Raw genomic sequence first — 72,089 nt, forward strand, 5'->3', positions numbered from 1 at the left:
CATTTTAAGTAGGCGTCACTGACGTGGATGCCGATTAAGGCAGCCCCCCTCACCTCTCGGAAGACACATTTCGGGTTGAATGTGGTTGTGTAACTGATGAGGTATCCCCCTTTCCCAGTATGCTTTTTTCTTTCAGTCTCATAGAAATACACTCTCCTCCAGCCATTGGTCCATTGCCTCTGCTGTTGTTGAACCTGATGATGCTGATAGACAGAGTGAGGTATTCTTTCACCATATTGAACATGCACCTGTCTACTCAGCCAGCTAGTGTACCCTGCCTAGTGTACTGGGTATCAAGGATTTATCCACAGTATCTTCCCACCTAATTCTCCCCTTCGATTACACTGACACACAATTACAAATGAATGAGCAACAACGTTATTTTCCAAAAATAACAATGTTTTCCTATGGTGCCTGTCTAATGTCCCTCAGCAAGGTAGTATTTACATTACCTAGAAATATACTTACAGTACCACAATAATAAAGGCCTCTCCTATTCAGTCTTGTCCCATTTGTTGCCAGCCACCAACATGGATCGGGTCTCTGTTAGATGTGGGTCTCTGTTAGATGTGACCCCAGGCACCACCCTGTGGAAGAGCAGGAGCGGGTCTCTGTTGGATGTGACCCCAGGCACCACCCTGTGGAAGAGCAGGAGCGGGTCTCTGTTGGATGTGACCCCAGGTACCACCCTGTGGAAGAGCAGGAGCGGGTCTCTGTTAGATGTGACCCCAGGAACCACCCTGTGGAAGAGCAGGAGCGGGTCTCTGTTAGATGTGACCCCAGGCACCACCCTGTGGAAGAGCAGGAGCGGGTCTCTGTTGGATGTGACCCCAGGCACCACCCTGTGGAAGAGCAGGAGCGGGTCTCTGTTAGATGTGACCCCAGGCACCACCCTGTGGAAGAGCAGGAGCGGGTCTCTGTTAGATGTGTCCCCAGGCACCACCACCGCTACCAGGGCGCCTGCAGAAGCTGGTGCCTGTTTACAATCTTACTGGGGATCCTGTTCGTCGAGCCGCATCTGCACGGCGGACTAGAAACGTCTGGGGAGAACGGGCAAACAGGCTGTGAAGACAAGAATATGGAAGCTGACAGAAATGACTGTGGGTTGGGGGAGATGGTGCAGGGAGTAGACGGGGCTGAGAGTAGGAGAGAGGGAGCGGCGGGCCTCCCGCCTGCTGAAGTGATTGTGCTGGCATGGTGGCCAGAGGCCTTTCGGCTGGGTGGGCTGAGCTCCCCTACCTCTCCTTTCTGCAGTGTAGAGCCACACTGGTGTGTAGACACTGGTAGTGTGTGACACACACAGCCAGACGACGCTGTGGCCCAACTGCACTAATTTGCTATCTTCAACTGTGTGTGTGTGTGTGTGTATACAGGGGCTGCGGGGATGTGTGTGTGTTTGTGTGTCTCCGGCTGTGTGTGTAATAGTCTTGAGTTGAGAACAGATCCCAGCATCAATCAACTGATGGGATGTCAGTCAGCCTCACAGCAGCAGCGGGTGTATACGTATATCACAGGGTATACTATGGCATCTATGGCGCCATACTGCAGGATGCATCTCCTAGCGAACCAGGAGTCAGGTTGCTCCTGCTGCAATAGGACCACAGACCGTTCTAATGAGGAGCTCCCCTGAGAGACAGATACACTGGAGCTGTAGATCAAGAGAGTACAAGCACGAGGAAGGACAATATAGAATTACTGTATTACTGTACTGCTTCATTTGTTCATTCTGTTGGGGAGTTTAAGGTCATATTTTAACTCTTGTCCCAGTGTTGTAAAGTTTTAAGTGGCTTTTATCTCACCCATGCTTATTTAAGGTGATAGGCCATGCTACTAAAACACTAATTAAATGTAATCTTGAAGTTTGTTTTTGTGATTTGATGTAAATGGAGCTGTACAAGGTAAAGCAAGGCAAACAAAGCCAAGATGAACTACTTCCTGGTGCTCTGGGACTGGAGAGCTTCTCCAGTAGCACAGACAATTCCCCAAGCATGTGCATTAAGGCGCTTAAAGAGCTTCCTTTGTTGCACTCTTCCAACAGTTTCTCTCTCCATCTCTCTCTCTCGCTCTCTCTCTCTCTCTCTCCCTCTCTCTCTCTCTCTCTCTCTCTCTCCCTCTCTCTCACACGGCCTACATCCTTCCTCTAAAGATATTAAACTCACTGCCACTTACAGAGAGGAAAAAATGAGGGAGTAAGATCAGGAGTGTGGAGTGGAGAGGGGGAGTGGTGGAGCGAGTGAGGGAGGGAAGGAGAGAGGGAGGATGATAGAGAGGGTGAGGGAAGCAGAGTGCTGAGATGTTGGCCTCCTAATGTTTGATTTCAGTTTGGTCGCCTCTCTCTCTCTCTGTTTTTCTCTCTCGCTCTCTTTCCTGGTTTTGGGGGGGGGGCTATATGGAGCGGAGGGCATTGTGTGAGCGGCGTGGGGTGCTGGGGATGCAGTAAAGCGACTCTGATTTGTGCCCACAGCCATCAGCGTCACTTGGGTTGGCTTGTCAGACCGGGGGAACATCAAAGCGGCCGGTCCGGGAGTACTGTCACTAATAGTAATAGATATCATTTCAAAATCAGGGCTTGCCATTGTGTCTGAGTGAGGGTCTGAGGCCCACCTTGGACATGCATGGGTGGATGGGCCCGGTCCACATGCCCATGCTGGGGTGACGGGTTCAACTGCCAGGTAAAAGTCCAATATTGGCTTTCTGGGTGAGTGGTTGTGTAAATGTGTGCATCCTCATGGAAATGTGTTGATATACTGTAGTGGTGGATATTGTGAGCTTGATGTTGGAAATAACATTGCATAGTGAGTTCTAAACAACTTTTGTATTTTCACAAAATTCCTCGACTTCCTAATTCAATGTAATAGACAGAATATAATGTTTGTGAAAAAGCACAGTATTTATAACCACCAGTTCAGCTCACTATAACATGCATGCTACTCACGAGGACACCATAACACACCCACAGTGACATTGTTCTCCTCCACCAATCAGAGAAGAGCTGAAGCTCTAATGGCCATAAACCACCCAGCCGGTGGTGTGAAGAACTTGACATCTCAAACGTCACTCCACATTAACACCACCTCATTTCAACCCTTCCTCCAAGAGAAGCTCTCTGACACTGGGGTCTGAAGGGACGTGTGTGGGTGTGTGTGTGGTAGAGCTACCCGTCACATATTCAATGTATGCTGTACCACTGGTGTGGGGAGGTTCGAGCCCTGAATGCTGATTGGCTGAAAGTCGTGGTATATCAGACCGTATACCACGGGTATGACAAAACATTTATTTTTACTGTTCTAATTACGTTGGTAACCAGTTTATAATAGCAAGAAGGCAAGATGGGGGTTTGTGGTATATGGCCAACATACCACGGCTAAGGGATGTATCCAGGCACTCGGCATTGCGTCGTGCTTAAGAACAGCCATTGTATATTAACTACACACCACACCCCCTCAGGCCTTAATGCTTAATTAGAAAGCACAGGCATCAATGACAATTATTGTTCAGCGGTTGCTGTTTCAATGTTGCAGAAAATGTCCACCATGACACGACCAATGCCTTGGTGAAGCCCTCAACATTAAACAGCAACAACAACAACAACAGCAACCCATAATGACATACGTTACAACAAGGTCATACAGTACGCACTTAGACACAGTACCATAACACGCTGTAGTAGTGAACCCAGCAGGCCACCAGTATTTCTCAGTCTACCCCCCAGAACCTCCGAGATATTCCAGGTGTGTGATGCTGTCTAATTGGCGTTTGGTGTGACGTGTCAGGGAGTGTTGGCACTGAGAGGCTGTAATTGCCCTGCTCCTGGAAACACCCAGTGTAATTCGTGCTCCTGGCTGGAGAGGCGTTGTCTGCCATGGGGGTGATGAAGGCGACAAATCCACATGGTGATAATGACCTGCTACATGCCTCAGCTCTTTGATTTGCACCCGGCGTATTATTATTCTCCCCTGGGAAGCAGGAACGTGTCGCTGTGTTGGTGTGTGATGGGTGGAAGGGGTTGGTTCTGTGTGTGTGGTTGTGTGTGTGTTTTGTGCTGGTACTGGTACAGGTGTTTGGTGCTGTGATCACACTTGATTTCCATCATACGGTGATGTCATTAGGACAACACTACTTTACATCCACATATCTCAGGATAGAATTGAAGACAACTGCACATCTTTCAAAATATCCTCCAGATGTCTATTTTGCTTCACATCCCAGGTTGTTGTTGTAGTAACTGAGATTGTGTTCTCAACAACCTACCTGGTTAAATAGGAATAATCATGTAATAATCAGTGGTACATGAGATTCAGAGGTCACTAACTTTGATGCTTCTCTCTATGGCCCTGCCAGTATTAGGATACTATAAAGCTGTTGTTATTGTGTACAGCCACAGAGCCAATGGGGTCCGGGGGTTGTGTCACTTCATTAGGAGTAAAGGAGACTCACTGACCCTAAGACAAAGTCTCCCAAAAGAGGTCAGGGGAGGAGAAAGGAGGGACGGACGGACGAGAGATAGACAGTTAACAAAAGAGCTTACGACGCACTGCCACTTCTCCTCTCCTCTATCCTCCCTCCTTCCTCGCCTCTCTCTCCCTCTTGTATTTTCTCGTCAGCTAATTATCCAGAATTAGAATCTTCTTTCACACCAGTGGTGTCAATCCGCCTTAGCTTGATCCGTCGGTCCCCCCTGTGACTGGGTGCTAAACTTACGACAGCTGATGAGCTAGAAGCCAGCGGAGATGAATTCCAAGTGAAAAGCTGACAGGTCTGACATTGCAGAATTAAAAGAGGAGAGGCCTCTTTGTCTGGGCGTTTGGAGATAGAGATGGAGGCAGAGGGAGAGAGAGGTTTTGTTTGTGTGGTGTGGGCCAGTAGGGTGGCATTGTAAATGGGTGCCAGCGCTGCAGATACTACAGATACTGTCAGTGTGGGAGGGAGGGATCGGGTCTCTCCGGAGGCGACTAGCTCTAACCAGGCCACATGGAGGGAGGGATCGGGTCTCTCCGGAGGCGACTAGCTCTAACCAGGCCACATGGAGGGAGGGATGGAGGGAGGAAAAGAGAGCGGGAGGGAAGGAGGGTAGGGTAAGCCAAGTGTGAGGGAACAGGTAGGTGTGATGAGGACAACAAATACCTTGTTCCAGGGCATGTCGACTGACATCTCCCTCATCAGCACTCACAGCGTGTGACCACAGTCATAATGACATCAGTGCGCGTGTGTGTGTATATGTGTGTGTTTATACATGCACAAGGTTTGAGGGGATAGGGGGTGGCAGTAAGCCTGGTTTTTGCATGAGTGTCCCTTTAATCCAGGACCTGGTTAAATGCTTTCTTGCCAGCCCAAATTAGTACTGTGTGGACACACAGAGGGCATTTTGAGGTGTGATGGGAGCTTGTCACCTGTCTCTCCAGGGCACAGGGGTGTAAGAGGGCTGTCTGTCTGGGGGAGGAAGAAGCATTGGTCAGATCTCTCTCTTCTTACAGCCGAAACAAAACAGGGACATTAGGCTTGTGTATGAAAGGCATAATGACATTTAATGGGCTCCTTGTACAAGCATTGATCAAAGCATGGACTCGCATAAAGACATGAACATCTTCAAAGGGCATGTTTTCCTCTATAGAAGATGATTGTACATTATTATGATTATCACCATTATCATTTGGGGTAGAATAAGTCGGAGAGACCTGCTATTATCCGTTTATGTACTTGTTCAAAGGTTAACAGGCATTTTACTCTACCCAAGCTATCTCAATTCCTTGCCGGGCATAGTTCAACCTTCAGTCATTACACACCACCATCCCACTGGTCCTCCTATCAGCCACTTTAGGGTTCAGAACATATTTCCCCCGGCCAGCCCGTATAGAGTAGCCCATCTCCAGCTGATGGCTTAGGGAAGTGCCAGGTAGAATAGCAGGGAGAGGAAGCTGTATGGAGGGGAGTTGAGGGGATATAAGGGTAGGCTCTACAGACCAGGGTCCATTGGCGTCATTACCAAGCACTAGCCAGGAAACCCAAAGCTCCCAGCGCCTTTGAGGGTGAATTGAAAATTATAGACATGTCCAACGGCCAGCTTTCCTCTATTCTTCTTCACAGTGAAAGGAGAAAAAAAGAGCTTTAGACACTCGCTCCCTGGCGCCCCTCCTCCCCTCCCTCTCTTCCGGCCTCGAGCCACTTGTCGGTGGAAAAAAGCAAATTTCTGAAAAATTTGCTGGAGTGGTTGTTTTATCAACAAGAGGCCCCCGTTGCCTTCAACCTCCCTTATTTAGGAGGGATTGGTCTGGGAGGAGAGAGAGGGAGGAAAACAAAACAACAAGAGGGAAACGGTAAGAAAGGAGAGGAAAAGAAAGAGGCCGGAGGGACAGCTGTTGGGTAGGTTAGTTGGAGATTTCCAGCCATTAACTTCAGTACTAAGCTGGCTCCCCCACTTGAGCCCAACAAGGGCCAGAGACGGCCAGGAGCAGACATGAAAGAGGCAAGGCCGGGTCTGCTCTAGTGTGCCAAATGTTAAGAAGTGAGACAACAATGATACAGAAATGAGTGACAGTCAGAGAGAGAGGGAGAGAGATAGAGAAGGGGGGAAAGAAAGAGAGGAAGAGAGCAAGGTAGAGAGAGAGAGGGAGAGAGAGAGGTTTGAGTAGAGGGGAAATGGGCAAGGGTTTGGGGTGCAGGGCAGGCGGTAGTGGAGAGTGAAGGACCGTCGGGTGAGAGGAGGAAGGAGGCGTGGGGTCTCAACCTTTCAAAGGCAGGATAAACAAGGAAATTAGCCAGTAATCATTTCCAGAAATTGCCTTCCTTCTTCCTCTTCTCCTCTGCAGACTCTAAGTCTCCATTCATTAGGGATCCTGGGCTGATTAAAGCATTTCAGCATCAGAGGCAGGTTCCAGCCAGGCCCTAGTGGAGGAGAGGAGGAGGATGAGGGCAGGGAGAGAGATCGAGAAGGGGGAGAGTGCTCTAGCCCACTCCACTGAAGGATTCACCCCCCCCAACCCCACCACCACCTCCACCACTACCCTCCTCACCACCACCTCCACCACTACCACCACTACCACCATCTCCACCCCCTCACCACCTCCACCCCCTCACCACCTCCACCCCCTCACCACCAGCTCCACCACAACTACTATCTCCACCCCTCTCACTACCTCCACCACTCCCTTCACCCCCCTCACCACCTCCACCACTGCCACTATCTTCACCCCCCCACCACCACTACCACTATCTTCAACCCCCTCACCACCTCCACCACTACCATTATCTTCATCCCCCTCACCACCTTCACCACTACCACTATCTCCACCCCCTCACCACCACCACCTCCACCATTATCTCCACCATTTACTCCATACTGCCAAGTCCAGTCACTCTCCTTGAGGCTTCAGGCCCTATTCAGACGGCAAAGGCAAACATGGAGGGATGATGATTGGGGAATAAGCTATTTAAAAAAAAATATATATAACCTTTATTTAACTAGGCAAGTCAGTTAAAAACAAATTCTTATTTACAATGACAGCCTACCCCGGCCAAACCCAGACGATGCTGGGCCAATTGTGCGCCCAGCGTCGTAGACTGACCAAGTGAATCCAGATAAAGTGATCCCTTATTGATGTCACTTGTTAAATCTACTTCAATCAGTGTAGATGAAGGGGAGGAGACAAGTTAATACATGATTTGAGACAATTGAGAAATGGATTGTGTATGTCTTGCCGTTCAGAGGGTGAATGGCAAGACAAAAGATTTATGTTTTTTTGAACAAATCAAATCAAAGTTTAGTTGTCACCTGTGCGAAATACAACAGGTGTTCACCTTACAGTGAAATGCTTACTTACAGGCCCTAACCAACAGTGCATGTTTTAAGAAAAAATTGGTATTAGGTGAACAATAGATAAGTAAAGAAATAAAAAACGACAGTAAAAAGACAGTGAAAAATAACAGTGACGAGGCTATATACAGTAGCGAGACTATATACAGTAGAGAGACTATATACAGTAGCGAGGCTATATACAGTAGCGAGACTATATACAGTAGCGAGACTATATACAGTAGAGAGACTATATACAGTAGCGAGGCTATAACAGTAGCGAGGCTATATACAGTAGAGAGACTATATACAGTAGCGAGGCTATAACAGTAGCGAGGCTATATACAGTAGCGAGGCTATATACAGTAGCGAGGCTATAACAGTAGCGAGACTATATACAGTAGAGAGACTATATACAGTAGCGAGGCTATAACAGTAGCGAGGCTATAACAGTAGGGAGGCTATATACAGTAGCGAGGCTATATACAGTAGCGAGGTTATATACAGTAGAGAGACTATATACAGTAGCGAGGCTATAACAGTAGCGAGGCTATAACAGTAGCGAGGCTATATACAGTAGCGAGGCTATATACAGTAGCGAGGTTATATACAGTAGAGAGACTATATACAGTAGCGAGGCTATAACAGTAGCGAGGCTATAACAGTAGCGAGGCTATATACAGTAGCGAGGCTATATACAGTAGCGAGGTTATATACAGTAGCGAGGCTATAACAGTAGGGAGGCTATATACAGTAGCGAGGCTATATACAGTAGCGAGGCTATATACTATAGCGAGGCTATAACAGTAGCGAGGCTATATACAGTTGCGAGGCTATATACTGTAGCGAGGCTATAACAGTAGCGAGGCTATATACAGTAGCGAGGCTATAACAGTAGCGAGGCTATATACAGTAGCGAGGCTATATACAGTAGAGAGGCTATAACAGTAGCGAGGCTATATATAGTAGCGAGGCTATAACAGTAGCGAGGCTATGTACAGTAGCGAGGCTATAACAGTAGCGAGGCTATAACAGTAGCGAGGCTATGTACAGTAGCGAGGCTATAACAGTAGCGAGGCTATATACAGTAGCGAGGCTATAACAGTAGCGAGGCTATATACAGTAGCGAGGCTATAACAGTAACGAGGCTATAACAGTAGCGAGGCTATATACTGTAGCAAGGCTATATACAGTAGCGAGGCTATATACAGTAGCGAGGCTATAACAGTAGCGAGACTATATATTGTAGCGAGGCTATATACAGTAGCGAGGCTATATACAGTAGCGAGGCTATAACAGTAGGGAGGCTATATACAGTAGCGAGGCTATATACAGTAGCGAGGCTATATACTATAGCGAGGATATATACAGTAGCGAGGCTATATACAGTAGCGAGGCTATATACAGTAGCGAGGCTATATACTGTAGCGAGGCTATATACAGTAGCGAGGCTATATACAGTAGTACACAATTCAGATAGTCCGGGTAGCCAATGTGCGGGGGGCACTGGTTAGTTGGGCTATTGAGGTAGTATATACATGAATGTATTGTTAAAGTGACTATGCATGTATGATAAACAGAGAGTAGCAGCAGCGTAACTATAAAAATAGTCCGGGTAGCCATTTGATTACCTGTTCAGGAGTCTTAGGACTTGGGGTTAAAGCTGTTGAGAAGCCTTTTAGTCCTAGACCATTCTTGATACACATGGGCATGGTAGTAGGCGCCAAGCGCCAGATGCACAGGTTTGTGTCAAGAACTGCAGCTCTGCTGGATATTTCATGCTCAACAGTTTCCCATGTGTAGCAAGAGTGGTCCACCAACCAAAGGACATCCAGCCAACTTGACACAACTGTGGGAAGCATTGGAGTCAACATGGGCCTAAGATCCCTGTGGAACACTTTCGACACCTTGGGGGTGCAACTTAATATTAGGAAGGTGTTCTTAATGTTTTGTACACTCAGTGTAAATGTTTGATTGTAGGTCACAGATGGTACATTTGAAAGGAATGATGGGCCTATGTTAGTCTATAGCATGTGATGAGTATTCAAAAATCCAATAATATTTGGCACATCTGCGCTCAGTTGTCAGCTGTATTCAGCATGCTCTTCTAGTTGTAAATACCCAACTAATGTATATAGTCATGGATCTAAATTCCTTCTCTGGACTGGGCTACATAAGGATGTCAGGGTGTATGTATGTTTGGTTGCTAAGAACATATTGGAGTTTTCTCCTAGTTGTTCTATTCTTTCAAACATTTTCCAACTTAACCAATTATCCATGTATCTTTCATTTGAAGTGTTCATACACTTTAAATATATACTAAAAACGCAATAAGCACAAAAATATCACATGAATGTAAAACCTTACTGTACATGATCGGAAATAAACACTTTAAAGGACCAGTTGACATGCAACACCGTGAAAATGAGATCATCACCCAGAAGCCTGTATTGTAATACAGTACAGTAAACCAGCCTCATATCCTTTTCCCCTCTGTCGGACCAGTCGAAGAAAGCAATACTCTGCAGCCAGACAGCCATTCACCTCACAAAGAGAGGCCTTCTCCTCAACAGTACAAAGAATGTTTTGGGCACTAATTGCAAATCCCCATGGGTAAATTAAAGAAGCTATTTGTTCTCTTCAACGTCCCTCTGGAGGAACACTCCTATTTATCACTAAGATTATTTCCCCCCTTCTTTTGTCTGAGACCCTGACAGAGGTTATTGTTGTAGTTCTCTCTCTCTCTCTCTCTCTCTCTCTCTCTCTCTCTCTCTCTCTCTCTGTGTGTGTACATGTTTGTGTTCTGACGGGGCATAGGTCTAGTACAGACCCCTCATTATAGCCAGGCTCATCTTGCAGGCCCTCCATTTCCTTCCTGTGAGCTCATAATGTTGCAGCAGCAGCTCTGGCACTAGGTGCTGGAGTGATGGATGGCATCATCTCACCAGGCCTGGCCCACTGCACATTGTCAGACCAAATACCTCTACAAATGATACTGATGACGTATTGGAACCAGGTACTTCTCGATTGAAGAGATTCTGATATTAACAAGGACAAACCTGTTGAAATGAATAGTTCATGAAGTGAATTATGTTTGCTCAACTGTAATGCTGAGCTCTGTACTATTCAGTATACATGTCATATGCTGCTTTAGTGTAGCTCCCTTTATCAGATTAGCAGCTGTTGTCAATCACTTGTGGGTCTGAAAATACAATTATTTTCTTTAATAGCATGCAGTGAATTCGTACTAGATGAAAAATGGAAATCAACTCTCCTTTCACACCTACTTTCAACCCTCCTTTTCCATCCTCCTTTTCAAATTAGATTTGCGTCTTGGAGGCTTTGATGTGGGTGCCTCTTGTGTGTGTGTTCGCACGTTGGAAGCATCTGTACATTCACTCTGCCAAAACAGTACACAGTTACAATCACACATAATTTGAAACAGTGTGCGAAAGTCAAACCCCAAAATGGGTTTGACTTTAGATAGCTTATCTGTGGGGCTAGTTGGAGTTCGTCAATAATTTACACAACGTGAAAGGAACAATTTTTTCATGTTGCACACATTTGAGTTTTCTCATTAAATTGCTATCAATATTTGTATATTAATTTATACAATTTATGGCTGGTTTGAGGTTTTTAAGAAATTGAAATTTGAATCAATTGACATTTTAAAATGTTTTCCTATGTACATTGTGTCATTTACAGATGGTTCCTAACTAGCCCCATAGGGATATCCAAAGTCAAACCAAATTTACCATGGGCATTACAATTGTGCAGCTGCGCTCCGAATAGAGAATTACTTGGTGCTGCCAGCTGTGCATATGAAATAAACCCAACCCAAAGAAAACTGTGGTGTACCCTTCATTAAATCACATAAAATCAAAGATTATTGGTCACATACACATGGCTAGTAGATGTTAATGCGAGTGTAGCGAAATGCTTGTGCTTCTAGTTCCGACCATGCAGTAATAGTAACAAGTGTAAAGGAATGAATAAGAATATGTCCATATAAATATATAGATGAGCGATGGCCGAACGGCATAAGCAAGATGTAGTAGATGGTATAGAATACAGTATATACAAATGAGATGAGTAATGTAGGGTATGTAAACATTATATAAAGTGCCATTGTTTAAAGTGACTAGTGATACATTTATTACAATCAATTTTTTATTATTAAAGTGGCTAGAGATGAGTCAGTATTTTGGCAGCAGCCACTCAATGTTAGTGATGGCTGTTTAACAGTCTGATAGCCTTGAAATAGAAGCTTTTTTTCAGTCTCTCGGTCCCAGCTTTGATGCACCTGTACTGACCTCGCCCAGCGGGCCGTGTCGGTGGCACTGTATCGTCCTCAAAGCGAGCAAAGAAGTTGTTTAGTTTGTCTGGGAGCAAGACATCGGGGTCCGCGACGGGGCCTGCCACATACCTCTCATGTCTGAGCTGCTGAATTGTGACACTACTTTGTCTCTATACTGGCGCTTAGCTTGTTTGATTGCCTTGCGGAGGGAATAGCTACACTGTTTGTATTCGGTCATGTTTCCGGTCACCTTGCCCTGATTAAAAGCACTGGTTCGTGCTTTTCAGTTTTGACTGTTGCCATCAATCCACGGTTTCTGGTTGGGGAAGGTTTTAATTGTCGCTGTGGGTACAACATCACCGATGCACTTGCTAATAAACTCGCTCACCGAATCAGCGTAAACATCAATGTTGTTGTACGATGCTATCTGGAACATATCCCAGTCCACGTGATCGAAGCAATCTTGAAGCGTGGAATCAGATTGGTCGGACCAGCGTTGAACAGACCTGAGCACGGGCATTTCCTGTTTTAGTTTCTGTCTATAGGCTGGGAGCAACAAAATTGAGTCGTGGTCAGATTTGCTGAAAATAGTGCGAGGGAGGGCTTTGTATGCGTCGCGGAAGTTAGAGTAACAATGATCCAGAATTTGATATGCTGATAAAATTTAGGGAGCCTTGTTTTCAGATTAACCTTGTTAAAATCCCCAGCTACAATGAATGCAGCCTCAGGATATGTGGTTTCCAGTTTACATAGAGTCCAATGAAGTTCATTCTGGGCCGTCGAGGTGTCTGCCTGGGGCGGTGTACATGACTGTGATTATAATCGAAGAGTATTCTCTTGGTAGATAATGCGGTCGGCATTTGATTGTAAGTAATTCTAGGTCAGGTGAACAAAAGGTCTTGAGTTCCTGTATGTTGTTATATTCACACCACGACTCGTTAATCATACACCCACGCCCTTCTATGTTTCTGTCGGCGCAATGCGTGAAGAAACCAGGTGGCTGTACCGACTCTAACGTATCCCGAGTGAGCCATGTTTAGATGAAACAGAGAATGTTACAATCACTGATGTCCCTCTGGAAGGCAACCCTTGCTCAGATTTCGTCTACCTTGTTGTCAAGAGACTGGACATTGGCGAGTAGTATACCTGGGAGTGGTGGGTGATGTGCCCATCTACGGAGCCTGACCAGAAGACCGCTCTGTCTGCCCCTTCTGCGGCGCCATTGTTTTGGGTCGCCTGCTGGGATCCGATCCATTGTCCTGGGTGGTGGACCAAACAGAGGATCCGCTTCGGGAAAGTCGTATTCCTGGTCATAATGTTGGTAAATTGATGTTGCTCTTATATCCAATAGTTCCTCCCAACTGTATGTAGTAAGACTTTAGATTTCCTGGGGTAGCAGTGTAAGAAATAATAGTGCATAGTTTCCTAAGAACGTGAAGCGATGCGGCCATCTCTGTCAGCGCCGTGACAAACAATTTTTTTCCTAATCATCACGCAAATCTTAATTTTGGATGAGATTGACTTTATGACCAACATTATACTATTTACACTTTGTTATCAATTCTGACACTACAATAAATGACTTAATATTGATGCCACATAGGCAGTTTTCAACCAAATAAGTTTTTTTCCCGGTGCAGTTGCGGATTAAAGCATACTACATTTTCTAAAATTTACATCAAATTAGATTTTTTCTGATACCCAAACGGCCTACAATTTTCGACGCAAATACAGTTCTCCAGACATGGTCAATGTGACATATTTTGATAAGTATGTAATATACTGTATATAGGCTACTGCATTGTGTGTTGCATGGTAAATTACTTTGATTCTGTATGAAATAGCTGTGAAGCTGTGGACATTTTTTACACGTTCATTAGAACCAAAGTATGACATTTCTCAATGAATTCCGACAATTCTCACATTTTAGAAGAATATTTGCTTTACACAAAACTTCTAGACTTTCTAACGACAGACCGTCACATTCCAAAAAGCCACAGCTACTGTGGGAACAAGCAAAAGGTTGTGTTCCTACAGTCACGCTAATGAATCTAAGGGTCAACTTAATGAATCCATTATAATGTTACATTTTTGATTAATGTCTTACTCCTTATACCTAACCTATACTATCAAATATAATTTGATTAATGCTACTGATAACAGTATCCATTCTTAATTTGAGATGCCATTTAACGTGAACTGGTATATGACACATTGCCTCGAATTCTCGCAACCATCAAAAACAACACCATCTGCAGTTGGTAGAAGTTATTATTGAGTAACAGAGACAGCTCAAACTTAGGGCACTGACATTCAATGATGTAATCAAACCAAGCCCTGACGTAAAGAGCCCCCTAGCTGGGTCAGGCTGACTCAAATGACAGGACACTAGACCCTGTTGTGTCAGGACTGGCCCCAGAACACAGCACCACTTCCACCTTATGTTGTTCCACCTCTGCTCTGCTGGAAGGACTTGACGAAGTAGATCCCTCCTTCTCAACTCCTCTATATAACACTGTCCTAAAGGTCTTTACTGCCCAGCCCTGCCCAGTCAGTCAAGTCTATAGTCCACTCATTTTGACCTTAATCACAGCTCACTATGAATTAGAACTAGCTTCCTGCTCCATATATGCTGAAACAGAATCCTCCTCCTTCGCCCTGAATTCTGAGGTGTGTCTCTATTGAGGTACAGACTGTCGTGAGAGTAGCAGAGGAGGACAGAGAGAGAGAGAAAAAAGCCCATCCCAGGCTGTAGACAGTGAGTTGTGGCAGGTTAGGGGCCTTTCTCTGCCATTGAGGAAGTGTTTGAGTTTTATTGGTTTCATATGACACGACAGGCCTTTTTTAAGACGTTGTAGACGTGGTGGTAAAAAAACAGTCTGCCCTCCCCAGCATTAAGTGTCCCTGTGATCTTTCGCATATTTATAGGTGCTGTCTTGTGTCACATGGCTTCCATTTCTTCACTTGTTGGGACCCCTGTGGCTGTTTTTACAAGCAGAGGAATGAAGGGGTCAATGGATCTGCCATCAGACCCCGGCCCAGAGAGAGAGAGAGAGAGAGAGGATGGTCTATAGGGGGAGGTGAGCCTGTTTTCGGGACCGGTTCACCCACTTTGAGTTCCAATGAGATAAGCCAGAAAGGTGAAAGGAAGAATTTGAGTTCCCAATGGCCATCTCAATGGCCGTAATATGATGTTATGTAATTTTTTACTGTTTGTGACATTATGAGCCATTATATTTGACATTATATTTCTCACATATTACCATGCAAATGTACGTGATGATAGTCAGGTACTGTACAACAAACTGTAACCACAGCACAACGCTGTGTTGATCACAGCTTAAAGTCCATGCTTTATCTGTGATCATGGCACTAGTACAGCATAATGCTACAGATATTTCAAATCTTGATATCACAGTTCTATTACTTTCACATCTCTAGGTACCATGGAATGGTTTGATTACTGTCCTGTCTGACGATGTTACAGTTATCAATATAATCTTGGGCCAATAAATGTGCAATGCCACTCTCAGTGTCACTCGCTCAGGTTACATCCCCAAAACACCACAGCCCAAGTTTACAGCCTTTTGTATAACACCAAGTAAAAACTTTCCAGAGGGCATTAAGTGTCAGCAGGGTAAAGAACCAAAAGGCTGAGGTGGCCATTTTGAGTGAAGAGCACATCCTGTAGCAGAGATACCAGGAAGAACTTTCAAGACACTGAGGAGGATGATTTCAGGTCTCTAGATTTATCTTAGGTAAAAGTTCCCTCTCAGCATTTCTCCTGTCCTAGTGTTCTTGTCACTGTCTGTGTGACTGAGAGAGAGTAGAAGGGCACAGGCAGGAATGTCAGAGACCCGGGAGGGCATGGCGTTGCATGACAGGGAGCGAAGAGGCCCCCATCTCTCTCTCTCTCTCTCTCTCTGCCTGCCGAGAGCTGCTCTGTGTCTCCTCCTTTCCATGTGGTGCAGCAGCCCAGGTTTTAGTGGGCACTAAAAATACACTGTTAAACACAGTTTTAAAAGTTCCTAAAAGCATTTTTCCTCTTCAGAGTTGGCACTTTTAACTGTGATCAGGTTTCACATGCGACATGAGAGCACCTGGGGAGAGGAATGAAAGAGGCCGGGGAAAGCTCCCACACATCGTGGGCTCCTTGTAAAAACGGAGAGGGAAAACCAATCAGATTTATTGTTTTAATCAGTGCATGTGGTGTCTGTCTCTGTCTTTCTCTGGGATGACTCTGTGACCCAGACACTCTGGAGTAGAGTCCTCTCTTGTCCAGGTCAAAGGCATGGAGTATAATTTCACTCAGGACTTTGTCATTCTACTGACTCATCTTAATGGCTGCTTCTCACGTGATGACACAATACCATCCAACTTTCCAAGAAATGCCCTGTACGGTGTCCATATTAGGATAGCTTCAATCTCAGCCGGATGCTTTATTATAGCTGTTACATGAACAGGAAAGAGGTTCCAAAAAGACGAATGGCAGCATGTTACTGTTGTTGATAATCGAGTGAAACATGAATTAACCCCGCAACAGGAAAGATGAATATTTTTGTTAACTAATCCCTTGACTGAAGTGAGTCAGCCTGACAGTCTGTCCGACCCCTGTGAAGTCCCAGCAGTGCTCAGGAGGGAGGGAGTATGCCGGGGTCAAGCTCAATGTAACAAGGCACATAGGGAGGAGGCCCTTCCCTCCTTCCATCTCGTAAAAATCATTTTTATTTGCGCTTTTTACCTTTTATAGTCCTATTTGTGGCTGCAGGAAAGCGTTTGAAAGCAGTAAGAAAAAAAATGTCTAAAGTCCTCTCTTCAGGGGATAAGGCCTGGTGGTTTTTAGGGGAAGATGAGGGTTTAAAGGGGGCTTGGAGCTTCGTAGGGTTCAGAGGTCACATTCAGAAGGGTGAAAGGTGAGCCGTTTGGTGTTTTAAGGAGTTATTTTATATAGTGTTTGGGATGAAAGGTATTAGTTAAGCATGAAGTAGTGTTGTCTTTTAAAAGTGGTGGTCTCCAACAGACAGAAACACAGGAGAGTAGTGGTCTCAGCAGAACAGAAACAAGAGCAGGTATGAAAACCCCAGTTATTGACATCCACGGTATGGAACATACACCTCTATAGTTATGACTAGGAGAACACAGCCCAGAGAAAAGGAAGGTTTTATAGTGAGTAGGGTTGTGGAACACAGAAACGTCATATGCGTTTACACATAAGTGCATTGTGGGTATTTTGTGTTTTTCTTGGCCTGGGTGAATCAGTTATCCAAACACACAGATTACAGCTCCTTCACCACTGCTTGTGGTTTGTGGAGAGGAAATGAACAGCAGTAAGACAAACCCAACCTACAATTTGTGTTGCTCTCGTGGATGTTCCAAATGTTTCAACACAAGGCATGGCTCAAAAAGATCATGAAAAAAGCAGGCCAGTAACATTAGATCTCCAAATCACTGAGAGGAAATCCAATCTAACGTTTAAAAACCATCCAGACATGTTTGAAAGGATTAGATGTGTACCTAGCTAGTCAAGAGAAGCCTCTTATCGATGCTATATGTTAGTAAATCATAATCATTGCCAATCCAATCAAAGCTACAAGCCATATCTCTGCTTATTAGACTGTTTGGTTGATTGTTTAAGCTTTTGGGTATGGTATGATCAGCTGGTCATGCATGTATGATAATATCATTCTATATCTACTAATCTGGTCTGATAGGATCTCAGAGGCAAAACTGGGGGCACTTCATCAGATGTTAAAGGGTTTATAAGGGTTGTGGCCTAACACACTGTTCCATATCTGCCCTGCTGCTGGTTGACGTATGGTAGCAGAAATAATGATGTGTTTGTTTCTTTGCTCTGGAAATGATCTTTGTCTGATCATCGCTGCAGGACATTGCTTTAAGATTAATGAGGTCTCTCTTAGCAAAGCTGCAGAATGGTCTAGAAGTTGGAGTAACCAGAATGTTGCTGATTCCAATCTCAGGACTGTATATATACTGTGTTCTGGAGCACAGAACTTGTCTTGCTGCCTATGTAATGTATGCATGTTACTGGTGTAAGAATACATTGTTTTGTAATTCTTATTCATGTATTGTTAGTGGATGGCACATTTTTGGCTGGTATAGAACGGTTTGTTGGTTTCTGAATAGCATAAACTCATGGTGAACTGGGGGATACTCCTTTTTCTCCATTTGCGAATGCAACATTTTCCAGCGGGGTAAATTATTATCTAAAGAGTGATTATAATAGGTTAGATTAGATTAGAGATTGTTTGGGGTTAAACACCCAATATCATCCCCTCGTGTAATCCTAGTGTCACTGTCTCCAGTCTAATCCATAAGAACGCTTGCTGATGAGGCAGGCAGGTAGGCAGGGGAGAGGAGAGGAGATGCTGATACATTGTAATCCCTGCTCTCCAGAGCTCACTCCATAGTGTCCCCTGGGATGTGTCAGATTAAACACAGTGGGTGTCCAGATTCCCTCCTTATGGGAAGACCCCCCTCTGGGTCACCACCTGTCCTCAGCCCACCCCCACGACAAGGACAACAATCTGACCATTGAAGTGTATATTTCCAGAAGGTTTCAACTAACATTTATTTGTGTATCTCAAAAGGTTTGGTTGAGCATGAATAGGTCCACAGACATGCTTTCATCTGCTTCTTGGCAGGTTTGTTGTTGCTGATGACGATGTCATTCTTTGACGTTGAGAGGGTTTGTCCAAGCTGCACAGAGGGCTCAGGAGGCAGTCTTAAGGAATGACAAATAAATCATATTTCATCGGCCAGAGAGCAGCAACTAGCTTTATTTATATGACCTGAAAATACTGTGACCCAAAAGCTGTTGCATTTATTCCTCAGTAGCTCCGTGTTGTCCAGCGGAATTAAAATGGCCGTCTCCCGTTCCCATGGCGCTGGAGCTCCAGCACACTCAGCCAATCAATTCCTGTCTCCTCTATCAATCCATATCCTGAAGGCTTTGCCTCCTTCTGTGAATAAACTGCAGTGAGAGCCCGGCAGCAACCCAACACTTCATATCACTCTCTCAGAGATACTAAACTGCTTCAAATACACAAGATTGACTCAATGCTGATTTTCACTTGGGAACATGTCGACCTCACTTAAAAAGGAACTTGAAACAAGAATAGTGTGGTGTATCTGTGGAAAGGAAATAAGTGGTTGTGGAGATTGTGGATTATTTGGCAGCTCTGTGGATATTTTGAGATGCTATTGTCAGTTGCACTAACCAATCACATTTGTAAATATGAATATAGTGTGATTAATGTCCTATGCCACTCCATTGCCTGAAGCACTTACACTTACTTACCTGTAGAACTAGAAACAGTTTGTTGTCTACATGTTTTGTCTGTTGTTGTTTTGTCAGACTATCCCATGTCTTTCGTACCCCTGGACAGTGACGTATGTGGTCTCCATCAGCAGCAGAAACCTGAGTGGCCGTCGATTTCACCCTCCATGTGAAGCCAACAAAAATGACTTGGGTGACCGGCAAGTGTAATTACGAATGCGTCTGATCCCTGTGAGTGCTCCTGCCGGGGACTTTCTTCCCTGCGCCTCAGGCTTTGGCACGAGTGGTGGAGAGAGGGTCAATGTTTAATAACCAACAGGTCGAGCCTCCTGTAACGGATACATGCACCTGCTTTGTGTATCAGTCAATTACCTAATTAGAACTCTCCCTCAGGGGAAAGCCAATACCTGGGCCGGGAGCCGCTGCTGTCCCCCCGCCTCCTCCTCCATGTGAACGGCCTTGTCGAGCCACCGGTCAGACATACAGCTACGTGTGTGTGTGTGTGTGTTTGTGTGTGTGTGTGTGTGTTTGTGTGTGTGTGTGTGTGTGTGTGTGTGTGTGGGGAAAATGGAGCGGGAGCAGTGTCATTTTTGGTACCGAGGGGACCGCTGATGTGAAATTGTGTGCTTCTCTCTGAGATTCTGATTAACTAGAAGAATGGCTACAACCTCTCCTCCTCCTCCTGCACTGGCCTGAGAAAGTGAACCTTGAAAACGAGATGATGGGGTCTTCTCCCCTTCTCTCCAGGGGTTAGGGACTACTTTAGATGGTACTCACCTGCGCAGGTGGTCGCCTGCTGTGAGGCTGATTGACGAGATGGTCAGCCATGATGTCCAGGGCTGGTCAGAGCTGGACACTGCTGCCCCTGCCTGGCCAAGTGGGCTGCAGTAAAGGCCCAGGGACATTTAAGCCAATCAGGGACAGCTCAGCGATGATTAAGCTGCTCACTTTGGTCTCTGGAGAGGGAAGATAGGGAAGAGTGATGGGGCTCTGGGCTGCTCAGGATCACTCTAATGTAGAGGCTGTACATCTTCGTCTCAACTCCCACATGCCTCCCGCACGCCACCGCCTCCCCCGGTCTAATGTAGATGCTGTACATCTTCGTCTCAACTCCCACAAGCCTCCCGCATGCCTGGAGGCGGGAGGCTTAGGGGCAAATACACCTCCCCTGCTAGTCCTGCTGCACAGCCAACCAACACCCACACAAGCATGGAATGTTTTACTACACAGCAAAATCAATTCTTGCTTATTAATCAACAACTATGGTGTAAATCATGGTGATGGGCAGAGGAAATCTGGAGAGAGGAAGAAAGGAGATTGAGATGGGATGGGCAGCCATGTTCCTAAAAATCAATTTTCACACATCAGAACTATTAGGTTATTGAGAAGGGGATGACTGATTGGGGCTGAGCGGGAAAGGAGATGTGGAGATGAATTGCCCGTTAATGGGGCAGCAGGTAGCGGCAGGGTGGCAGGTAGCCTAGTGGTTAGAGCGTTGGGCCGGTAACTGAAAGGTTGCTAGATCGAATCCCTGAACTAACAAGGTAAAAACTGTCGTTCTGCCCCTGAACAAGTTAAACCACTGTTCTTAGGCTGTCATTGTAAATAAGAATTTGTTCATAATTGACTTGCTGAGTTAATATTAAAAATATACAAAAATGCTACTGTGTGCATTGTAAAAGCACTGGGCTGGTTGGGGCTTTAGAAGAGCAACAGGGTTTCTGGGTTCATGTTTGTTTGACAAACACTCCAAACCAAGAGAGTGGCCAATTATTTTTCATTTTCAGTGGTTTGTTTGTGAATCTGCTTGTTTGTATCTTGTTTTCAAAATGCATCATGTGTGCTGTTTGCTGATGATCACAGAAGCATGCAGTAAGAAAAGCAATGACATTTTTGGGTCCTTTTCCAGGTTCCTCTATCAAAGCATCATTATGATAAGGCCTACAGATGGAGGTGAGCAGGTTACCAGGGGCATAGATCCCTTCCCCTGGAGAGAGAGAGAGATATCTGTCCTTCATCCTGCCTCAGCGAGAAATCTTAAAGTGCTTGCCGACTTCTAGCTGCTAATAAAGCTAATGCAGTAATGTAAGGGCAGGGCGATTAATGAGAGAGCTCTGCCTGTGACATCTCAGACACCCTAATGTTGGGAGAGACGCTCCCTCCCTGCGCTTTAATCCATCACCGGCCACCATAACCCAATTATGGCCTGACGCTTTACTTTTATCTCCTCTGGTTGCGCGGCCATACAGACACTTAGGGAGAGAAGGGCCATGCAGGGACTCTGGTGCAGTCACAAAAACACTGGGGAGACTGGTGAGGAGACTCTGTCTAGAAGGAGAGAATGCCAAGACCCCTATGTAGACTTGGGGATTGATTGTATTTTGTAGCTATTGAAATGCATGCCGGGAATACAGTAGGGATAGACAATTAGTGTACAAAACATTAAGAACTGCCTGCTCTTTCCATGACATAGCCTGACCAGGTGAACCCAGGTGAGAGCTATGATCCCTTATTGATGTCACTTGTTAAATCCACTTCAATCCGTGTAGATGAAAGGGAAGAGACAGGTTAAAGAAGGACTACCAGGGGGTGCAACTCAATATTAGGATGTATGGTATACTTAGTGTATAGTAACACTACTTGTTACAGTAGCAAAGTTATGTTGGGGTAGTAAACAATGCTGCTTACAGTGCTGGCCACCACTGCCATTAGCCAATCACAACGGCAAATTTACTTACAGTATATGTGCTCGGCTCAATAAAGTTCAAGACGATCATTTGCATGTCAATGTTTTCTCTCCTCTTTTCCCAAACATACAGCTGACTCATTCAAATTCTCATTCAATGTCAAGAGTGCTGTATGTGTTTTGTTGCACCCGAGCTGATTAGCTGGTTGGAAAGGCAATGCTGACATATGTTTAAGACTACCCGGACAATGGAAAATAAAATAGACAATCACGTACAGTGGGGAGAACAAGTATTTGAAACACTGCCGATTTTTTATTTTTTATTTTATTTCACCTTTATTTAACCAGGTAGGCTAGTTGAGAACAAGTTGCCATTTACAACTGCGACCTGGCCAAGATAAAGTATAGCAGTATGGAGACAACAACACAGAGTTACACATTGAGTAAACAATAAACAAGTCAATAACACAGCAGAACATTTAAAAAAAAGAGTCTATATACATTGTGTGCAAAAGGCATGAGGAGGTAGGCGAATAATTACAATTTTGCAGGTTTTCTTACTTACAAAGCATGTAGAGGTCTGTCATTTTTATCATAGGTACACTTCAACTGTGAGAGACGGAATCTAAAACAAAAATCCAGAAAACCACATTGTATGATTTTTAAGTAATTAATTAGCATTTTATTGCATGACATAAGTATTTGATCACCTACCAACCAGTAAGAATTCCGGCTCTCACAGACCTTAGGTTAGGTTTTCTTTAAGAAGCCCTCCTGTTCTCCACTCATTACCTGTATTAACTGCACCTGTCCACACACTCAATCAAACAGACTCCAACCTCTCCACAATGGCCAAGACCAGAGAGCTGTGTAAGGACATCAGGGATAAAATTGTAGACCTGCACAAGGCTGGGAAGATATACAGGACAATAGGCAAGCAGCTTGGTGAGAAGGCAACAACTGTTGGCGAAATTATTAGAAAATGGAAGAAGTTCAAGGTGACGGTCAATCAACCTCGTGGGGCATCAATGATCATGAGGAAGGTGAGGGATCAGCCCAGAACTACACGGCAGGACCTGGTCAATGACTTGAAGAGAGCTGGGACCACAGTCTCAAAGAAAACCATTAGTAACACACTACGCCGCCATGGATTAAAATCCTGCAGCGCACGCAAGGTGCCCCTGCTCAAGCCAGCGCATGTCCAGGCCCGTCTGAAGTTTGCCAATGACCATCTGGATGATCCAGAGGAGGAATGGGAGAAGGTCATGTGGTCTGATGAGACAAAAATATAGTTTTTTGGTCTAAACTCCACTCGCCGTGTTTGGAGGAAGAAGAAGGATGAGTACAACCCAAAGAACACCATCCCAACTGTGAAGCATGGAGGTGGAAACATCATTCTTTGGGAATGCTTTTCTGCAAAGGGGACAGGACGACAGCACCGTATTGAGGGGAGGATGGATGGGGCCATGTATCACGAGATCTTGCCCAACAACCTCCTTCCCTCAGTAGGAGCATTGAAGATGGGTCGTGGCTGGGTCTTTCAGCATGACAACGACCCGAAACACACAGCCAGGACAACTAAGGAGTGGCTCCGTAAGAAGCATCTCAAGGTCCTGGAGTGGCTTAGCCAGTCTCCAGACCTGAACCCAATAGAAAATCTTTGGAGGGAGTTGAAAGTCCGTATTGCCCAGCGACAGCCCCGAAACCTGAAGGATCTGGAGAAGTTCTGTATGAAGGAGTGGGCCAAAATCCCTGCTGCAGTGTGTGTGAACCTAGTCAAGAACTACAGGAAACGTATCACATCTGTAATTGCAAACAAAGGTTTCTGTACCAAATATTAAGTTCTGCTTTTCTGATGTATCAAATACGTATGTCATGCAATAAAATGTAAATTAATTACTTAAAAATCATACAATGTGATTTTCTGATTTTTGTTTTAGATTCCGTCTCTCACAGTTGAAGTGTACCTATGATAAAAATTACAGACCTCTACATGTACTCAGAGCATGTGCTGACCAACTGGAAAGTGTCTTCAATTATATTTTCAACCTGTCCCTTACTGAGTCCGTAATACCAACATGTTTCAAGCAGACCACCATAGTGGCTATGCCCAATAACACTAAGGTAGCCTGCCTAAATGCCTACCGACCTGTAGCACTCACGTCTGTAGCCAATAAGTGCTTTGAAAGGCTGGTCATGGCTCACATCAACACCATTATCCCAGAAACCCTAGACCCACTCCAATTTGCATTCTGCCCCAACAGATCCACAGATGATGCAATCTCTATTGCACTCAACACTGCCATTTGCCACCTGGACAAAAGGAACACCTATGTGAGAATGCTAATCATTGACTACAGCTCAGGATTCAACACCAAAGTGCCCTCAAAGCTCATCACTTAGCTAAGGACCCTGGGACTAAACACCTCCCCCTGCAACTGGATCCTGGACTTTGTGATGGGCCACCCCCAGGTGGTAAGGGTAGGCAACAACACATCCGCAACGCTGATCCTTAACACGGGGGCCCCTCAGGCGTGCGTGCTCAGTTCCCTCCTGTACTCCCTGTTCACTCATGACTGCATGGCCAGGCACGACTTCAACACCATCATCAAGTTTGCCGACGACACAACAGTTGTAGGCCTTATCACCGACAACAATGAGCCATGTGGTGCCAGGACAACAACCTCTCCCTAAACGTGATCAAGACAAAGGAGATGATTGTGGACTACAGGAAAAGGAGGACTGAGCACGCCCCTATTCTCATCCACGGGGCTGCAGTGGAGCAGGTTGAGAGCTTCAAGATCCTTGGTGTCCACATCACTAACAAAATAACATGGTCCAAGCACACCAAGACAGTCATGAAGAGGGCACGACAAAACATATTCCCCATCAGGAGACTGAAAAGATTTGTCATTGGTCCTCAGATCCTCAAAAGGTTCTACAGCTGCACCATCGATATCATCCTAACTGGTTGCTTCACTGCCTGGTATGGTAACTGTTCGGCCTCCGACCGCAAGGCACTACAGAGGGTAGTGCGTGCGGCCCAGTACATCACTGGGGCCAAGCCTCCTGCCATCCAGGACCTCTGGATTATTTTACTACTTTTATTAAAAGTATTTGTTACTTTTATTTTTTTTAAATGTACTGATCAATTTTTTTGACTTAATACTTATTTTTCTTAAAACTGCATTGTTGGTTAAGGGCCTGTAAGTAAGCATTTCACTGTAAGGTCTACACCTGTTGTATTCTGTGCCTGTGACAAATAACATTTGATTTGATTTGACATTGTGATTAAAAAGCTATTTTACAGAGCAGTGATTTGATTTGCATTTTTGCAATTTCTTAAAAGTTTGATGTACTGTCAGATGCCATGTTGTTTGCCTATTTAAAAAACATTAGTCAATCATGCTCTAATTAGGAGTCTGAACTCTGTTTCAAGTCCCCTATTGTCTAACTTGCAAAAACCTTGTCTTCTTCTGCTTCTAATGGTAGAATGATATACTACACAAACATGGATACGTCCCTGAGGTCCACCATCAGAACCCTGTTCCAGTCAGGGGGGTGCAGGCAAGCCACGCATTCACTGCATTTTTCATGAGGTGGAACGAGCCTTTTGTGTGCAATATTTATGATCCGCGCTCATGAATTCAAAAACAATACTTGACTTCTCACTGCAGGTCACAAGGAGGGGTGGCAGCTGCCAGAGGCGGCCTGTAACTGGCCTGAGGAGGCCCCTCTTGCTCCAGGCTGCAGTGTGGAGCCGCTGCAGGTCTTTGATGGGCTCCACAGATCCCTCTCTCTCTCTCTCCCTGATTGCCCCCCTGTTTATTATGTCACAGTATAACAGTGCTGTCAATCAAGAGATCTATGAGATCACTTCCTCTAAATCAGGTAGATTGACTCCTTAAGAGTTATTGGAGGCCTCACTTCCATTAGCCAATCACAACTGCAAATGAACTCATACTGTATGTGCTTGGCTCAATAAAGTTCAAGATGATAATTTGCATGTTCTCTCTCCTCTTTTCCCAAACATACAGCTGACTTCTCATTCAAAGTCAAGAGTGCTGTATGTGTTTTGTTGCACCCGAGCTGATTAGCTGGTTGGAAAAGCAATGCTGACATATGTTTAAGGCTGATCTGAAACAAGAGACTTTATGCTCACAATTTGTGAGGCCCAGGTCTGCAATTGTTTGCTCTGATGATTGTAGTTTTGCCAGGAATACATTCCTGTGCAAAGAAAACATTTTGATTCGTTTTGCATTGCAGTCATTTTCAGTCATTACCATGCCACTTGTTATACTATATCTGACTATCAATCAAAACCTTTCGCTCCAATATAATATACAATCATTTACAGTTCTGAATACCGAAAAACATTGTGATCAAAACAAGCAGGAGAGACAGAGATGTAGGATATTAATTTGAGCCAATTTTCTGCAGTCGGAAAACTATCTTGCAGCAACAAGAAATGTGAATTGTTATGTGGATTATAATTAAAGGTAATTTTTGTAGGGGTTAAAACATCAAGTCAGAATTTTCTAAGCCTTTTTAACCAAAACACACTGCAAGTTTTACATTTCCTGCATTGCAGGAATGTTCTCCTGCAACAGGGTGATCAAATTAAGATCCTACTTCTGTAAAGTAATTGAGCATTTTGTATATTTAGTCTGTTAGTCATCAGAGCTATAGGCCGTGATGATCCGCTCTGACAATCACTTACCACAGGAAGCATTAGTTAAGGATTACGTCAATATTATTGGTGGCTTTGTTAAGTCATCATGATTAATATTGTTATTCTTAATTCTTAAAAGTCAAAGCCATTGAGGGGGGTTTTAAGCTGACATACAGTATAGAAATGTTTTTAGATGGTCATACTATGGATTATTTTGTATTTGACTTTGAATCAATATATGTGTCTGGGAGGAACCACCTTCAATGCTGTGGGGACTGGACCCCATGTGCAACGCTTTCACCAGGCTCTATGTCAAAGACATCCTACAGATGATAAAGGGGTCCTAAAATTCCAAATCAAATGGGCCTATGGGTATGATTGACACATTTTTTACCGTTTGATCCAGATTTATTTAGCATCAGCGGCATGGATTCTACAAATCCAAGGAAATAAAAATTTCTGGAGGAACTAGCGGGGGCCATTTTGGAAATAACAGGGCAGAGGGATGTATTTGGAGCAGTGGCTTAAGTCTCGTCTGATATTAAACACTCAAATCTACCTGAAAACGTTACCTGACAGAAAGTGAGCTAGGCCTGGATGAAGGATGAGGCTAGTCTGGAAAGTCTGGGGAATCTGGGTAGGGGGGGATCACGGTGGCTTGAACATGCCACCCCCACCAAGTATCTATGTACAGTGCATTCGGAAAGTGTTCAGACCGCTTGACTTTTTGGACATTTTGTTATGTTACAGCCTTATCTTAAAATGGATTAAATAAATAAAACATCTCGTCAAGCTACACACAATACCCCATAATGACAAAGGGAAAATATGTGTTTTTAATATATATATATATAAATATTTTAAACAAATATACCATATTTACATAAGAATTCAGACACTTTGCTATTAGCCTCGAAATTGAACTCAGGTGCATCCTGTTTCCATTGATCATCCTTGAGATGTTTCCACAACTTGATTGGAGTCCACTTGTGGTAAATTCAATTGATTGGACATGATTTGGAAAGGCTCACACCTGTCTATGTAAGGTCCCACAGTTGACAGTGCATGTCAGCGCAAAACTAAGCCATGAGGTCAAAGGAATTGTCCGTAGAGCCCCGAGACAGGATTGTGTCGAGGCACAGATCTGGGGAAGTTTAGAAAAAATGCCTGCTGCATTGTAGGTCCCCAAGACCACAGTGGCCTCCATCATTCTTAAATGGAAGAAATTTGGAACCACCAAGACTCTTCCTAGATCTGGTTGCCTGGCCAAACTGAGTAATCAGGGGAGAAGGGCCTTGGTCAGGGAACCTGATGGTCACTCTGACAGAGCTCCAGAGTCCCTTTGTGGAGATGAGAGAACCTTGCAGAAGGAAAACCCTCTCTGTAGAACTCCACCAATCAGGCCTTTATTGTAGAGTGGCCAGACGGAAGCCACTCCTCAGTAAAAGGCACATGAAAGCCCGCTTGCGGTTTGCCAAAAGGCACCTAAAGACTCAGACCATGGAGTAAAAAGATTCTCTGGTCTGATGAAACCAAAATAGAACACTTTGGCCTGAATGCTAAGCGTCACATCTGGAGGAAACCTGGCACCACATGCTGTGGGGATGTTTTTCAGCGGCAGGGACTGGGAGACAAAGATGAAAATCTGCTCCAGAGCGCTCTAGACCTCAGACTGGGGTGAAGGTTCACCTTTCAACAGGACAATGACCCAAAGCACCCAGTCAAGACAATGCAGGACTGGACAAGTCTCTGAATGTCATTGAGTGGCCCAGCCAGAGCCCAGACTTGAACCTGATCGCACATCTCTGGAGAGAACTGAAAATAGCTGTGCAGCGACGCTCCCCATCCAACCTGACAGAGCTTGAGAGGATCTGCAGAGAAGAATGGGAGAAATACAGATGTGCTAAGCTTGTAGCGTCATACCCAAGAAGACTCGAGGATGTAATCGCTGACAAAGGTGCTTCAACAAAGTACTGAGTAAAGGGTGTGAATAATTACGAAAATGTCATATTTCCGTTTTCTGTTTGTTAAAAATGTCCAAAAATGTGTTTTTACATTGTCATTATGGGGTATTGTGTGTAGATTGATGAGGGAATAAAACAATGTAATCCATTTTAGAATAAGGCTGTAACATAACAAAATGTGGAAAAAGTCAAGGGGTCTGGATACATCCAAATGCACTGTATATCAGGAATTTCTGTCTCTCACTCTCTATTTGACCTTTTGTCCCTTGTTCCTCTCTAGCAAATCATATACCTGCGCTGCTAAACCCACTCTGTGGCTATCCTGTTAGCCAGCTAGCCTTTTAGTCAGCAAGCCTGTTAGCTTTCCCCACCGGACATGGGCTTCAGCAGCGTCAGATGTCGCCCGCTAGAGACAACGTGAGTCAGACAAACCTACTTGCCAGAGCTCTGAGGAGGAGATCTCGCTGCACACTGAAGTGCTGTAAGTGCCTGGGAGTCGTCTTACAAGAAACACTTATTGTATTTTGTATATTGAGCATGATGTTATGAAAAATTCATGCCGGTATTGTGCAGTTGTTTGCTGTGTGTGTGTGTGTGTGTATTTGAAACCGGCACCAGTCAGAGGAGAAAACAGTGAGCTTTGCATAATCATACACTGTATCATGGAGGTCTGCATCTCCTGAGGGTTGATGTGCGCATTAAAGTACCCGATGAGTCAATGGCTGATACCCGGCCGCTGTATTGGCAATTGTTACTGCACAGTTCTCTCTCCATTTACTGCATTACATGTCTATATTCCCCTAGGTTAGTATGCATGTTGACTCCACTATTGGCAAAGCAATAGTGTAAAAATACTAGCAAAGGTGGACCAATATGTACACACAGCAATACAGCAGGATGCAAAGAAAGCCAAGCAGAGCAACATGCCATCATATTCAGGGTGATTGAAACTGAACGTCTTTAGTTTTCATTGAACCATTGAGCAAAAACATCCCTACACAGAGAAGTAGTTATTTTCTTATGCAGTTACTAAGCCCTTCTGATTCATGGCAGCAATTTGAGGACATGATAAGATATGGTCAGATATGGTCAGATATGGTCAGATATGGTCAGATATGGTCAAATATGGTCAGATATGGTCAAATATTGTCAGATATGGTCAGATATGGTCAGATATGGTCAGATATGGTCAGATATGGTCAGTTATTAGAAGAGAAAAGACATAGCCTCTGTTAGCCAAGAAATGTCTCAGCGTAATTGGAATATTTGTATTTATTTAGGAAATTGATAAGTAGACTCTGCATTGAGTAAAATATCATGGATTATTTTTATACAAATAAATCTCCTGAAAAGGGATTACGAAGGTCTTGAACATAAAGAGTTTTCTGATCAATGAAGGTCTTTCCTTTGAAATACAAAAGCAAAAGAAAACTCTTAGATTTTATTTCAAATTGTTTCTCTGACACACATGCTTTGAGTCAAACGGGAGAGGAGTCTCGGTCCTGTGCAACATGTTGATGCCGTAACAAAAGAAAATCTCATGCAAAACAGGTTCAAATGATAAAAAGTGACCATCGTTTTGGGTCACATACTCGTTAGATCATTCACAGCTGAGCTGGAATGGGAAACTGTGTTGGCCTGACCCCTGGGAACTGGGGTTGGCAACCCCTGATGTTGTGCACAATCAATTGAAACACTGGCAGCCTGGTTCTGAATCAACAGGGTCAAGTGGAGGAAAGATCCAGGGCCAGCCAGTAGAAATCAGATCTGGCAAACCAGAGAGGGATCAGGCGTCCCCCCCCACCCCCCGGCTGGACCCTGATAGATGGGCTGTGAACCCCGGACCCAATCTGATGCTCCCAGAAGCCCTAGCCAAGTGAAACAGTTATGTGACACTGTTAACAACATTGCTTAACACACTTTATCCAGTGCTCGGGGCACAATGTAGAGGATAGCCAGACGTGTGTGTAGGCGGAGGAGAGTCCAGAATGGACAGTCATCGATTCCCAGACAGGAAGTGAGGAGTCCCCCAAGGCTAGGGCTGCTGCTGATTGGGTCAGAGGTCAGAGGTCAGAGGAAGAGGTCAGAGGAGTCAGCCTGGAACAGCCTACAACCATTATCAGAAGAAACCGTCAGACTTACTTCACATGCAGACCCATCAATGTGCATGAACAGACTGGCCAGCCAGAGCCCTTTAAGGGTGGCAGAGACCTACCTCAATACACATGAAGCCAAATGTTCTGAGAGGAGAATGTGTAATGTAATTTAATTGGATTGTGACGTCAATGGTTTCGGGTGACCGGCTGTGACATGAGAGGCGATGTCCTGAACATCATATATGATGCATCTAATAGTGAAACAGGACACAGTGGGCCTATTGGAGGGAATAGTGAATGTATTGTATGCACTGAGGAACTGAGACCAGGCTAAGAATTGATCAACTAGATTGGCTAATCTGGGCCTTGAGGTAATATGTTGTGGAAATATTCTGTGTCATCCTCTGCAGTGTCGTTCCACGAAAATAGTGCATTTTGCTTCCCTTTGATATTATAAGTAAAAATTGTGCACCAATATTGAATTTTAAAAGCCTGTTATATTAAATGAAGTGAAAAAATCCAACTTTCAGGTGCAGGAAAGAAGAAAAAAGGAATGTCTTCAACTCTGGTATGCTCCCATGGTGATTTAATCAGAGGCACAATAAACACAATGTATTGATCTGAGTTGGATCTTCGTCAGGTCATACAACACTGTGAAACACACCTACTTAAATAACTTCTAGAGGCATGTACACTTTGTCAATTGAATAAATATAATACATTAACATCACTATTAATATTACAGTAGACATACAGTGCAGGCCTCAAGAGTGGGGCAGAGGTCTGGGATGTCCTTGTCCCATCGCGCTCTAGTGACTCCCTGTGTCATGCCGGGCACCTGCAAGCTGACTTCGGTCCCCAGCTGAACGGTGTTTGCTCCGACACATTGGTGCGACTAGCTTCTGAGTTACGTGAGCCATGTGTCAAGAAGCAGTGCGGCTTCGCAGGGTCATGTTTCAGAAGACGCATGGCTCTTGACCTTCAACTCTCCCGAGTCCATAGGGGAGTTGTAGCGATGGGACAAGACCGTAACTACCAATTGTGGGGTAAAAGTACAACGGCTACACAGCTGATGCCCCCTGGACTGTTTCAATAACACGGTACCTCATTTTGTTTACCTGTCGGCCCCAGCCTCGAACTCAGGTCCTGTATGTACCTAACTGACCCGCTCTGCCCATTCATCGCCATTTACCCATTGCTGTCTTAGCTCTCCTGATCAACACCTGTGATTCCTTTATGCCTCTCTCTAATGTCAATATGACTTGTCTATTGCTGTCTTGGCTAGTTTTTACTGTTTTATTTCACAGTAGAGCCTTCAGTCCCGCTCAAAATGCCTTAGATAGCTCCTCCGTCCCACCCCACACACATGCGGAGACCTGACCTGGCTTATCTTGTCCCTCCAGAGATGAAACCTCTCTTATCGTCACTCAACGCCTAGGTCACATCCTACCATACCCTTGTCTGTACATTACACCTTGAATCTATTCTACCACGCCCAGAAATCTGCTCCTTTTATTCTCTGTCCCCAACGCACTAGACGGCCAGTTCTTATAGCCTTTAGCCATACCCTTATCCTACTCCTCCTCTGTTCCTCTGATGATGTAGAGGTTAACCCAGGCCCTGTAGCCCTTAGTTCCACACCTATTCCCCAGGCGCTATCATTTGTTGACTTCTGTAACCGAAAAAGCCTTGGTTTCATGCATGTTAACACCAGCACCCTCCTCCCTAAGTTTGTTTCACTCAGTGCTTTAGCACACTCCGCCAACCCTGATGTCCTTGCCGTGTCTGAATCCTGGCGAAGGAAGGCCACCAAACATTCTGAGATTTCCATCCCCAACTACAACATTTTCTGTCAAGATAGAACTGCCAAAGGGGGAGGAGTTGCAATCTACTGCAGAGATAGCCTGCAAAGTTCTGTCGTAATTTCCAGGTCTATGGCCAAACAGCTTGAGCTTCTAATTTTAAAAATGAATCTCTCCAGAAATAAGTCTCTCACTGTTGCCGCCTGTTGTAGACCCCCCTCAGCTGCCAGCTGTGCCCTGGACACCATATGTGAAATGATTGCACCCCATGTGTCTTCAGAGTTCGTTCTGCTAAGTGACCTAAACTGGGATATGCTTAACACCCCGACAGTCCTACAATCTACGCTAGATGCCCTCAATCTCACCCAAATGATCATGGAACCCACCAGGTACAACCCTAAATCCGTAAACATGGGCACCCTCATATAGATATCATCCTGACCAACCTACCCTCTAAATACACCTCTGCTGTCTTCAACCAGGATCTCAGCAATCACTGCCTCATTGCCTGCGTCCGTAATGGGTCCGCGGTCAAACGACCACAACCCATCACTGTCAAACGTCTCTAAAACACTTCAGTGAGCAAGCCTTTCTAATCGACCTGGCCCAGGTATCCTGGAAGGATATTGACCCCATTTCATCAGTAGAAGATGCCTGGTTATACTTTAAAAATGCTTTCCTCACCATCTTAATTAGGGATAGGCGTCCCGCTAGTGGGACAGCAGCCGACAACATCCTGTGAAATTGGAGGTCTCGCAATTCAAATAAATAATCATAATATTAAACATTCATGAACATACAAATCTTATATAATATAAAAGCTTACATTCTTGTTAATCTAACTGTGTTGTCCGATTTCAAATAGGCTTTATGGTGAAGCATACCATGCGATTGTCTGAGGACGACACCCCACATCAACATATTTTTCAACCAACACAGGCTTCATAAAATCCCAAATATCGATTAAATAAATCACTTACTTTTGAAGGTCTTCCTCTGTTTGCAATCCCAAGGGTCCCAACTACAACATGAATGGTCCTTTTGTTAGATAAAATATATCCCAAAAAGTCTGTTTAGTTGGCGCCATCGATTTCAGTAATCAACTCGTTCAACGTGCAGACAAAGGAGTCCAATAAGCTACCTCTAAACTTCGTCCATATATTTAATCCTCAGGTACTCTAAAATGTAAGCAAACTATAATATTTCATACGGAAAGTAGTATGTTCAATAGGAAAGGAAAATTAGTAAGCACGCACTCTGACTTGCACACACAGAAAGACTGATATTGTTCTGGTGCTCTTCTCACCAAAACTCAAAATTCTTGCTTGTTTTTCAAAAAACAAGCCTGAAACCTTAAAGACCGTTGACATCTAGTGGAAGCCATAGGAATTGCAATCAGGGAGACGTATTTACATAGAAACAATAGGTTTCCATTATAAGAACCTGGTAGCAAAATTTTTTACAATATTTTTCTGATTTTCGCCTGTCATATCAGTTCTGTTATAGTCTCAGACATTATTATAACCATTTTAGAAACTTCAAAGTGTTTTCTATTATATGCATATCCTGGCTTCTGGGCCTGAGTTACAAGCAGTTTACTTTGGGCACGTCAGTCAGGCAGAAATTAAGGAAACTAGCCCCATTCAAAAAAAATTTAACTAAGAACAGATATATAGCCCTTGGATCACTCCAGACCTGACAATCCTTGACCAGCACAAAAAAATCCTGTGGCGTACTGCATTAGCATCGAATAGCCCCCGCGATAAGCAACTTTTCAGGGAACTTAGGAACCAATATACACAAGCAGTTAGGATAGCAAAGGCTAGTTTTATCAAACAGAAATTTGCATCCTGTAGAACAAACTCCAAAAAGTTCTGGGACACTGTAAAGTCCATGGAGAATAAGTGCACCCCCTCTCAGCTGCCCACTGCACTGAGGCTAGGAAACACTGTCACCACTGACAAATCTACGATAATCGAGAATTTCCATAAGCATTTTTCTACAGCTGGCCATGCTTTCCACCTGGCTACCCCGACCCCAGTCAACAGCTCTGAACCCCCCACAGCAACTTGTCCAAGCCTCCCCATTTCTCCTCCACCCAAATGTTTGTGGGTGATTGTCTATGTTGATTGCTTGTTTCAGCGCAGTTCGCATTAGCTTCACGGTTGTTATTTCATTTATTGTTTTTGTATAGGGTTTCAGTGTTCAGTGTTTTCTTTATTAAAATGAATGATGAACACATACCACCCCGCATTTTGGTCCTCCGATCCATCTCGCCTCTCCTCTTCAGATGAAGAGGAGGACGACCGTGTCAGAATCACCCACCAACCAAGGACCAAGCGGTGTGGTAAAGGACAGCGATGACAGCAGCAGCAGCAGCAACAACAGCGGCCAGCATCACAGGACTCATGGACACGGGAGGAGATATTGAACGGAGAGGGACCCTGGGCACAGGCTGGGGAACATCGCCGCCCCAAAGCAGAGCTGGAGGCAGCGAAAGCTGAGCGGCGGCGATATGAGGAGGCAGCACGGCAGCGCGACAGGTACGAGAGGCAGCCCCAAAAAATTTTTGTGGGGGGGGGGCAGACGAGGCGTGGGGCTAAGCCAGGTAGCAGACCTGAGCTCACTCCCCGTGCTTATTATAAGCAGCGCGTTACTGGTCAGGCACCGTGTTATGCGGTAAAACGCACGGTGTCGCCAGTACGTGCCCATAGCCCGGTGCGCTATAGGGCAGCCCCCCGAAAGTGCCATGCGAGTGTGGGCATTGAGCCAGGGCGTATGGTGCCTGCTCAGCGTGTCTGGTCGCCGGTACGCCATTTCAGGCCAGGGTATCCTGCGCCGGCTCTGCGTGCTGTGTCTCCGGGGCGCTGGGAGGGTGCAGTGCATCCTATGCCTGCACTCCGCTCGTGCCGGGCAAATGTGGGAGTGGAGCCTAAGGGAGAGGTGCGCGTAGTAAGCACTAGATCTCCCGTGCTTACCCACAGCTCGGTTCAACCTGTGTCTGCACTCTGGAGGGTCCGGGCTAGAGTAGTTATCCAGCCTGGGGAAGTGGTGCCAAGGCTGCGCACCAGAGCTCCAGTGCTCCCCCACAGCCCGGTCCTTCAGGTGCCTCCTCCTAACACCAAGCCTCCTGAAGGTCTCCCCAGCCTGGTGGTTCCTGTGGCAGCCCCACGCACCAGGCTGTCTCTCTGTCTCCTCCCTATAGGTAGTCCCGCCTGTCCGGCGCTGCCGGAGTCTCCTGCATGTTCCGGCGCTGCCGGAGTCTCCCGCCTGTCCGGCGCTGCCGGAGTCTCCCGCCTGTCCGGCGTTGCCGGAGTCTCCGCTGCCGGAGTCTCCCGCCTGTCCAGCGCCGTCAGAGTCGCCAGTCTGCCCAGCGCCGCCTGAGCCACCCGTCTGCCCAGCGCCGCCTGCGCCGCCAGTGCCGCCAGTCTGCCCAGCGCCGCCTGAGCCACCCGTCTGCCCAGCGCCGCCTGCGCCGCCAGTGCCGCCAGTCTGCCCAGCGCCGCCAGTGCCGCCAGTCTGCAAGGAGCCGCTAGTGCCGCCAGTCTGCAAGGAGCCGCCAGTGCCGCCAGTCAGCCAGGGGCCACCAGTGCCGCCAGTCAGCCAGGGGCCGCCAGTGCCGCCAGTCAGCCAGGAGCCGCCAGTGCCGCCAGTCAGCCAGGGGCCGCCAGTGCCCCCAGTCAGCCCAGAGCCGCCAGAGCCCCTCAGCCCAGAGCTGCCGCCTCTCTGTCCCGAGCTGCCGCCCCTCTGTCCCGAGCTGCTGCCCCTCTGTCCCGAGCTGCTGCCCCTCTGTCCAGTGGGGTCATTTCGTAGGGTCGCCGTGGTTAGGAGGCCACGGAAGCGGACAAGGTGGTGGTGGGGGGGTCACACCCTGACCATAGTTTGCTTTGTATATTTCTATGTTTTGTTTGGTCAGGGTGTGATCTGAGTGGGCATTCTATGTTACATGTCCAGTTTGTCTATTTCTATGTTTGGCCTGATATAGTTCTCAATCAGAGGCAGGTGTTAGTCATTGTCTCTGATTGGGAACCATATTTAGGTAGCCTGTTTGGTGTTGGGTTTTGTGGGTGATTGTTCCTGTCTTTGTGTTTTGCACCAGATAGGGCTGTTTTTGGTTTTCCACGTTTATTGTTTTGTAGTGTTCGTGTTTATCTTTTTTTATTAAACATTAATCAATATATCTACTCTGCGATCCGCCTCTCCTTCACCACAAGAAAACCGTTACAGCCTTACCTTCCAGTTCTCTGCTGCCAATGACTGGAACGAATTGCAAAAATCACTGAAGCTGGAGACTTTTTTCTCCCTCACTAACTTTAAGCATCAGCTGTCAGAGCAGCTTACCGATCATTGCACCTGTACATAGCCCATCTGTGAATAGCCCACACAACTACCTCATCCCCATATTGTTATTTATTTTGTTGCTCCTTCGCACCCTAGTATCTTTACTTGCGCATTCATCTTCTGCACATCCATTACTCCAGTGTTTAATTTCTAAATTGTAATTATTTCGCCGCTATGGCCTATTTATTGCCGTACCTCCCTAATCTTACAACATTTGCACACACTGTATATAGACTTTTCTATTGTGTTATTGACTGTACGTTTGTTCATTCCATGTGTAACTCTGTGTTGTTTGTGTCGCAGTGCTTTGCGCTATCTTGGCCAGGTCGCAGTTGTAAATGAGAACTTGTTCCCAACTGGCCTACCTGGTTAAATAAAGGTGAAAAAAAACACAAAAAAACCCACAAAAAAACAACATGAAAAAGACGTTTTTACGTTACAGCCTTATTCTAAAATTGATTTAATTGTTTTTTTTCCCACCTCAATATCAATTTACACACAATACTCCATATAAGACAAAGCAAAAACAGGTTATTAGACATAAAAGAAAAGAAAAGAAAAGGAAATATCACGTTTTCATAAGTTTTGAGACTGTTTACTAAGTATTTTGTTGAAGCACCTTTGGCAGGGATTAGAGCCTTGAGTCTTCTTGGGTATGATTACAATCTTGGCACACCTATATTTGGGGAGTTTCTCCCATTCTTCTCTGCAGATCCTCTCAAGCTCTGTCAGGTGGGATGGGTAGCGTCTCTGCACAGCTATTTTCAGGTCTCTCCAGAGATATTCGATCGGGTTCATGTCTGGGCTCTGGCTGGACAACTCAAGGACATTCAGAGATTTGTCCCTAAGCCACTCCTGCATTGTCTTGGCTGTGTGCTTAGAGTCAATGTCCTGTTGGAAGGTGAACCTTCGCCCCAGTCTGAGGTCCTGAGCGCCCTGGAGCAGGTTTTCATTAAGGATCTCTCTGTACTTTGGTCCGTTCATCGATCCCAGTCTCTGCTGCTCAAAAATATCCCCACAGCATGATAATGCCAACACCATGCTTCAACATCGGGATGGTGCCAGGTTTCCTCCAGATGTGACGCTTGGCATTCAGGTCAAAGAGTTCAATATCGGTTTCATCAGACCAGAGAATCTTGTTTCTCATGGTCTGAGAGTCTTTAGGTGCCTTTTGGCAAACTAAAAGTGGGCTAACGTGGCTTTTTACTAAGGAGTGGCTTCCGTCTGGCCACTCTACCATAAAGGTCTGATTAGTGGAGTGCTGCAGAGATGGTTGTCCTTCTGGAAGGTTCTCCCATCTCCACAGGGGATCTCTGGAGCTCTGTCAGAGTGACCATTGGGTTCTTCGTCACATTTCTGACCAAGACTCTTCTCACCCGATTTCTCAGTTGGGCCAGGCATCCAGCTATAGGAAGAGTCTTGGTGGTTCCAAATTTCTTCCATTTAAGAATAATGGAGGCCACTGTGTTCTTGGGGACCTTCAATGCTGCAGACATGTTTTGGTAGCCTTCCCCAGATTTGTGCCTCGACACAATCCTGTCTCGGAGGTCTACGAACAATTCTTTCGACCTCAATGCTTGGTTTTTGCTCTGACATGCACTGTCAACTGTGGGACCTTATGTAGACAGGTGTGTGCCTTTCCAAATCATATCCAATCAATTGCACAGGTGGACTCCAATCAAGTTGTAGAAACATCTCAAGGAGGATCAATGGAAACAGGATGCACCTGAGCTCTATTTCGAGTCTCATAGTAATGGGTCTGAATACTTTCCGAATGCAAAGTAAGGTATTTCTGTTTTTTTAACAACAACAAAAACATATATTTTTGCTTTGTCATTGTGGGGTATCGTGGCATTTTCACATGTTCAATTCCCAGGTAGCGGAGAGAGGACAAATTGCACTTTGCTAGAGAAAAGTGCACAGCAAAGGGACTTTGATATCATTGTTCCTTATACAACTCCTGTGTTCCGTGATTCTTGTTTTAAGCTCTCTGCACGTCTTTTCCCAATATTAAAGTGTCCTTTAACTTCTTGCGTCGAGCCATCCCGGATCCGGGATTGTGAATACAGCCTCAAGCTCATTACCATAACGCAACGTTAACTATTCATGAAAATCGCAAATGAAATGAAATTAATATGCTAGCTCTCAAGCTTAGCCTTTTGTTAACACTGTCATCTCAGATTTTCTAAATATGCTTCTCAACCATAGCAAAACAAGCATTTGTGTAACAGCTAGCGCAGCTAGCGTAGCATTTAGCGTTAGCATTAGCAGGCAACATTTTCACAAAAACCAGAAAATCATTCAAATAAAATCATTACCTTTGAAGAACTTCAGATGTTTTCAATGAGGAGACTCTCAGTTAGATAGCAAATGCTCAGTTTTTCCTGAAAGATTATTTGTTTAGTAGAAATCGCTCCGTTTGGTGCGTCACGTTTAGCTACGAAAAAAACCTGTATCCAGGAGTGTAATTATCCCCGCAGCTCATTAGCATAACACAACGTTAACTATTCATGAAAATCGCAAATTAAATGAAATTAATATGCTAGCTCTCAAGCTTAGCCTTTTGTTAACAACACTGTCATCTTAGATTTTCAAAATATGCTTCTCAACCATAGCAAAACAAGCATTTGTGTAACAGCTAGCGCAGCTAGCGTAGCATTTAGCGTTAGCATTAGCAGGCAACATTTTCACAAAAACCAGAAAATCATTCAAATAAAATCATTACCTTTGAAGAACTTCAGATGTTTTCAATGAGGAGACTCTCAGTTAGATAGCAAATGCTCAGTTTTTCCTGAAAGATTATTTGTTTAGGAGAAATTGCTCCGTTTGGTGCGTCACATTTGGCTACCAAAAAAAACACGAAAATTCAGTCTTCAAAACGCCGAACCTTTTTTCCAAATTAACTCCATAATATCGACTGAAACATGGTAAACGTTGTTTAGAATCAATCCTCAAGGTGTTTTTCACATATCTCTTCATGATATATCGTTCGTTGAAAGCCTCCTCTCTCCTCTCAATCACTGGATGACTGCGTGCAGCTTGTAGATTACGCACCAATTTAGACAAAGGACACCGGGCGGACCCCTGGTAAATGTAGTCTCTTATGGCCAATCTTCCAATGATATGCCTACAAATACGTCACAATGCTGCAGACACCTTGGAGAAACGATAGAAAGGGCAGGCTCATTCCCGGCGCATTCACAGCCATATAAGGAGACAATGGAAAACAGAGCTTCAAATATTCTGCCCATTTCCTGGTTGAAGTTTCATCTTGGTTTCGCCTGTAGCATGAGTTCTGTGGCACTCACAGATAATATCTTTGCAGTTTTGGAAACCTTAGAGTGTTTTCTTGTCAAAGCTGCCAATTATATGCATAGTCGAGCATCTTTTCGTGACAAAATATTGCGCTTAAAACGGGCACGTTTTTTTATCCATAAATTAAAAGAGCGCCCCCTATATCCAAGAAGTTAATATAGACCACATGGAGAGTTCAGTAAATCTGATTTTTCATATGTATAAAGGCTTGCTAAAGATCCAGAATGCAGCATCTTTACATGTCCCTCCGTCAACCCTTTGTCACTTCTAGGAAGATACAAACCCAATTAATCCAAACATTTTCACCATCATTGTAAAGACCTAGTTATTTTGTTGCTTTGACAAATTATTTTCTGAAGATGATTATTTATTTAATGTGATTGGTGATTCATTTACACCGGCCCCTCATTTTAAGGTCAATCCTGTTACGTGAACTGAATTATCGTTTTAATATGGCGAAACTACTACGTTTTAAATGTTTTTTCTCCAAATGAAAACATTGAACATCTGATAATCAAATCACAATTTTAAAGCAGGTGAGATGGTTCTACTCTTTTTGGCAATTTTTGTGTGTTTTGTGGTGGAAAACAGAGCGGGTTGAGAAGAATAGGTCAACCCCTGTTACCCATAGATAAGCTAGGAACATTTTAGCGATTTCATATAAAAAATGTAATCTTGAATTCTATTGCCACTCCCTGTTGCACACAGCAAGCTTCCATTCCCCCTGCCAGAGGGGGATTGATGTCAGATCTGAGATGAAATCGTCAACCCAAATACACAGATGACTGATGATTGGCTGAGAGAAATTGATGATAAAAGATTGTGGGGGCTGTTTTGTTAGACTCCTGTGCGGCTTTTGACATTATCGATCATAGTATTCTGCTGGCAAAACTGACGTGTTATGGCTTTACACCCTCTGCTATAATGTGGATAAAGAGTTACCTGTCTAACAGAAAACAGAGGGTGTTCTTTAATGGAAGCCTCTCTGTTTTCAACTCTCTCGCTCTCCACCGCACCTGCTGTCTCTAACTCTGAATGCTCGGCTATGAAAAGCCAACTGACATTTACTCCTGAGGTGCTGACCTTTTGCACCCTCCACAACCACTGTGATTATTATTATTTGACCCTGCTGATCATCTATAAACATTTGAACATCTTGGCCATGTACTGTCATAATCTCCACCCGGCACAGCCAGAAGAGGACTGGCCACCCCTCAGAGCCTGGTTCCTCTCTTGGTTTCTTCCTAGGTTCCTGCCTTTCTAGGGAGTTTTTCTTAGCCACCGTGCTTCTGCATCTGCATTGCTTGCTGTTTGGGGTTTTAGGCTGAGTTTCTGCATAGCACTTTGTGACATTGGCTGATGTAAAAAGGGCTTTATAAATACATTTGATTGATTGAACATAATCCAGGTAGAATCAAGAATTCACCAAGGCAGCTGTCTAGGCCCATTACTTTTTTCAATCTTTACTAATGAATTGCCACTGGCTTTGAGTAAAGCCAGAGTGTCTATGTATGCGGATGACTCAACACTATATATGTCAGCTACTACAGCGACTGAAATGACTGCAACTCTTAATACAGAGTTGTAAACTGTCATGGTCAAAACATATTGATACAACAGTAGCTAAGTAGCTAAGTATGTCCATACAGGGTCCTACAGGCCCTAGTTTTGTCGCACCTGGTCTACTGTTCAGTCGTGTGGTCAGTTGCCACAAAAAAGGACTTAGGAAAATTGCAATTGGTTCAGAACAGGGCAGCATTGCTGGCCCTTGGATGTACACAGAGTGCTAATATTAATAATATGCACGTCAATCTCTCCTGGCTCAAAGTGGAGGAGAGATTGACTTCATCACTGCTTGTATTTCTGAGAGGTATTGAGATGTTGAATGCAGGTATTGAGATGTTGAATGCACCGAGCTGTCTGTTGTAACCACTGGTGCACAGCTCGGACACCCATGCATACCCCACAAGACATGCCACAAGAGGTCTCTTCACAGTCCCCAAGTCCAGAACAGACTATGGGAGGCGCACAATACTACATTGAGCCATGACTACATGGAACTCTATTCAAAGTCAAGTAACTAATGCAAGAAGTAAAATTAGATTTGAAAAAAATAATAAAAAAACACGTTATGGAACAGCGGGGACTATGAAGCAACACAAACATAAGCACAGACATGCATACACACACACACACACACGATAACTTACGCACTATACACAGACATACACATGCATACACACACACACACAATAACTTACGCACTATACACAGACATACACATGCATACACATACACACACACACGATAACTTACGCACTATAGACAGACATACACATGCGTACACACACACACGATAACTTACGCACTATACACAGACATACACATGCATACACACACACACACGATAACTTACGCACTATACACAGACATACACATGCATACACACACACACACGATAACTTACGCACTATACACAGACATACACATGTATACACACACACACACGATAACTTACGCACTATACACAGACATACACATGCATACACACACACACGATAACTTACGCACTATAGACAGACATACACATGCATACACACACACACGATAACTTACGCACTATACACAGACAGACACATGGATTTTGTACTGTAGATATGTGGTAGTGGTGGAGTAGGGGCCTGAGGGCACACAGTGTTGTGAAATCTGTGAATGTATTGTAATGTTTTTAAAATTGTATAAACTGTCTTCATTTTGCTGGACCCCAGGAAGAGTAGTGCCTTGGCAGCACCTAACGGGGATCCATAATAAATACAAATACAAACCCTGTTACAGTCCACTCTGTTACTTTATTTGCCAATTTATAGGCACTTCCTGTTGTCCTTTTTAATTTAAACCTCTTAAGATTGGAAAACATGTTTTTTATGAATTTGAACATGTGCTCTTTACGACAGAAGGTTAGAATTTGTTGATCTCTAAAGGTTTTTTGGACCACTTCTCAAAAGGCACTGAAAAGGTGGAATGACCCTCAAACCACCACTAATGCACACAGTTAAATGCTTAGATAAGCTGCACTTAGTTTATGGTGTGATGTTTCTCCTGAGCCTCCTTATCTTTCCCAGTCATGATCAGTGCAGTATGACCAAGGGCTCCAGGTGTCTGCTCTTCCTCCACTGCAATAAACATAATGGGCCTCTCAGCCCCGCCCAGACGGGCGGCGTAGCTTACTTCCACCACAACGGAGACGGCTGCAGTCTTTAACCCCCCTTCCCCCTTCCTCACTCCCCTCCAACCCCCCTCGCAAGGCCTCCCTGAGGGCCCCCAGGACCCACACGAGTCTCCCTCTCCTCTCCTATCCTCCTTCAGGCGATGGAGGGACACAGACACTGCTCTCTTCTACAGCCTACATAACCTTTAAGTGTTAGTAGAATGTGGAGTGATAGCACAAATGAGCATGTTGTTGTCGTTTTGTGTTGTGTGGCTGTGGCTGTAGCAGTGCTGCCTGCACAGTTAGTCATCTCAGGGGATTGTCTCTGAACCAAAGTGATGAGCAGATGGTGGGGACGGTGGAGGAGAGAAGCGTTCGCTAAACATCGAGGTATGAACAGAGAGGAGAGGGGCAACACAGAGGAAGGGGACAGATCATGTCTAAGAAGGTGAGTTCAGGAGACATATCCGTTTACTACAGTGGGCTAAATCGGGGTATTGTTAGGGTTTTTTGGTAGTATTAAACAAATCTACTTTGAAACAAAAGTATGCACCTCACACACATGGTTATGGGCTTAAAAAAATAAGACACCTGTATCATGTCAGACATAGAGTTGAAATGTATTCAATTTTGAATTTGCATTACCAATATTACACTTTATATACATCAATTATATACAGACTGAAATATAACAAAACTGTTTGAAAAAGATAAAGCACATTTTCTGTGTTTAAAAAAACAGTAATGTTGATTAGTTATGAAATTATAAAAAATATGAATAACATTCCACCCACGAGGCCACTAGAGGGCGATTTGGTCATTTGACTGCAGGAAAGGGATTACACCCCTGTTGGCCATAGGGATAGGACACAGAGGCTGCTTGACTGTGTTAGGGTGTGGTGGAAGTTGTTATCTCAAAAACATACAATGAATGCTAATCAACAACCTCTAGGGGGGTGCAGATACTGTTCCTTGCACACAATCATACATATGAAAAGAAAGGAAGTACATGTTTCCCTCCTATATTACCTCCAATGCTTAAAAATATATATATATATATATTTGTATGTTTTATGGATGATTGATATTTCCATCTCCTCTCTCAAACTCCCACTCTCCCCCTACCTCCCCTCCTCAGCCTAGGTCCTTAATGTTCATAGTGTGAATCTGTATGTATAAAGGTGTTTTTGTAGTCTTAGGGCTGGATTCAATCTGTATTGTTCCCCCGTTTGCGGAGACTGCATTCACGGTGCATTTGTCAGTAATGACCTTTAAATGTATATTGCGCAATCTGTAACTCTTCAGTGATACAGATTGAATGTTGTTGTCCTCCATCAGAAGTAAGAGAGTTATGGCTGCCTCAAGAGGTTGTGGATTAAAAGGATGCTCTTTATTTTCTAATCCCCTGAGCTAGACAAAAACTTGGAGGAGTCAACATAATGACAGAGCCAAGACAGATTCATCCGTCTTTAAGGTTGATACTCACTAAGATGATTTGCATTAATGAAAGCACAAAATGGCTTCCGAAAAATTATCTGAAACTAAAGTGTAAGAGTTGTAGCGGTCAGATAAAGTGTCAGAGGAGCATATCTTCTCCATTTCTCCTCTCTACTTTGTCTCTGCCTTCTCCTCTCCTTCTCTGACCAGCAGCCTCTGTCGGGTCTCAACTTTTAAGCCACACAGCTGGCATCTCCCAATGATTTCCCAATCAGAACATGCTGTAGGACAGCGGCCCTGTGCGTCCATGTCACAGTGTGTTTGAGGCCTCTCCTGTCGGCTGTCAATCACACATAAACTGTTCATCAGCCATTGACACGGTGTGGACGAGACGAGACGGGTAGAGACAGATGCATCGCTGTCATATCGTCTTGTTATTTGATCACCCCATCTGTCCCCCTGCACGGCGGTGATTAGAGACCGTTCAGGAAGTTTCGCACACAGCCGTGATGTGTGAAGAGTGACAGCAACGTCTACCCACCCACCGTTTGTTCCCGCTCCGCCTGCCCCTTCTGCCCAAACACTAACCACCGCCCATAGCGGTGATAGCACAGACCAGACCCTAACTGATAGCACAGACCAGACCCACTGTACCCACTGTACATAGATGAAAACATCATCATAAATATGACAGTATTGACTAATGCCGATGTTTGGTTGCAATGATCAGTGATCAAAATAGTAGAATACAATTGATTGGTTGATTCACTTAAGCTTGAACCAAGGAAATGTGGTAGCTTAGTCAAAACTATGCATTCTTTGCTCTATCTAAGAATGTCTACCACTGACTCCAACAACATGACTAGGTAAACAGCAACAGGGAATCATCCAGGACAGGGCTTTGCATAACACACCTCTGGATATGTCACAAAATTAGCCCTTGCACATTTGAAAAGCAGGTTGTTAATGGTTAGGCCTCTGACAGGGGGTGTTGGAGGGGGGGGGGGGGGGGGGGGGGGGGCAGAGACTCCCTGCAGGCATGGCTGCCGTAATGATTTACTAAATGTCAAATGAACAGCAGCGAGAAGTAAACACCAGACATCTTGGCTGGGAGCTTTTTTAGCATTTCACGCCCTGATTGTGAGATTCACTCCTATGTTGGCCACCCTTCATCACAGCATGTCCTGAGAAGCCGTGTGGGGAGAGAAATGGGCAGTGTTCATAGAACACACGTGCACATGTACACAAAGGTACACACCCAACAACATTTATATTTCAAGCTACTATCCCCATTAAAGCGTCTACTCACTTCACTCTGTTGATGAACACTTGTGCACGCGCTTGGGCCGATTCTACAAGTGTCTGGAACACTATTGGGACTCGACACCATTCTTCCATGAGAAATTCAATAATTTAGTGTTTTTATGATAGTGGTGGAAAATGCTGTCTCAGGACCCGCTCCAGAATCTCCCATAAGTGTTCAATTGGGTTGAGATTTGGTGACTGAGATAACCATGACATGTGGTTTACATCGTTTTCATGCTCAACAAACCATTCAGTGACCACTCGTGCCCTGTTGATGGGGGCATTGTCATCCTATGGCGGCATAGCCAAAATAATGGCCTGCCCAGCATTTTTATACATGACCCTAACCATGATGGGATGTTAATTGCTTAATTAACTCAGGAACCACCCATGCCCCACCTGCTTTCAACATACATTGAAGTGTTTACATTATTTTGGCAGTTACAATATCTGTACTTGTCAGCTTAACCAACAACATTATCCCAGTTTGATATGCTGTTTGAATGCATCTAAAAATAGAATGTTCAAATTTTTCCTCTGGAAAAAGGAGGAGGCTACAGCTGCTTCAAAATAGCCTAGAATAACATAATTCTTCATTCTAAACAACATTGAAAAAAATGTGGATTCTAATAATAGAGGTAGAATTGATTCTTTTGTGAAACAACTTTGTTCCAAAATATTTTTTTTCCTGGTTCCATTTCAACCAAGCAAATTTGGTGGTTAAATAAAGCTTCATTGTCTTCACTGACCCCACAGCAGCACAAGGAATTTTCCATTCCATCTCAAAATAACGACACTCAGGTAGTCCTTTGAGTTCCGTTGCGTCAAGCTTCTTTTTCCTCTTCTGCTTGCAAAGTACGCTGACTGCAGACTTCCTTAGATCATTCTTCAAGGCTTTTTACAATGACATTTTCTACAGTAGCTTCCGAACACCAAACCCTGAGCTGACAGTTTTTGAGGAGGAAAGAGCATAAAACATCTGCAGAAATAATAGCTTGTCTGAGTGTGTTCTTGTGGTGTATCCAGACAATGTGGAGGTCTCTGGGGTGGCCATCACAGCTCCTACATCCTGATGTGGGCTGAGAGGATGCCATGTCTGCCACTGGGTGAGACCTGGGGGAAGATCCACCACTCTCTACATCGCCACCGTGCTCCCATTGCCTAATCACTCTCAACCTCTCCCCTCTCTATCAGCCCCGTCGCGTTCACACTCTGTCCTTTCACCATTATTTATTTATTCATCTCTTCTTCATGTGTTTTTTCCCTGCACTTTGATTCACCCCTTTCCTAATGACAGACCCAGATGTCACTTTTAAGGCCCAGAGTAACCCATAAGCACATAAATGAAGAAGACAAGATGGCTTCCTATCTACTGACGTCACTGCTCACTGGGTGAGGGGGGTCCCAAGTGAACCTGGCCCATGCCAGGCTCCAGCTTCAGCACTTTCACTGCCGCTACCCTGCATCGGGTGAGCAGATCTGGGCCGTGTCTCCTTTAAACACGCTGTCACTTACAGTCCCCCAGGGCCCGCACTGATTGGGCGGCATCGCCGAGTGAACGGCTGGCGTGTGAGCCACCAGACTGTCTCGTGCCTCCATGCCCCCCCACCCCCTATCCTTGTACACACACACACACCACTACTATAACAGTGCAGTTGACCCTGCGGGCCTCATCAAGCCGAGATTGGTAGTTAGGGCCTGCCCACACACACACACACACACACACACAAACCTGGAGGGGACATGAGAGAATGGAGAATGGAAGTTGTGTGTGAAATGCGAGGCTGGCAAAAGAGGAAGAAGAATGGCATATGTTTCCTTTTGGGAAGTTACCTTCTGAATGTGGTGAGCTACAACAAAATCTCCCCCTAAAAAAGTTTAGGAATCAATTAGTCTAAACTCACAGATCAGACTGATCTAGGTTGGATTCACTGCCATCAGTTTGTAAAATCCACCCTCTTCCTATCAGGCCCTCTGACAAAATGGACCTTTTGAACATCAGAAAGGTTTGTTGACATCATACATACACTACCGTTCAAAAGTTTGGGGTCACTGAGAAATGTCCCTGTTTTTTAAAGAAAAGCACATTTTTTGTCCATTAAAATAACATCAAATTGATCAGAAATACAGTGTAGACATTGTTGATGTTGCAGCTGGTAACAGCTGATTTTTAATGGAATATCTACGTAGGCATAGAGGCCCATTATCAGCAACCATCACTCCTGTATTCCAATGACAAGTTGTGTTAGCTAATCCAAGGTTATCATTTTAAAAGGCTAATTGATTATTAGAAACCCCTTTTGCAATTATGAAAACTGTTGTCCTGATTAAAGAAGCAATAAAACTGGCCTTTAGACTAGTTGAGAATCTGGAGCATCCGCATTTGTGGGTTTGATTACAGGCTCAAAATGGCCAGAAACAAAGAACTTTCTTCTGAAACTTGTCAGTCTATTCTTGTTCTGAGAAATGAAGGCTACTCCATGCCAGAAATTGCCAAGAAACTGGAGATCTCGTACAACGCTGTGTAACGATTGTCGTTGGTGGAAGAAGGAGTAGACCAAAGTGCAGAGTGGTACGTGTTCATATTTACTTTTAATACACTGAACACAAAATACAAAAGAACAAGAGAATAAATGAAAACCGAAACAGTTCCGCAGTATTTTAATTGTAATAAATTAAGACTTTATTGTATTAATCTCCTATTTGCATATTGGATGTAATTAACTGGTCTAAAAAAATTAATTAGTGGAATGGAATCACATAATAGATAAGGAAGTTGACGTGGATAAGAATAAATCTCACTGAAACGGAAAATAACTACCCACAACCCATAGTGGGAAAACAGGCTGCCTAAGTATGGTTCTCAATCAGAGACAACGATTGCCAGCTGCCACTGATTGGGAACCATACCAGGCCAAACACATAGAAATAGAAAACATAGAACACAAAACATAGAATGCCCACCCCAACTCACGCCCTGACCAAACTAAAATAGAGACATAAAAAAGGAACTAAGGTCAGGACGTGACACGCTGTCTACTACTCCCTTCACAGAACAGCGCAAACTGGCCCTAACCAGAATAGAAACAGGATTGGGAGGCCCCAGTGCACAACTGAGCAAGAGGACAAGTACATTAGCATCTAGTTTGAGAAACAGATGCTCACAAGTCCCCAAAACACCAGTCTCAACATCAACAGTGAGGAGGCTTTTTGAACGGTAGGCTACATATGAGTTTCAACATGGTATTTTTATATCTTGAGATAGTGATAATAGATGTACACATTCTCAAGTCCGATGCCTCTGAAACACAGACCATATGTACTGTTGCACAGCTCACTGTAAAATAATCAGGAACACAGGCAATCTTATCTTGATTTCAGTTCAGAGTTATAGACAGGTGTTTGCTATTAGGGTGTTTTTCAGCAAGTTGTTGGTGGGAGGAGGGGTTAGATAATAATGCCCCTAAACAACTGTAACAGAGAAACAGAGCCACTGTCCAGAGCTAGGGCTGTGCTCACACAGGGAGTTAGATTTCACCCAGATATGGGTAGAGATGGAGGAGGGCCAAACATATGTTCAGAGGGCCAAGAACACAAGCAGTGACACGTTAGCCTTTTCACAGAGATGACCTTTCCGCAGCTCCTACCCAGTGCTGCCTGCCGCTGTCCTTTTGTCTGCCAGCTAGCCCCGGGCCTGGCTCAACCAAAGCGCTAGAATTTCTACTCATCTCCCCAAATCTCCCTTGACTAAATGTCAAGATTACACATTTCTCTGCTCGCACTGAAGGCTTTAATTAGCACTAGTGTGTGTGTGTGTGTGTGTGTGTGTGTGTGTGTGTGTGTGTGAGAGAGAGAGAGATAGGGTTTAATTAGCACTAATGTGTGTGTGTGTGTGTGTGTGTGTGTGTGTGTGTGTGTGTGTGTGTGTGTGTGTGTGTGTGTGTGTGTGTGTGTGTGTGTGTGTGTGTGTGTGTGTGATTGTGTGAATGTAAGCATTTCCTCTCTGTTTACCCTTGTCCCCAGCACATTTCTCTACTCAATGTCCTTCTCAGTCCTAGCAAAGTAAAGGGCTAACAGCAAGAGGAAGCGCATGAGGGGGGTGAGAGGGAAAGTGGAGGGAAAAGGTGAGAAGACAGAGAATCACCCTTAACAGTGGCAGCTAATGTGAAAAATAGCTGACGAGCCCACACACCACCGGATCGCATTGAGACCGCTTAGGCCACCAGGGGGGAATTTATACAGATGTCATCATTAATCACATCCTCCAAGGCTTTTCAAACAACACACCCAGCACAATGGAGTTTGTTAAGTCTGCTCATTAGTCAAAGGTCCCACAGCTCTCCTACAGTACCTCCGACATGACAGCTGTTATTGTGTGGTTCTTTGTATCTGAGCAGCTTCTCAAGATTCTTTGTTTACATGACTATGACCAGTCTTTACTTACCTGTATGCTATTCTCCTTCTAAAGCGTACCGCATATGCTTCCCAGTCTAAACAGTTTGTGCAAATATTATGACTATGTTTTGTGACATTTTTGTCCGCTTTGGAGATCGGCAGTGTTCGGAAGGGGTTTTCTGTTTGTCCGCTTTGGAGATCGGCAGTGTTCGGAAGGGGTTTTCTGTTTGTCCGCTTTGGAGATCGGCAGTGTTCGGAAGGGGTTTTCTGTTTGTCCGCTTTGGAGATCGGCAGTGTTCGGAAGGGGTTTTCTGTTTGTCCGCTTTGGAGATCGGCAGTGTTCGGAAGGGGTTTTCTGTTTGTCGCTTTGGAGATCGGCAGTGTTCGGAAGGGGTTTTCTGTTTGTCGCTTTGGAGATCGGCAGTGTTCGGAAGGGGTTTTCTGTTTGTCGCTTTGGAGATCGGCAGTGTTCGGAAGGGGTTTTCTGTTTGTCCGCTTTGGAGATCGGCAGTGTTCGGAAGGGGTTTTCTGTTTGTCCGCTTTGGAGATCGGCAGTGTTCGGAAGGGGTTTTCTGTTTGTCGCTTTGGAGATCGGCAGTGTTCGGAAGGGGTTTTCTGTTTGTCGCTTTGGAGATCGGCAGTGTTCGGAAGGGGTTTTCTGTTTGTCCGCTTTGGAGATCGGCAGTGTTCGGAAGGGGTTTTCTTTGACTGTTTGAGCACACAACATTTTTTCTTGAGGAAAGCCGAAGTTTGGTAGCCGATGGTGGTGATTGGTAAACAGTAGGGATTCTTCAATGAAGTGTTTGTTGTCATTCAGCGACAGACATCTAGTTTTCATGCAAATTTGTTCACTTGAGAAATACTGTACCAAACAGCTTAGTTCGATGTCAAATTGCACTTCTAAGACCTCGACAAAAACGTAAAAACTAATGACAGATTTCTTGATTTATCTTAGAATGATTCTGACTATTTTGAGGAAGTGTTACTATATGTTGTTGCCATGGCGTCTCAAGAGGGACAAACCATAATATTGCCTATTTTTTCTAGTTTTTCAAGCGAATGTCTTTTTAAGGGACTATATGAGGAACAGATGTTCGCTTCGCCTAGCCGAGTTATACTAGGAGCAAACCGAACCAAGTACACGGACACTTTAACTCCAATCCATATGCTGTGACTGCAACATGCGACAGTCCTTAGACAAATTCAAGACCTTGGTCCAACTGCCAGCTTTCAGGGACTCCATAGCCACAACACCTTGACTCCATGTTTCACAGTAGCGATACAGTCTCTATTGAAGGCCTACTTAGTCCCCTCCTGTACTCCCTGTTCACTCACGACTACATGGCCAAATATAACTCCAACACCATACATTTGCTGAGGACACAGTGGTGGTAGACCTGATCACCGACAACGATGAGACAGCCTATAGGGAGGAGGTCAGAGAACTGGCAGTGTTGTACAAGGACAACAACTTCTCCCTCAATGTGAGCAAGACAAAGGAGCTGATCGTGGACTACAGGAAACAACGGGCCGAACAGGCCCCCATTAACATCAACGGGGCTGTAGCGGAGCGGGACGAGGGTTTCAAGTTCCTTGGTGTCCACATCACCAACAATCCATCATGGTCCAAACACACCAAGACAGTCGCGAAGAGAGCAAGACAAAACCTTTTCCCCCTCAGGAGACTGAAAAGATTTGGCATGGGTCGCCAGATCCTCAAAAAGTTCTACAGCTGCACCATCGAGAGCATCCTGGCCGGTTGCATTACCGCCTGGTATGGCAACTGCTCGGTATCTGACCGTAAGGTGCAGCAGAGGGTAGTGCATGCGGCTCAGTACATCACTGGGGCCAAGCTTCCTGCAATCCAGGACCTCTATAATAGGCGGTGTCAGAGGAAAGCCAATAAAAGACTCCAGTCACTCAAGTCATAGACTGTTTTCTCTGCTACCGCACGCCAAGCAGTACCGGAGCGCCAAGTCTAGGACCAAAAGGCTCCTCAACAGACTTTACCTCCCAGCCATAAGACTGCTGAACAATTAATCAAATGGCCACCGGACTATTTACATTGACCCCCCCCCCCCACATGTTCAAATGACCTTTAACCTGTACCCCTGCACACTAACTCGGTACCGGTACCCCCTGTATATAGCCTCGTTATTGTTATGTTATTGTCTTATTTTTATTATTTTTTACTTTAGTTTATTTGGTAAATATTTTCTTAACTCTTCCTGAACTGCACTGTTGGTAAGTAAGTAAGATTTTCACGGTAAGGTCTACACTTGTTTTAATTGGCGCACGTGACAAATAAAGTTGGATTTGATTTGATATGCCTGTTTCAGCTGTAAGCCCGGTGTAGGTGATGATAAACCAGCAATCTGTAGCTAAACCTAGCAATCTGTAGCTAAACCTAGCAATCTGTAGCTAAACCATTAACTGTAAAAGCAGCTACAACCCACAAGGTCTTGTGGTCCAGTAGCCTTGGGATCATTATCATTTGGCACCATAAACTCAAACACTATACACCCCTCAGACCAACCCACATCCACTCCATGTGTCTCTAATGGTTCACTCCAGGGAAGTAAGGGGATTCCCATACTCCGTCATGGAATTCCACAACCACCACACTCCAGTCATACACTTGTTTTATGGTTGGGCTCATAAATCTGTCATAGTCTCACACTGTAAATGTATCATTATCTTCTGCTATTAATTGAAGGACAAGGATGGCATAGTTCACACTCCTTACTCCCACCAGGTTATGACCTTAGCTTTGTACACACAAAAAAAAACACATCATCCCCAAAGTGCATGTGACAAAGGTGCATCACCCAGACATGGAAAGGATTTTTTGCCACACCAAGATTGTCCTCAGTAACAGCTCCCTCTCAACATCTAACAAAGACTTAACGACGGGCAAGGGAGCAGGGGAAAAAGTAACCCTGTCTCGGGCTGCGGGGGGGGGGGGGGGGGGCACGGCACACTGTCAAGTCAGCCAGTCCCTGGCCATTGCTGCACTACTCTAGAGCTGGCAGTCACCCAGTCCAACATGACCGAGGGCGCTGGACTGGTTTTGAACTGGTTTCCTCACTCCAGGGTAGTCTGTAACGAAACCCTGCGTCGCCTCTAATTAAGGCAGGCGCCTGGGTGCGGGCATAACGAGCTGATGAATAATTAGAATTGGAGGAAATTGTGCAGCCAGGGTGGCAAATCTGGAGGGACAAGTGCTGAAAACAAGGCAAGCGGCATTAAGTCCACAGTCACTCAAATCTGTGAACTTGGCCAGAGGCGTTAACACTAGGCCTGTGTGAAAAGGAAAAAAACTCCAAGGACTGGTGGTGGGCCGGGGCCCTTGTGGCCCTGTAGGGCAGATTAAAAATAAATAAATGATTCCCTCGTCTTTGGTTTGGAGAATCATGTGCAGGTTGGGTCCAGACCTCTGTGAGGATAGTCTGTGAGATGGAAGGGGAAGACATTCTCAGCTGCAAGTCAGTGGCCGTTGACCATGGATTGACAGTTTGGCAGTGAGCTAAATCAAATTCCTTGAGAAAAATGCAGCTGTACCCTTGGTTTTAGCTTCACAGACTGTAGACCATAGTACTGTAAGAAACCACTGCTTTTCAATTATGATTTCCTGAAGTGTCAGCTTCACCATGTAGCTTCTGGCTTTAATATACATTTTAGGCTAACATTTACATTTCCTGGTTGAGATGTATTGGTCTCGTATTGGTCATGTGATTTACTGTGTATAATACTCCATACAGTGAGCCATGTACCTTTTGCAACATGTGAGTAACGAAAAGGAACAATGTGATTCATCGGCGTAGCATTACAAGGTGGCTGTAATGATGCTAGGGAGGTGTTAGCATGTTAGCATCTCAGTGACCCACTTTTGGTCAGTCATCACATAACAATTGTTAATTATCATGGGGGTTCTTGGGGTTGGGAGGAAGGGGGATAACAACTCTCCTGGGGGGGTGTGGGTTGGTTTTGTATGGTGGAAGGGGGTGGCAAGGATGACCCGGCAGGGAGTACCAGGCCCCTAAGATCCCCCCTGGCAGCCAAAATGGAGGACCTCTAATTAGTCCTGGCCTTCCCGAGTTACCAAGGTTGTTCACTTCCCTGGGTAATTTAACACTGTGCCCGCTCTTGCTCTTTTCTCTGCCAGCTGTGGCACTTTGTCTGGCAGAGTGGCAACACGCCTCGTACAGACATGAAGAAAAAACAACAGCGTAACTTCCTGGTTTTCACCGTATCGTTTGGTGGCCTGTTTGTTTGGTTGTATTGCATTTATGTCACTGTTGACGTATGTGTCATCATGAAAGAGCTGGACTCCATGTATAATATGCTTTTGGCCTCTCTTTCAGAGGTACATAATGTAATGCGACTGATGAGACTGGTCTCATTTCAGACTGCTCTCACTGCAGTTCTCTCTGCCCTTGACAGTGGCTCTCTCATCTCAACTGTACTAGGTTAAAAAAAATGCAAGCTGTTGGCAGGGAAATGGCGTATAATAAAAGCTGTCATGTGAAATACATTTTCAAATATACGAGGGAATTCATTCCCACTGAAAAAAAGATATAACAAAGGCTAAAATGATCAATCTCTCAGAGATAAGGTTGCATTCAAGGAAACATTCAAATAATGAACCTTCTTCACAAAGATGATTAGGCGGCCTGTAAACAAGGCCAGGAGAGGAAAACGACAGTTTACGGTTAGCTTTGTATGTCTTAAAAACAACCCCACGTCTTCTTTCTTCAAGACAGTCATCTTTTTTTTCTTGCACCCTATGCTTCTTTCCCCATTATTTCCTCTAAATTTCCCAAAGCTTTTATCAACGTACATCCCAATAAGGATGGCCTACTTGTCTAAGATTATACTCTTATTACACAGTTACAGAAATACAAAACATGCGGTTAAAATAATAAGCAGTCCTTGTGCAATGGGATGCAGCAAACTGGACCAAATCATGCACCGCTAAATACGTCTTTTTCCCTTCCAAATCTTCCAACTCATTAGAACTTAATGCTGCATTCATCATTTTGATAAGCATCAGCTTGAGGTCAATATGGTCCGGAATGCAGCAGGACGAGGCAGAAGCTCGTTAGGCCACCTATTAGAACATTTAGACCGTGTTCTTAAAGGAAACATGCCTCACAGCTGATGCCTCGCCGCTTTGAAAAGGGGAGCGCTTGTTTCCGTGAGGCAAGTCATATCATTAACCGCACGAGGAGGAGTGCAAGAGTCTCTCACTCCCTAGATCCCGTCCTTTTCCACATACATTAGTGTCCCCATGTCACGCTTCATGTGAAGCGAAAGGGAAAAAACGTGTCGGTTTCCTAGCAGAATGTGGGCTAAGGGTAAAAAAGTGGTGCCTTGGGCCATCAGAACCACGCAGAGCCGTGGCATTAATGTTGATGAGTACTGATCACAGACTCTGGTCATTAGACTAATAAGACTGTATTCAAATTGAGCAGGGATGTTTTCCTTTCTCTTTTTAACCCTCCCTCCTTTCTCTTCTGGTAAATGCATGGGAAAACAGGGAGTTGTATTTCGGTCAGAGGGCCTCTGCGTTATTCCGTTAACGATGGAACTAATTAAATGAGGCGCTCCCTTGTGATGTATAATTATTTATCCTTTGTCAAGCAGAAGAATCTGTGTTTGTGTGCTCTACATGTTAACCTTTTTTACCCAAATTGTCATTATTGTATTTACTGATTATATCAAGGCAGGAGGATTATGTGCATTTTAAATGGCAAACTGCTATTTGAACCTTAAAACAAAACTAAATATAACATGGTACTCCGAGGGGGTGAATGCTCACATTTTGTAAAGCATTTGTGATTTTTTTATTTGTATTATTGAGAGAAAGAAATAGTTTGGTTAGCCCTGAAGGTCTCATCATTTATTTTCGCTTGATTTTTTTCTCCATTCTCCTCTCTTCTTTTTGCCATCTGTCCTGGTACAGAGCAATTTTAAGACACACTAAGTCAAATTTACTACAGACGCAAGTTGTAAAAAGTAATGGTGTCTTGTGGTAGGCTGCATACCACAATGACTCTTAAATGTGTACATCCTAATAGATTACTCTGTCTATGGTTTCACTGCTTCATTCAGCAGCTACTTCTCTATCACTCAATCAATGAGTTGTTTAGAGTTTCTAGACATTGGATAATGGATGCACATGACAAGACAACATTCTCTGCTCATTTAGCTGGTAAGAGGGCTACTTAAGGCATGTGTCAAACACTTCCTATACCATTAGGCTGATCTGCAGTACAGTCAATTGTTCTATATTCTATACAATACAAATGGAGGATGTTTGGAACTTATGCACTTACTGCACAAATGGAGGATGTTTGGAACTTATGCACTTACTGCACAAATGGAGGATGTTTGGAACTTATGCACTTACTGCACAAATGGAGGATGTTTGGAACTTATGTACTTACTGCACAAATGGAGGATGTTTGGAACTTATGCACTTACTGCACAAATGGAGGATGTTTGGAACTTATGCACTTACTGCACAAATGGAGGATGTTTGGAACTTATGCACTTACTGCACAAATGGAGGATGTTTGGAACTTATGCACTTACTGCACAAATGTGTCAAGAAGTTTAAGGAACAGTGTTGATCTGGAATAGAGTGAGAGCTGTATCAGTTTTACTGTGTGTGTCTGAGGACTACAGTGAGTCAACTACTACCTAATACAGTACAACAAACAGGCAGTGATAGAGCTCATGTCCATGTAAATGGCAATCTATTCCACTTTCAGACTTAATCTGCTTATTTTCTCTCTCCTAGGCTGTGAGTTGCTGCGGCTCACCCGCCGACCGGCCCCCCGGGCCCTGGTGGGATTTCTTCGACTGACAGTGACCCTGCCAGGCCTGACTGTGGACCCAGCAATGGGGGGGAGCGGAGCGGCTCTCTCCCCTCCTGACCTTGCTGGCATGTCCTGCCCACTGGGGGACAGGGGAAGGGGAAGTGGTGGGTCGTGACCCCTGCGGTGCGTGGCGGCGGTCCACAGATGCTAACGTGGCCTGACGAGGGACTATTGGAAACATATTCTCCAGGCCTGTGCCACTTACTGCTGCCTCCCATGACCTGATGCAGCTGAAAAGGAGTGGATGACCTTTTCCTGATTCAACATGGGATCACTGTTTACTCACCCTGGGCCCAGCCTCCAGGGAGGAGAGAGGACAGAGGCTTACTTAGACCAGAGTGATACGGACACATTGGGCTCTCTCAGAACAAACTGTCTCCCTGGACTCTCTCTCTACCTCTGTTGTATTAGATAACTTTTAATCTAATACTGACCACAGTTGTGAGGAGTGGAGAGAACCAGTTTATTAGCCACCAACCACAAAATCAAAGAATAGGAAATAAACTGTTTTAGCTACACTATACTACCAAGTATATTGAATCAGTCAGTAGTCTGGAGAAAATCAGACATAATGCATTTGATGTGTCTATGCTTGAAATCCTTTTCATATTGAGAGTTGTCTAGTAGAGGACATATACATTCTGTCCTACTTGTATTTGAGGGAATGTCCTTTCTATAGCCTACATGTATGGTCATTTGTACTTTTGTTTATTTGTTTAAAGGTTAGTCTGTTTTCATGTGAGGACAAGGAAGCTCTTCATCAAAGGGGAGGGATGCTCTGTGGGATGAACCACAGCCCTGTATTCTCCCATCTGGAGACTGTAAATCAGTCTTCAACTCCACACACAGACAGATTTACACTGCTTCAGCTTGTGTTTCCAGGCTCGGGAGCAAAAAATGTAAACTTTTTGAAACAATTTATCACAGGAATCACGTAATTTCAAAAACCAAAATGATAACCTTTTAGAAAGAGGAATCGGAGGCTGTGTGTTCTAGATTTATCTTCATTATAAACTATACTCCTGATGCATGTGTATTCCATAACTCCTAGCTGTTGTTTTAACTAACTCCTGTTGCGTAAGACAATCCTATAATCTGGTGACACCTACTGTAGGCGTTGTCGGTTTGTTGACGGTTCGCACTCTTTCATAGTCCTCCTCGTCTGTAATGTATCTACGTCTCTCCTCATCTGTTGTCGTGCCCAAGGCAATTGCCTGTAACATTTGCAGGTGTTGCAACCAGCAGAACAGGCCTCTCCATTATTCTACAGAGACTCTCCTCACCACTCTCCTCCACATGTTTGATGGAAGATGGAAGTGGTCCCCCTTCGAGTTGGTCCATGACTGTTTTTCTTTCTATTCCCTGGCTAAAGTTCTAGGTCATGACTTAATGGTCCTCAGTGCTCCATGCGCTGGGTCAGGACCTGAGTGTGGTGGTTTGTAGATTGACCCGTGGCGGCAGGGGAACAGACATCTAACATGCAGGTTAAGTGACAGGGAGTGCACAATAAGGTCAGCATCAACGTGTCACCCTTCCAGACCTCTCAGGAGGTAAAGCGCCAGAACAGACACATTTCAACTGTTTGCAGATGTGTCCGGCTCAATATTTCACTGACAAACAACAGGCACGTGCTGCGCTTGATAGAGCAACCGGTCACTTCTAATCTGCCTCTCACAACCAGGGAGTTTGTACTGCATGGAATGTAGAATAGTTGTCATTGTAATGTGTAGGCCTACCATCTGCTAAGGGAAAGGGTAGACTTATAGAGATTGTTTTATCTATATACTGTGTTAGTTGTAGTAAATTGTAAAATTTAACCATGCTACTTCTGCATATACTAGTTATCAAACATAACATTCCTTTACAATTTTTGTGAAACACAAATATATCATTTTTCTGCCGTAGCCTTTGAGTATCATTGTATCCACCGCTCGTGAGCTCTACCAGGCACAAAGTCTGTTCTGAATAATTTCTCTATCATGTAGATGACAACACAATGAAAGAGGGCTTGATTCCAGGGTGGAAACTCTCACCTGTCCCCCCTCCTCTCCTCACTCCTCTCCCCCTTATTTCCCCTTTCTCTGCCCCCTCCACTCCCCTTCCTTTTCCCCTTCTCTGCCCCCTCCTCTCCCTGCAATTATCTCCAACAAGTAATTCTACCTGACCTAAAGTAGCCGTTGAAATGGGTTTGAAGGTCCAGGAATCTGAACTTGCTCCTCTTAGCCAGGGAGGTGGCAGATCTTCGCCGGGCCATTACAACGTGTCACTCCAGACTGTCAGGGCTTGGCCTCCCCAGGCACCGTCAAACTGCGCCGCGCCCTCAGATGTCTGAGAGGTGTTGGAGGAGAGTAGGGCCCTGCCTGACAAAATAATACAATGCCTGGGCTCTGAGTGAAAGTAGGAGGAGAGGCCATCCAATCTCGTACTAGTCCCTGCCTATGAATGCCACAATTGCAAGCACAATAGCATGCTCTCGCACACTCACGCACACACACACACACGCACACACAGAGGCCAAACTGTTTCCCTGGGCTGGTGAACGCATTAGATAGAGTATTGATGATTTTTTTTTCTGGAGCAGCTTCGGTGCACTTTAGATAGTAAGGCCTGCAATCTGGAAAGAGCAGCAGGAGAGGGTTGGGAGGAGGAGGAGGAGCTAGCCTGAACACTCAAAGGTGAGTCTGTCAATGCAACGTGAAAAAAACTGTCAATATAAAGTATATATACAGTGCCTTCGGAAAGCATTCAGACCCCTTGACTTTTTCTACATTTTGATAGGTTACAACCTTATTCTAAAATCGATTCAAGTGTATTTTTTCTTCATCAATCTACACATGATACCCCATAATGACAAAGCAAAAACATTTTTAAAAACATTTTTGCATTTAAAAAAGTATTCAGACCCTTTACTCAGTACTTTGTTGACGCACCTTTGGCAGCGAATACAGCCTTGAGTCTTCTTGGGTGTGACACTACAAAGTTGGCACACCTGTATTTGGGGAGTTTCTCACATTCTTCTCTGCAGAGTCTCTCAAACTCTGTCAGGTTGGATGGGAAGTGTTGCTGCACAGCTACTTTCAGGTCTCTTCAGAGATGTTCGGCTCTGGCTGGGCCACTCAAGGATATTCAGAGACTTGTCCTGGAGCCAATCCTGTGTTGTCATGGTTGTGTGCTTTGGGTAATTATCCTGTTGGAAGGTGAACCTTTGTCTGAGGTCTTCTGTACTTTGCTCTGTTCATCTTTGCCTTGATCCTGACTAGTCTCCCAGTACCTGTCGCTGAAAAACATCCCCACAGCATGATGCTGCCACCACCATGCTTTACCGTAGGAATGGTGACAGGTTTCCTCCAGACTTGGCACTTGGCATTCAGGTCAAAGAGTTAAATCTTGGTTTCATCAGACCAGAGAATCTTGTTTCTCATGGTCTGAGAGTCTTTAGGTGCCTTTTGGCAAACTCCAAGCTGGCTGTCATATGCCTTTTACTGAGGAGTGGCTTCCGCCTGGCCACTCTACCATAAAGGCCTGATTGGTGGAGTGCTGCAGAGATGGTTGTCCTTCTGAAAGGTTCTCCCATCTCCACAGATGAACTCTAGAGCTCTTTCAGAGTGACCATCAGGTTCCTGGTCACCTCCCTGACCAAGACCCTTCTCACCTGATTGCTCAGTTTGGCCAGGTGGCCAGCTCTAGGGAGAGTCTTGGTGGTTCTAAACTTCTTCCATTTAAGAATGATGGAGGCCACTGTGTTCTTGGGGACCTTCAATGCTGCAGACATGTTTTGGTACCCTTCCCCAGATTTGTGCCTCACACAATCCTGACAATTCCTTTGACCTCATGGCATGGTTTTTGCACTGACATGCACTGTCAACTGTGGGACCTTATATAGACAGGTGTGGGCCTTTCCAAATAATGTCCAATCAATTGAATTTACCACAGGAGGACTCCATGCAAGTTGTGTCTAAAAACCTGTTTTCGCTTTGTCATTATGGGGTATTGTGTGTAGATTGCTGAGGATTTCTTTTAATTTAATCTATTTTAGAATAAGGTTGTAACATAACAAAATGTGGAAAAAGTCAAGGGGTCTAAATACCTTCTGAAGGCACTGTAAATTGTATTTGTATAACATTTTTTACCTCCACCGACATCACGTCTTATCTTGCCCGATTTCTATGTGATTGTGTACACTTATTGATTGACAACTGGCTCCAGAGCCACTCAGGCCTCTTAAAATACCAGGCCAGGGCTTCAGGTTTCAGCCACAGGCCTCAGGCCCCCCTATTGTCTGTCTCCCCGGCTGGCTCCAGCATGGCCCACCTCTCCATTCACTTTCACTGCATTGTGTTGCTCCTCCAGCACCCAGCCAGCCCTGCCACTCCTACCTCCTACAGGCCCCAGCATGGTGGGGCTCACAGTGTCATCCTGACAGGAACATGGCTGCCTAAACATACTGGTAGGCGAGGCTCTCATCATGCTAGCCATTCTCAAGCGTCTTCCCTCTCTCCATGCTCTTTGGTCTTCGCTATCACTCGTGGTGTTTGCATTCTCTCCCAGTCATTATCGTTTCACCTTTTAAACATGTTTCTCTGCTGTTATATTTGTGTAGGGTAGAGTTGTTATCACGCTAGGTGTGTGAAAGGCCAACGTTATGTTACCTATCGCTCCAATACAACAATCCAAATCCTGTTTGTTTGTATTATAGATATACATGTTTTGTTAGTAAATTAATGTGCTACAAATGTTTTATACATCTTCAAATATGAGTTTTTCTAGCATCTTTGAGAAAATGGAACAGCAAAAGTGAGCAATCGATCTAAAATGGTTGACCCACGTCAGACCATCATACTGTATCTCCTTCCCCTGTGGAAATGCCCTAAGCCCCCAGCTAGCACATAATGTTCTGAGAACCATGTTTCTTAGATCTTGGTGCAGGAAGGGTGCCAGATAGTTGCTTGGCTTTGGAACATTCTTAGCATATTTTGGTGGTATTTAATAACTTAAATCATTAATTTTGGTGGTATTTAATTACTTTAAAGTTCCAATGCAGCTGTTTTTATCTCAATATCAAACATTTCTGGGTAACAATTAAATTCCTTACTGTGATTGTTTTCAAAGAAATGTGTAAAAAATTCAACCAAATTAGCTTCTTAGCAAATATGCCGTTCTCAAGCAAGAATTTCGCTAGGACTGTCTGGGAGTGGTCTGAGTGTGTTGATGTCACCAGGCAGGCCAAAACACCATCACACCATCACAGACTGAAATTTTAAGTATTTTCAAACAGCTATTCCACTAAAAGGGCATTATCATAATTTTCATAATTTCACCGTATTATTCCAACCTCATAGTGTGTAAATATTGAATCATCCTGATTGCTGATTGGTTAAAACCACATTTCAGTCATTCCAGCTATTCAACAAGTTACCACCTGCTAAATATATGATGTTAAAATGCCTATTTACTCTGTTCCATCTGAGTGCTCAATCCACAGGTACATCACACCAGCCAGGCAATTTATAAACTTGACCTCAACTATATAAAGCATCTAGACATTATCTCACTTTCATTTAGACTAACATTTGTTTTCAACAGCAGAGGTTTGTATAAACCTTGCTGTCTGTCTCTCCGACATTTGCAACATTGTTTCAATATTCAAATTCGATCTCCAGCTGTCGCATTGTAATGAATGAGTCGGGAGTCTGGATAAGACACACAGGCAGGCAGTGTTTCTAAGTCAGTTGAAATCATGAATCAGCATATTTGTTATGGATATATACAAAGAAATGTCAATAGAAAACACGTAAAACTGAATGAGTTTGCTGTCTTTCCAGCTTCAGTTTGAAGTGATTGTGTCACGTCCTGACCTTAGTTCCCTTTTTATGTCTCTAGTTTAATTTGGTCAGGGAGTGAGTTGGGGTGGGCATTCTATGTTTTCTCTTTCTTATCTGTACCAGACAGAACTGTTTCGGTTTTGTTCGTTCACGTTGTTGTTTTTGTATTTTTCAGTGTTCTATTAAAATAATTATGAACACGTACCACGCTGCACCTTGGTCCTCACCTTCTTCCACCAACGGCCGTTACAGATTGTGTTAGCTGTGTTGTTGGCTAGTTCCTCTGAACAGCAGTGATTGCACATTTCCTATGCCAGGTAAAATTGCGCATCATTAGCTCATTGTTATGGATGTATCCAAATAAATGTCACTGGAAAACAGTGTAAACAAATAAAAATGCAGCTACTTTGTTGTTATTCGCTTCACTGTTTGACGTGACTGTGAGTTAGCCGTAGTTGGCTAGCTAGCAAGCAAGGGATTGGAACGTTGCTAGCCAGTATGGCTATAGAACATGTCGAACAAATGACTGGGTCGCGTCCATAGATACAGAACAAAAATACTTCATGACTGGGTTACGTCTCTGGCAACCGAACCGATAGAACGAACGACCAGCCGGCTTGGGTAGCAATCTAAAAATTTTGTTGGGAGGATGAATCTTGTGGAAGGATGAAATAGTATGAATAAATTCATAACTTAAATGTTTTAATGAAAATATGTCAATTCTTATTTGAATATGTTGGTAACCCATTGAATAAAAGTCATAATGCCCTTGAAGCCGTTTATATCGGTTATCGGTATCGGTATCGTTTTCTTTTTTGGCAAGGAAAATATCTGATATCAGCCAAAAATGTCATATCTGCATCACTAGTTATCACTTGTGCTAAATAAATATTGTAAGACAGTGGAGAGAGCATCTTGAGCTTTGTGCAGCAGCACTCCAATGTGAAGTACAGAGAAATTGTGAGCGAGTTTACAAATCATGAGGCAAATAGGGGTAAAAACAGCACTTTGCCCCTCTTTTTAACTATTTGCGTCTATATATTTTATTAAACTAAATCAAAAGTGGTGTGACGATTAGTCAATGGGAATTATCAATATTCTTTTAGGAAAAATACAGATTTTTAGGACAATATTGGTTGAAATGTTACAAGTGGGGAGGTTCAAGAACAAACACAACAATGTTATTGGTGTATACATTTGAACCCCTATAGAGCTCAAACCAGTACTGTCATGATCCTGAATTTTTGCGAAGGAATGGGTAATAGCAAAATTGTATTGTACTGGGAAAGGTGGGTTAATCTGTGGACATTGGAGGGTTGGAGTTAAGATCAGAAGGAAAGGTGGGTTAATCTGTGGACATTGGAGGGTTGGAGTTAAGATAAGAAGGAAAGGTGGGTTAATCTGTGGACATTGGAGGGTTGGAGTTAAGATCAGAAGGAAAGGTGGGTTAATCTGTGGACATTGGAGGGTTGGAGTTAAGATAAGAAGGAAAGGTGGGTTAATCTGTGGACATTGGAGGGTTGGAGTTAAGATCAGAAGGAAAGGTGGGTTAATCTGTGGACATTGGAGGGTTGGAGTTAAGATCAGAAGGAAAGGTGGGTTAATCTGTGGACATTGGAGGGTTGGAGTTAAGATCAGAAGGAAAGGTGGGTTAATCTGTGGACATTGGAGGGTTGGAGTTAAGATAAGAAGGAAAGGTGGGTTAATCTGTGGACATTGGAGGGTTGGAGTTAAGATCAGAAGGAATGGTGGATTGTACGCTGGTGGTGAAAATCCAGCACTTACAGAAAGAGGAAATTAGGAATAATTATTTAACTACAGTACATGTACCATACAGAACATGTGAGATAAAATAGCTCTAAGTAGCAGTAGAAATACTGTTGTCTGTTAGTTTACTCCAACTAGGGAAATTATGCAAAATGTTTAATTGACAGAACCCAAAACCATCTGGAACATTGAAGCTGACTAACAGTAAATGCTTACTTTACATATAGGTATGGGCAAAGTGACTAAGCAACAGGATAGAATATACACAGTAGCAGCAATGTGAGTTAGTTAGTGCAAAAAGGGTCAGTACAGATAGTCTGGGTAGCTGCTTAACTATTTAGCAGTCCTTTGGCATGGAAGCAGAAGCTGTCCAGGGTCCTGTTGGTTCCAGACTTGGTGCATTGGTACCGCTTGCCATGCAGCAGCAGAGAGAACAGTCAATGACATGGGTGGCTGGGGACTAAGCACGCACCCCTGAGGGGCCCCCGTGTTGAGGGTCAGCATGGCGGATGTGTTGTGCCTACCCTCACTACCTGGGGCGGCCCGTCAGGACATGCAGGATCCAGTTACAGAGGGAGGTGTTCAGTCCCAGGGTCCTGAGTGTCGTGATGAGCTTGGAGGGGTAGAACGCTGAGCTGTTCAACATCATATTCATTCTACACATTAACATCAATAAGCTCTCAATTCTGTTCTCAAAACATAAAGAAAACTTTTTATAAAAAACAAGAACACTTAAGTAGAGTTCAAAAAACATTCTGTGAATGTTATTTAAAAACATATACATCCCGTTCTCAGCGTCAACAAAACTCTCTCTATCCTCTATCTTGTTAAAGATGCAGTCCGAGGTCTTAAGCACGTAACATATCATATGAATTGCAATTTTATTTACTTTAAAATGTTTGTAGGATGCAACAATTCACACAAAATGGATGACGTAGTACACAATTGTGGACAATTTTTGGGGACCCGTTTTGGCTTGTGAGTACTACTTTCTAAACTACTGGCTGAAATTATACTAAAGCTCTGAAGCATCACTTTAAGTCTGTTCAGGTGTGTTGGCCACGCCTACTAATTGGCAAACCTGATCTTAAAGGGTGCTTGTTTCCTTTGTTTCCTTTGGTCTGTTTGAATAGACAAAAATGAACAGCTTTGTATGAGTAATAAAACATGCCATGCCATCTCTATCCTGTTGGCGCAGTGGACAAAGGACTCTATTCAATCCGTAGCCTTGAAGATCATCTTGTAGCTCCATTGATAATTAAAAGCGATGTTCCCATGGTCACGGAGACTGCATTCACTGTAAAAAAAAAAATGGACAAGGAGCTTCCTTGATACTTCAGCGATACAGATTGAATCCAGCCCTATTCCAACTGTAATTGTGGTGGAAGGTAGCCTAGTGGTTAGAGCGTTGGACCGGCAACCGAGAGGTTACGAGATCAAATCCCTGAGCTGACAAGTTAAAAGCTGTCATTCTGCCCCTGAACAGGGCAGTTAACCCACTGTTCCTAGGCTGTTATTGAAAATAAAAATGTTTTCTTAACTGACTTTCCTTGTTAAATAAAGAAAGAATTACAGGGATAGAGAACAAAGGGTCTAATGTTGAAATCTCACTGATGCCATGTAACAATAAAACAAGACTGTTTACATGATCATTGAATTTCCATGTGTCACTGTATCTCTGCTTGGAGTTGAAAATAAAACTTTCAAGAAACCAGAGGAAACCTTCTCAGAACCTCACTGCAACCTTAAAATAAACATTCCCAGAAGAGACTACGTTTTCACTGCTGTTCTCATAACGTTTAAAAAATGTTCTGTTTTACTGGTCAGGAAACGTATGGCTTCTTTCCCACAACCAATGTGAAACCAAAAGCACATGTTCCCCCAACTTCCAAGGATCCAAATGTACTAGCTACATCCCACCATCATGTTTCATCTAGAGAAGGCATGTAATGAAATTTGCCCTAAATCACAGACATCAGGCTAGGGGTTGAGAGGTTAAAAAGAGCATGAGGTCAGGCCCATATAACCCTCCCAGAGCAGAATGAAAAGGAAAGCCCACTTTTGTCCCTGCAGTCCCAGAGGTCGAGGGTTAGGGTTAGGGTCAGGAGGTCAGTGTCACTGGGAAGCCAAGGCCTCTCTGGTCTTATTTATTATGGCAGCGAAATCGAAGGACCCAAAAAATTAGTGTTTTTTTTATGCCAGGGTTCAGGAGAGGGCAAGGCGACATTATTCGCTGCCCCGTAATTGGGGGAAAAGGAAGTCTGAGGCAGCGTACGCACACCTCAGGGGTCAGAGAACAACAACGGGCACCTGTGACCTGACGGTGGTGTGTGAGAGTGAGGGTGAGGTTGAAGGTGCGGCGGCGAGCAGGAAAAAAGCATTGAGTGGACAAATTGGATTCCTTGCCTGAGCATCTGCTTATACGTATTCATAAATATGACAGATGCTGTCATAGGCGGGGCGAGTAGATTTGTCCGTTAACAGAGTTAAGTGCTATTTGCTCACAATGCTATTATTCTAAATGGCATTATGTGGGATGCAGGCAGGGGTTGGAAAGATGATGGTGTAGTGTGTGTGTGTGTGTGTGTGTGTGTGTGTGTGTGTGTGTGTGTGTGTGTGTGTGTGTGTGTGTGTGTGTGTGTGTGCGTTCGTGTGCGCGTGCGGCTCTGAGGTAGTGGCTGCTGGTTTCAATATTGAATGGGTATTGATGTCTGGATGGAAACAGAGTTGATTGGGATGGATGGCATTGCGGCCTGAGGTCTGAACAATAGCAAAGTAATAGGTTGAAAGCACTTTGGATTAAAACTGCATAAGGCCTTGTGTTGACTGTATGGACAGTAGTACTGTAGTGTCTGGAACAGAATCATAGGACTTATGGTTATGAGACCATCACAGTACGGTACGAGTAAGGGTACAGTAGTTTGTGAGACTCAAAATTAGGTCCCTAATAGATACAAACCTCCAAATGACTAGAAGGATCATGTCCTATTGTGGGGCCTAAATAGGTGAGAAAGACCACAGATTGACTGTCCAGTTGTTAAGCTTCAGGGCTGAAAATCTGACATCTACAGTCCTAACTCAAGACAGGACTGTCTCCATTCTCTCCCGTCACCTCAGGCCCAGGGAGTGCCCTCTCTCTCCGCTTATCTCCAACACTGCCTCTATATGACTGCCCACCTCAAACAGCCATGGGTCCTCCCAGGCTTCACTCAGGCAATACCACGGGCCATGCATAAATCACTAGCAGGGCCCACAACACATCAATGAGTGGCATATCTAACATCTAAGCAAAGTTTAACGACTCTCATAAAGGTTAATGAGTATTCCTCTCCATGGAAAACGAGACTGTCTCTATGCTATCTGTCTCTAAAGATACTTATCAATGGCCCTTATCATACACATTGCAGGAGAGAGATATTGTCTGGAGCTGGCTGCTGTAATGGGGCTAATAATGACTTTGCTCCGGTCACCTGAATGCTTGGACCCATGTACCCTATTGGACGAGATACTGAGCTCCATGATATCTGTATCTGTCTCGGTTTGATCTCTACCTAGAAATGCTTGTATCTATAGGGGGAAGTACTCTTTGATAAGAAACCAAACAAGGTGTTAATATTGTTTTTCAACATGGTGACCTCAATATAAGTCAAACGTTGTATGTGGGAGTCTGGTCAGATCGATCGTTGTATGAGGGAGTCTGGTCAGATCGATCGTTGTATGAGGGAGTCTGGTCAAATCGATCGTTGTATGAGGGAGTCTGGTCAGATCGATCGTTGTATGTGGGAGTCTGGTCAAATCGATCGTTGTATGTGGGAGTCTGGTCAGATCGATCGTTGTATGTGGGAGTCTGGTCAGATCGATCGTTGTATGTGGGAGTCTGGTCAGATCGATCGTTGTATGTGGGAGTCTGGTCAGATCGATCGTTGTATGTGGGAGTCTGGTCAGATCGATCGTTGTATGTGGGAGTCTGGTCAGATCGATCGTTGTATGTGGGAGTCTGGTCAGATCGATCGTTGTATGTGGGAGTCTGGTCAGATCGATCGTTGTATGTGGGAGTCTGGTCAGATCGATCGTTGTATGTGGGAGTCTGGTCAGATCTATCGTTGTATGTGGGAGTCTGGTGAGATCGATCGTTGTATGTGGGAGTCTGGTCAGATCGTTGTATGTGGGAGTCTGGTCAGATCGATCGTTGTATGAGGGAGTCTGGTCAGATCGATCGTTGTATGAGGGAGTCTGGTCAGATCGATCGTTGTATGTGGGAGTCTGGTCAGATCGATCGTTGTATGTGGGAGTCTGGTCAGATCGATCGTTGTATGTGGGAGTCTGGTCAGATCGATCGTTGTATGAGGGAGTCTGGTCAAATCGATCGTTGTATGTGGGAGTCTGGTCAGATCGATCGTTGCATGTGGGAGTCTGGTCAGATCGATCGTTGTATGAGGGAGTCTGGTCAGATCGTTGTATGAGGGAGTCTGGTCAGATCGTTGTATGAGGGAGTCTGGTCAGATCGATCGTTGTATGAGGGAGTCTGGTCAGATCGTTGTATGTGGGAGTCTGGTCAGATCGATCGTTGTATGTGGGAGTCTGGTCAGATCGATCGTTGTATGAGGGAGTCTGGTCAGATCGTTGTATGTGGGAGTCTGGTCAGATCGATCGTTGTATGAGGGAGTCTGGTCAGATCGATCGTTGTATGAGGGAGTCTGGTCAGATCGTTGTATGTGGGAGTCTGGTCAGATCGATCGTTGTATGTGGGAGTCTGGTCAGATCGATCGTTGTATGAGGGAGTCTGGTCAGATCGATCGTTGTATGTGGGAGTCTGGTCAGATCGATCGTTGTATGTGGGAGTCTGGTCAGATCAATCGTTGTATGTGGGAGTCTGGTCAGATCGATCGTTGTATGAGGGAGTCTTGTCAGATCGTTGTATGAGGGAGTCTGGTCAGATCGTTGTATGTGGGAGTCTGGTCAGATCGATCGTTGTATGTGGGAGTCTGGTCAGATCGATCGTTGTATGAGGGAGTCTGGTCAGATCGTTGTATGTGGGAGTCTGGTCAGATCGATCGTTGTATGAGGGAGTCTGGTCAGATCGATCGTTGTATGAGGGAGTCTGGTCAGATCGTTGTATGTGGGAGTCTGGTCAGATCGATCGTTGTATGAGGGAGTCTGGTCAGATCGTTGTATGTGGGAGTCTGGTCAGATCGATCGTTGTATGTGGGAGTCTGGTCAGATCGATTGTTTGTATGAGGGAGTCTGGTCAGATCGTTGTATGTGGGAGTCTGGTCAGATCGATCGTTGTATGAGGGAGTCTGGTCAGATCGATCGTTGTATGAGGGAGTCTGGTCAGATCGATCGTTGTATGTGGGAGTCTGGTCAGATCGATCGTTGTATGTGGGAGTCTGGTCAGATCGATCGTTGTATGAGGGAGTCTGGTCAGATCGATCGTTGTATGTGGGAGTCTGGTCAGATCGATCGTTGTATGTGGGAGTCTGGTCAGATCGATCGTTGTATGAGGGAGTCTGGTCAGATCGATCGTTGTATGAGGGAGTCTGGTCAAATCGATCGTTGTATGTGGGAGTCTGGTCAGATCGATCGTTGTATGAGGGAGTCTGGTCAAATCGATCGTTGTATGAGGGAGTCTGGTCAGATAGATCGTTGTATGTGGGAGTCTGGTTAGATCGATCGTTGTATGAGGGAGTCTGATCAGATCGATCGTTGTATGTGGGAGTCTGGTCAGATCGATCGTTGTATGAGGAAGTCTGGTCAGATCGATCGTTGTATGTGGGAGTCTGGTCAGGTCAATCGTTGTATGTGGGAGTCTGGTCAGATCGATCGTTGTATGAGGGAGTCTTGTCAGATCGTTGTATGAGGGAGTCTGGTCAGATCGTTGTATGTGGGAGTCTTGTCAAATCGATTGTTGCATAGAATACACTTTGTCCACCACCACTCCCACTTTGCAAACACTTCAAATAGATAATAGAAAAGTGTTGAGTGTTTATGTGGCCCTTCCATCAGAGGAGTGTACTACTCCCCATTAGAATGAGCTGTTGAGTGGAACTCTTCATCTGGTAAGATGACTCTACTTACCACCTTTATCAACATGTCAATATCTTTATAAGCATTAAAACATCACATTAAATAATTGAATAACAATGTCCTTCCACCATCTTAATTCTGAAAGCTATTATGCAAATGCTTCCTTTGACAAATGTCACTGCTCATTTACTGTAAACAGCCAAGTCACAGATAGCTCGTCGTTGAGTATAAGTTATTGTATGGAGATAACAGATACAGTTGTATGGAGATAACAGATACAGTTGTATGGAGATAACAGATACAGTTGTATGGAGATAACAGATGTTACATCACCTCTAATCATTGGGCTTTGTTTTACTTTGAAAGACAGTGATCTGGGGAGCCTCCTAACCTGTTGTCTAGTCTTTATCCACCACTGTCATGCTTCCAGACGTTTTGGTCTCGAGGGTCCACAGGGTCCAGACGCTAAGCAGGTAAGCCTCCCTCAGGCCCTCTGCCTCCGGGTGGTAGAGCAGATGGGGGGTGGGGGGGAGCACTGGGGACTGGGACTACGGACTGGCGTCAGGCTAATTAGGCCGTCAACACTGAGCAGCATGGTGTGATAAGAAGCAGACAGATGACAGGAGGTGTACGAGGCCAGCTGGAGACAGTCTTATCTACAGGGTGGAGCAAGCCAGCGACCGTCCAGCTTCCTCACGCAACACTCCTCCACCCCAAGGAGGGAGAGAGCAAGGGTGGGGAGGGGAGGGGAGGAGGGAGCTGATCACCTGGGAGTCACCGCTCCTGCCCCCGAGATACACTCACAAACACACACATACACACAAACGCACACATACACACTCTCTCTCACACACACATACACACACATGACAACATACGCACTCTCTCAAACACTCACGAACACAGACATGCTGGGTGTCAAAGGCTCCCTTTGTCACCATGAGGTCTCAGTGCCACCTTGTGTATGGAGTTGTTTCTCTACCTC

This window comes from Oncorhynchus kisutch, linkage group LG23 (genome assembly GCF_002021735.2).
Source record: "Oncorhynchus kisutch isolate 150728-3 linkage group LG23, Okis_V2, whole genome shotgun sequence".
Taxonomy (NCBI): Eukaryota; Metazoa; Chordata; class Actinopteri; order Salmoniformes; family Salmonidae; genus Oncorhynchus; species Oncorhynchus kisutch.